The 59,160-nt window shown below is 43.0% G+C and overlaps 4 protein-coding genes across 25 annotated transcripts in view; all 4 read left to right on the forward strand.

Moving 5' to 3' along the window:
- The first annotated feature begins 5,912 nt into the window (after positions 1 to 5,912).
- LOC140117842 (retinol dehydrogenase 7-like) lies at positions 5,913 to 18,598 on the forward strand. Of its 2 annotated transcripts, XM_072134970.1 has the most exons (6): positions 5,913 to 6,227; positions 6,300 to 6,409; positions 9,117 to 9,447; positions 13,290 to 13,548; positions 14,342 to 14,505; positions 17,513 to 18,598. In XM_072134970.1, exons 3-6 carry the CDS (start codon positions 9,135 to 9,137, stop codon positions 17,743 to 17,745), a joined length of 969 nt encoding a protein of 322 aa, XP_071991071.1. In that variant the 5' UTR covers positions 5,913 to 6,227; positions 6,300 to 6,409; positions 9,117 to 9,134; the 3' UTR covers positions 17,746 to 18,598. The 2 variants fall into 2 exon arrangements, with proteins under 2 accessions (XP_071991071.1, XP_071991070.1); XM_072134969.1 differs by lacking the exon at positions 6,300 to 6,409 and having other exon boundaries at positions 5,915 to 6,227.
- A 1,247-nt stretch (positions 18,599 to 19,845) lies between these two features.
- LOC140117844 (retinol dehydrogenase 7-like) lies at positions 19,846 to 35,995 on the forward strand. The gene is made up of 5 exons (XM_072134973.1): positions 19,846 to 19,984; positions 29,727 to 30,046; positions 32,327 to 32,585; positions 34,207 to 34,370; positions 35,726 to 35,995. Exons 2-5 carry the CDS (start codon positions 29,734 to 29,736, stop codon positions 35,914 to 35,916), a joined length of 927 nt encoding a protein of 308 aa, XP_071991074.1. The 5' UTR covers positions 19,846 to 19,984; positions 29,727 to 29,733; the 3' UTR covers positions 35,917 to 35,995.
- Positions 35,996 to 40,195: 4,200 nt separating this feature from the next.
- PRIM1 (DNA primase subunit 1) lies at positions 40,196 to 51,453 on the forward strand. The gene is made up of 13 exons (XM_072134971.1): positions 40,196 to 40,429; positions 41,400 to 41,557; positions 42,370 to 42,476; positions 43,603 to 43,676; positions 43,956 to 44,092; positions 45,640 to 45,698; positions 45,802 to 45,911; positions 47,472 to 47,560; positions 47,749 to 47,882; positions 48,080 to 48,145; positions 49,105 to 49,202; positions 50,330 to 50,428; positions 51,216 to 51,453. Exons 1-13 carry the CDS (start codon positions 40,321 to 40,323, stop codon positions 51,233 to 51,235), a joined length of 1,260 nt encoding a protein of 419 aa, XP_071991072.1. The 5' UTR covers positions 40,196 to 40,320; the 3' UTR covers positions 51,236 to 51,453.
- Positions 51,454 to 55,813: 4,360 nt separating this feature from the next.
- The window catches only part of NACA (nascent polypeptide associated complex subunit alpha), an 18,506-nt gene continuing 15,159 nt past the window's right edge, over positions 55,814 to 59,160 (forward strand). For 8 of the 21 annotated variants that reach the window (XM_072134974.1, XM_072134976.1, XM_072134979.1 and 5 more), the window contains exons 1-3: positions 55,814 to 55,963; positions 57,369 to 57,440; positions 58,041 to 58,184. In XM_072134974.1, the coding sequence (XP_071991075.1) occupies positions 57,371 to 57,440; positions 58,041 to 58,184 (214 nt within the window). In that variant the 5' untranslated portion in view covers positions 55,814 to 55,963; positions 57,369 to 57,370. Of the gene's footprint in view, positions 55,964 to 55,988; positions 56,007 to 57,368; positions 57,441 to 58,040; positions 58,185 to 59,160 lie in introns of those variants that run through there. The other 13 variants (XM_072134983.1, XM_072134990.1, XM_072134986.1 and 10 more) reach the window with 5 other exon arrangements.

A 59,160-nucleotide genomic window follows, 5' to 3' on the forward strand; every position in this document is an offset into this window, starting at 1 on the left:
CCCCCCCATTTCCATCGCATGAAAGAGGCGCAGCTGCGCCAAAATCCGAGCGCGTGCAGCACAATCCCAGTGCGGACACCTGTTAAAACAGTGGTGAACAAAACGGTGGAAGTCCGATCTACGACCCTTGGTAAATAAGCCCCAATATGACAACTCTATGGGGCAGATTTACTTACATGGTCCAATCGCGAACCAGCGGCACTTTCTCCGACGCGGATTCGGGTTCTGCCGGGATTCATTAAGGTCGTGCGCCCGATGTCCACTAGGTGTTGCTGCTGCGCCGAAGTCCGCCGGAATTCACCTCCTCCATATCGGTGTGAGTGCTATTTTTGCGACACCAATTTTTTTTTTTAATTCTGCAGTTTTTCCGAATCCATCGGGTTTTACGGCGGCCACGGCCCCCCCCCCCCCATTTCTGTCGGGTGAAAGCCGGCGCCGATACGCCACAATCCGATCGCATGCGCCAAAATCCCGGGGCAATTCGTCGCAAATCGGAAAAATTCAGGAAACTCGGTGGAAAAATGCGATTCGGACCCTTAGTAATTGTGCCCCTATGTGTTACAATGCAGAGTTACAGACTGACATTGTATAAAGTTTATACACACCAAAAGTTTATGTTCCATAGAAAAAATTCTGAAAGATTGCGCTTCTGGACAGCAGTCCCATTAAATTTTAAAGTTTATTATTGAAAAAACATGATAAAACCATCCTGAAATTGGACTGAAACATGGAAGACAAGTGAAAAAACTCTGCTGGCAAAGCCTAACCGTTTCAATGAGGTATCTTAATCATGGTTTAATCATCTTAGTCATGATTAAGATACCTCACTGAAACGTGTAGGCTTTGCCTGAAGACTTTTTTACTTGTTTTCCATGTTTCAGTTCAATTTCAGGACGATTTTTCATGTTTTTTCATTAATAAACATTGAAATTTTTACAGGACTGCTGCCTAGAAACTGGATCTTTCTGTATTTTTTCTATGGAATCTTTCATCCTTTGGTGAAGGTTTATCCGGGCTCGTAGCAATCCATGACTTACATCCCCTGTGTCCAGGTGAGCTGACTTTTCGTTACCTTATCACGTTATAGTTTATGTTGTTTTAACACAGTGGCTGCTCCTTTAAATTCTTCAGCAAAAAGGCATTAAACTATAACCATTTACTGCCAAGAACATCACCTTTCCCTTACCTCTATAAACCAGAACCCTGCAGTCATTTTCATTGTCTGTATCTATGTACAGTTGAAACCAGAAGTTTACATACACTACATAAAAAGACACATATGCATGTTTTACCTCACTATCTAACATAATAATGAGAGAGAGAGAATTTTCTAAGGCATTTTTATTACTTTCTGCAAAAGTCAAAAGTTTCCATACATTTCATTAGTATTTGTTACCATTGTCCTGTAACTGTATGACTTGTGTCAAACATTTAGAATATTCTTCCACTGGCTTCTCACAATAGTTGGTACGAATTAACATTCCATGTTTGTAGGTCCCTGCTCGAACTGGCTATTTCAGCTTTGCCCATGCATTTTCAATAAGGTTGAGATCAGGACTTTGTGATGGCCTCCCCAAAAATGCAGCGTGCTGAAACGTGCGTCGGGGTGTCAATCATCTGGGAGAATGTGGTAAATCTGGTGCCAGGTAATAATAATACTACATTGTTTATTGAAATTTTTGCACTGGTAACAAATATAGGGTGGCTTTGTTTAACATGGTGAGAAGTACTTTACAGGCAGTCCCCGGGTTACATACAAGATAGGTTCTGTAGGCTTGTTCTTAAGTTGAATTTGTATGTAAGTTGGAACTGTATATTTTATCATTGTAATCCCAGCCAGTAATTTTTTTTGGTCTCTGTGACATCTGGATTTTAAAACCAGGATTATCAATAAAGCTTAATTACAGACACCTGTGATAACTATTACAGCTTTTTATTGTAGCCTATGGATAAAGTACAGTAAATTACCAAAATCTAGAGGTCCGTTTGTAACTAGGGGTCGTCTGTAAGTCGGGTGTTCTTAAGTAGGGGACCGCCTGTATAGACAAAAATAACCACCACCTTGCCCACTGCATAAATGCTTGTTAATTTTTCATCTTATCTCCTATCAATCAGTTAAACAACTATAAGAAACAAAAAAAAAATTGTGTACTAATTTGACTATATCCATGTCCCCCAGATGTTTATGTTGTCCCTCCAGCACAAGCTGGCATTTCTGTAAAATGTCTGTTCTAATGCATATTTTTAACGAGTGTCCCAATAAAATTTAGATATTTTTGTAAATATAAAAGCATTAAATTCTGGCTTTTCTTAGATAGGTTTTATCCCAAGGGTTTGGTAGCACGATGACACCAATGCCTGCGTCCTCTCTTTGACACAGATGACACCGACACCGTCACAGTGTAGTTGCCGGCACTGCTGGATATCTAAAGGGTGTAGGCAGTGGTGCCATCATGTTGCCTGCATCCTGTAATCAATGGTATTCATGTCTTAAAGACGTATATATACCGTTGCTTACTTTTCAGAGCCGGGGCGGCGCTCCCTAAGTCGGGTAGCAGGTTGCCGCTCTAGATGCTTGCCTACCCTGCCTACCCTTCGGCCCAGCCCTATGCTAAACTAAAGCTTGATCCTACCACCACAATGATTCACAGTGTGAATGGTGTGTTCCGGATGAAGTGCAGTGGTGGCTTCGTTCCAAACACCTTGCACTACATTTATCAAAATGTTTACATTTTCAAATATTGATATTTATATAGAATATATGCTAGATAGATCAGACTATAAGATATGTATTTGTATTGATATATGGAAGACATTTGATGCAGTTAAAGCTATTGTATATGTTCCACTATGGTATATACAGATGTATTGGTAGTGGTGTTATGTTACATTAATCTGCATTTTCTATTATAAGACATCTAGTAGCCATATTCTTTTTTTTATATGTTTTACAAATTTTTATTTTTTTTATATTTCTTATTTCTAGTTCATCATTGTTCATTTCTATTTTCATTTTAATTTCTATGGCATAATATTTTATATATATTTTACTGCAGCTTAATATACTACAACACATTGGGGGTCATTTACTAAGGGCCCGATTCGCGTTTTCCCGACGCGTTACCCGAATATTTCCGATTTGCACTGATTTCCCCTGTATTGCCCAGGGATTTTGGCGCATGCGATCGGATTGTGGCACATCGGCGCCGGCATGCACGCGACGGAAATCGGGGGGGCGTGGCCGAATGAAAACCCGACGGATTCGGAAAAATCGCCGCATTTAAAAAAAAAAAAAAAAGTGTTGCGAAAATTGCACTTACCTTCACTAGGAATAGGCTTGTAATTTTAAATGCATTCCGGGGAACTTCAGCGCAGCAGCGCCACCTGTTGGACGTCGTAGGAACTACCTTAGTGAATCCCGGCCGGACCCGAATCTACCGCAGAGAACGCGCCGCTGGATCGCGAATGGGTCGGGTAAGTAAATCTGCCCCATTGTGGTTTGGATATTTTTTCCAATGGATTCAGGTTGGGTTTTACATGTAATTTATCATGGCTAAATAAAGCAGCCATTAAAAAGCCAGACAATCCAGAAGGTTAAATCATTCAAACAAAGCTACTGAAGAGGAAGTGAAGCACTTTGAAATGTGTCCAGCAGAATACTGGTATCCATGTCAAAGGTAGGCACGTATGTATGTATGGTCTTAAAGATGCACATACCATTGATTACTTTTTAGTGCTGGGACAGCTCCCCCTAAGTCTGCATGAACACGAACGTGTGGCCACATGGCTACGGCCGGGTGGGCAAATGTTGGGCACAGGAGAGAGGAGGAGAAGCGAGTGCAGCTAGCCCCTCCTCTGTCCTTATAGAATTGTGGCGCAAGATAAAGCATGTTCTATCTTTTTTATGGCCACAACACGGTACGGTTAGCACATGTTGTGCTCACTGTACCAAGTCCCAGCGCCATAGACAACTATGGGGGACATATATGTGGCCATAAATTTGCGGCCGTATATACGCTCCCCATACATTTGTGTGAATGCAGCCCAAGTCAGATAGCAGGGTGGCGCCCCAGGCAATTGCCTACACTTCATCCTCATTCCCACAGCGCCTGATACAGCACTGGGACAGGGGACAGTTGGGGGTGCAAGACGGCTGGAAGCAATTGGGGAAGAGTTGATGTGCCTCTATAAACAAACAGGTGCACGGCACAGAGGGATGGTGGCGCGGGAGACCAGGAGCGCTGAAATATTAATTTGCAACATTAAAGACTATGCCAGTAATGCAATGAAGTAACATGCAAGACTACAGCAGTAATGTAATGAGGAATAACTACATATGAGAATAAATGGCTGGATCTTTACCCTTTTAATGGTGCAGAAATTGGATGTAAACAGGAGTCAGGACTTAGAGGGCAGATCACCTAGACTGTAAGCTCTTGTGTCACCCCCCTCCCCTTCATCCTCATAGACTGTAAGCTCTTGTGTCACCCCCTCATCCTCATAGACTGTAAGCTCTTGTGTCTCCCCCCTCATCCTCATAGACTGTAAGCTCTTGTGTCACTCCCTCATCCTCATAGACTGTAAGCTCTTGTGTCTCCCCTTCATCCTCATAGGCTGTAAGCTCTTGTGTCACCTCCTCATCCTCATAGACTGTAAGCTCTTGTGTGCCCCCTCATCCTCATAGACTGTAAGCTCTTGTGTGTCCCCTCATCCTCATAGACTGTAAGCTCTTGTGACACCCCCCTTCATCCTCATAGACTGTAAGCTCTTGTGTCACCCCCTCATCCTCATAGACTGTAAGCTCTTGTGTCACCCCCTCATCCTCATAGGCTGTAAGCCCTTGTGTCACCCCCTCATCCTCATAGGCTGTAAGCCCTTGTGTCACCCCCTCATCCTCATAGACTGTAAGCTCTTGTGTCTCCCCCCTCATCCTCATAGACTGTAAGCTCTTGTGTCACTCCCTCATCCTCATAGACTGTAAGCTCTTGTGTCTCCCCTTCATCCTCATAGGCTGTAAGCTCTTGTGTCACCTCCTCATCCTCATAGACTGTAAGCTCTTGTGTGCCCCCTCATCCTCATAGACTGTAAGCTCTTGTGTGCCCCCTCATCCTCATAGACTGTAAGCTCTTGTGACACCCCCCTTCATCCTCATAGACTGTAAGCTCTTGTGTCTCCCCCATATCCTCATAGACTGTAAGCTCTTGTGTCACCCCCTCATCCTCATAGGCTGTAAGCTCTTGTGTGCCCCCTCATCCTCATAGACTGTAAGCTCTTGTGTCTCCCCCTCATCCTCATAGGCTGTAAGCTCTTGTGTCACCCCCTCATCCTCATAGACTGTAAGCTCTTGTGTCACCCCCTCATCCTCATAGACTGTAAGCTCTTGTGTCACCCCCTCATCCTCATAGGCTGTAAGCCCTTGTGTCACCCCCTCATCCTCATAGGCTGTAAGCCCTTGTGTCACCCCCTCATCCTCATAGACTGTAAGCTCTTGTGTCACCCCCTCATCCTCATAGACTGTAGGCTCTTGTGTCACCCCCTCATCCTCATAGGCTGTAAGCTCTTGTGTCACCCCCTCATCCTCATAGGCTGTAAGCTCTTGTGTCACCCCCACATCCTCATAGACTGTAAGCTCTTGTGTCACGCCCTCATCCTTATAGACTGTAAGCTCTTGCGAGCAGGACCCTCACTCCTATTGTTCTATATGACTGTACTCTGTAATGTCTTATTTTATTTTAATCATAAGTCCCCCATGATTTGTAAATCGCTATGGAATATGATGGTATGATGATATAATAAAGATTATTATATAAATATAGAGCTATACTTGAATAAAGTGTATACTGAATGTTTACCCACAAGGCTATATGAACATGGTGTTGAGCTCCTCCTGCATTACAACATGCTGCCTGCAGAAAGGACACTCACAATCTACAATCTGCTCACTTTTCACTAATGCTCTGATCATTCAGATCTTCACTCTCCTGGGGAATACTCTGAACCCAAGACAAGGACAAACTAGCAATGTACAACCTGTGTTAACTGATAAGGGCTTTCTTTCCACACCCATCTTTCTCTCTGTTTCATTACTAGACAAAGTACAAGAAGTGCAGTCCATTACTAAGTATTTGCTACTTAATTTCTGTACCACCACAAAACAACTGACTGTGCCAATGGAAAGCACTTGTAAAGAACAGTCCTGAGTACCTTCATATCATCACTGACACAAGGTAAGGAAGATCAATAAGCACTAAAAACGCAGGGAAAGGAGACACAAATGGTAAAATATTTTTGTTTTGTAGAACCAAAGAAAATAGCTGGAGGCTAAATGATGGTGGAGTGTGTTTGGGGTATAAAGAACACAGTAGTTTAAGACGTACAGACCTTTCTTTTGAACAAGTTTTAAGGCAAGGTATTACATTGTGAATTATGATGGTCATATAGTTACGTTTGTGAGGCTGGGTAAACTACGATTGGATAAGACTGTGGCTGTGTGGCTAATTCTCATAGGAAGCAAAAGAGCTAAATAGCGGTCAGCATATATTACATTAAGGCCAGCCAGGTACATATCTAATCTGGATGATGAGTTAGTGGGTTGAGCATCTGCTATTTCACAAGACCTATTCTATATATCGGCAGTGGTTGCCATAGGTAGCAGTAGTAGCTATCACACATTTATGGTATAGCTGATTGCAGTGGCCCTTATCAATGCTACAATAACTTCCTTTATTCTGAAAGTTGTTGGTCTCCTGAGTTATCCTGAATATGTTCTCATAAAGAACACTGTGAATATTACTATGAACATGAAAAATATATGAAGAAAAAATTTCCAATATGACAACGGTTATAATAATAATAATAATAATAATAATCTTTATTTATATAGTGCTATCAAATTCCGTAGTGCTTTACAGATTGTGGGGAACATATACAAATAAAATAAGGCATTACAGAGTAATAACAGTCATGTGAAACAATAGGAGTGAGGTCCCTGCTAACAAGAGCTTACAGTCTATGAGGGTGAGGGGGTGACACAAGAGGTATAAGAGCTTGTACAATAGTTCAGCCATATTTATAGGGGAATGGAATATAATAAAAATGCTGCTGCTTGAACCAGCCAACAGCCGCCATCTTATATACAGAGTCCAAAGTCAGTGGGACTGCAGAGATGAATTTTTGCATATCAAACAGGGGGAGTTCCCAGAATTGGTTAATAAAGAGTTAAAGTTGCATGCAGTTAACAAGTGTGATAGGCCTGCTTAAGTAAATGAGTTTTAAGAGCATGTTTGAAGCATTGGGAGTTCGGTATTAGTTTGATAGACTGAGGTAAAGCATTCCAGAGAATTGGTGCAGCTCTGGAGAAGTCCTGGGGAGGTGAGTGGGAAGTTCGAATTAAGGAAGAGAATAATCAAAGATCACTGGCAGAGCGAAGAGCATGGATTGGACGATATATTGAGATGAGAGAGGAGAGCATACTTCAGTGTTTGGAGCTGTGTGTTTTTTTGATCACTTTTATTACATTTTTTATATGTTGCAATATGGCGAAAAAGTGGCATTTTCAACTTAGGGCGCTATTTTCCGTTACGGGGTTAAACGCTGGGAACATTTTGGAATGCCGTGATACCTAACATGTTTGTAATGTTTACTTTTTATATTTATATCAGCGATTTTGATTTTTATGTTTTCATTTATTTTTTTAACTATTTTTCAGAACCCCTAGGGTTCTCTAGGTTGTCTGATCTTACCATATACTGCCATACTACATTTTACTGACCATTTATTACAATGTGCTACTGGCACAACGTAACAAATGGCCAGAAAACATACAGCCTTGGATCTTACAAAGACCCAAGGCTATCATGGAGACAGATTGTCACTCCCCGATGACATCATGGGGAGCAACAATCTAAACCAACATAGCGAAGCCCTTGGCGCACTGATTGCAGGTGTCACTGTTGGGTGTTTGCTGAAATATGCAAAAAACAATCACCTTGTATGAAGAAGGCTCAGCCCGTGAGCCCTCTCCATACACCCTTAGCAGAAGCGTGACATTATAATACGTCACACATTGGTAAGGGGTTAAAGAACAACAATTAGAGTATCCTATGTTTCTAAACCTAAATGTTTTAAAAAAAGGAAAGGGACCTATATGAATCTAACATTAAAATGCTAAAATTATTTTTATAAATCCATAGTCATGATCATAATAGTAAACTGTCCAATATAATTTGTTCAAAAATATGTTCCTGTGTCCTTTTCCCTGCCTTTTTTTTCCTTATTTAAGATGTTCCTTATTTTCTTTCCTGTATCCACTGACAGCTGATAAGTAAATTAAATGATAAGTAAAGTAACTTCATAAACATATAGCAATCAAGCTCCTTTTACCATAGTGTGTACAACAGTCTAGTAACACACGCTCCCATTGTCCATGATAAGCTATTGACTTCAAATAACACTAAGACCAACTGCGCAATCCAAATACTTTTCTTTATATCAATCTTGGATGACCAAAGACATAAATATAAATAAATATATAAATCACCAGTTCCCGACTGAATATGCATAAGTCCAAATAAAGGACAAATAAAAGAAAAGTATTTGGATTTGGTCTTGGTAGTTGGTAGTTTGGTCTTGGTAGTTGGTCTTAGTGTTGTTTGAAGTCAAGTAAAGTAACTTAACTGTTTACAGTCTCCAGTCCAAAACCCTCAGAGAGCTAAATAATCAAGGGAAAGCAGAAGGCTTTCAGATACACTGCTCGCTGCAGGAGAATTTGCAGAAAAAAGACACAGAGAAGTTTCTTTTCCTAATAAAGTATATTACACCATTTGCTACGAAAACCTGCTCTATTAATTTCTGAAATGTAAAAAAATTTGAAATAGGTTAGGCTACGCTTAAGTTTCTTTGCTCTTGGTTTTGGTTAAATAATTGTATGAAAGGATCACAAACTTCCCTGTATAACGAAACCTTTATTACAATTTGCAATGGTAGAAAGTAAGGTGGATGAAAGAAGCCTGACTGAATGCCAGCAGCTGTTAAAAGTTTGCTTAAGTGACAAATTGTTTTCCGGTAATTTCTGGATTTTATTCAAAGTCCTTCCTATCTCTTTTTGCACAACATAGTGATTCAGCTACACCATCATGTGGTTCCTTCTATTAGCTCTGCTGGGTATGAGCCTTTTATACAGATGGTACAGGCAGAGTCAAAAACTGGAGAATCTCTCAGATAAATATGTTTTTATCACCGGATGTGACACTGGATTTGGAAATCTGCTGGCAAGACAACTGGACAAACGTGGAATGCATGTTCTAGCGTCCTGTCTAACAGAAAGTGCGGCTGCAAACCTGAAGAAAGAGACCTCTAGTAGACTGCACACCATAATCCTTGATGTCGCTGATAGTGAGAATGTTAGATCTGCAACCAAGTGGGTTTCTACCATAGTCAAAGATAGAGGTAAGAATTACAGTATATCCATTATCACTCATATGTGAACAAACATTTCAGAATTGCCTCTGAAGACACCATACAAATGCCTTAATATTTCTGCGATGGGACAGAAATACTTATTCTGTGTACAATGTAAACAGAATGGTTAAAAAGTTGTTAAATCTGTGTCAGAGTCTTCCACAGTTTATTCTGAGAAGACCAATTTCATATAGTTAATTTCTGTCAGCAGTCTGAACAGTGCTCTAGTGGGCTGCTGAATGAAACTACCTAGTCCGTCATTGCTCTGAAAAAGCAAGGATAACTCACACTCTCAGAGCTCTGCCCCTCTCACCTGGAGCACATCATACTCTGATAAAAAATCCCATGTGCATTATCCTCTTTGCAGATTCTTTGCAAGCTCTATCGCTACTTCAGTATTTCTGATATTTGGCTCTTGTACCTGACTATTGTTTGATTCTGTGATTATGTGCCTGATTAGTTATCTCTAAAAACAACAATAGGTTCGGCGCCAAAGGGGGAACGGGGGATGCTAACAATCTGAGTGGTGTCGCCGGTATAAATAGTCGGTGACCTGCACCCCAACTATAAAATAGGTTACTTTATAAGGTAACTCTATGAACAAACATAAAATTTTTGGTTTTAGATTAGCTATCTCTGTTGTGACTTGGATTGGTGATCTTGCCTTTGTGTCATTTGTTTGTGTGGCTTGAGTCCAGTGTCCCTATTCCATAGTTATGAAGAAGCTTGAATATTGTACATACACCATCAAAACATGTATGTGAGCTACTATGGCTATTTTACAATGAGGTTCTAAGGACTTGCACAAAACTTTTTTTATACCCGTTTTGTGTACATTTCAAATACCACACAGAATTATGGAAATATATAACTTTTTGCTTTAACAACAATATTTTGTACAGTGGACTACAGTACAAAAACAATGTAAACTAGGTAAAATATATAACGGGTGATCAAAATATGCCATAAATGCCTACTCCTTCTATTAATTGTACAAATACATCAGGCAATCCGACGTTTTATATCTCTTAGATGAAGTGAAAAAACAATGTGATGTTTGTCAATATTGAGAATGAAACAGTCTGGGCGATAAGGGACACTAAGCCACCCTCCTGTCCTTATGGACCTATGGTTTAGTGTTCCCCATGCTCTGTTACATGTCTGTCTGTGTGAGCTATAAAAATTATAAACTTTGTCACTTAGAGATGAGTCCAAAAAGTTGCAGTGGACTCATTTCAGGTGCTCTTGTTGCCTGTGTGTTGGGTCAATGATGCTGGCTTAGTACACCCCAGCTTCATTGTGCATGCACCATAACAACAGGGGGGCGGGTGTACTACACCAACTTCACTGACTCAGGCGCAGGCGCTAAGAGCTCTATACCACGGTAAGTGTATATATCCTCTTTTGTGGACATGGAGGGTAATACTAAAATACAGGAAAATTTTGGACACCAAGCTACCAGTCCATAAGGACTTGTGGGTGGTTTAGTGACCCAAATCACCATGAGAGGTTCCCTAACCTGTCATCTTGGGTAGTCAGTATTACAATCAATTTTCTGTGACCATTTGTGTACAGTATTCTGTTACCATTAGGATCCAATACTTGGTGGTCAATTGGCCAAGTCTTTGGCACTTGTTATCACTTCTGCATTCAATGTTTAGTACCTAGTAGTGAGCAGTATTTACTTACTTATGCTGACAACGGCCAACAGAGTTCACCAGAAGTGCATTGTCCGACGACAATGCACTGTGCAGCGATACACTGAGATCCTGCGCCCGATATCCTGCATGTGTCGCTTCCCCGCTCAGGTCCGCCGGAGTTCACCATCTGCTTCCCAGTGCATGTTAGTGCATTGGTTGCGAAACAATTTTAATCCTAAATCCCGCGCTCAGTCCAAATCAGTCGGATTAAGTACAATTTGTGGAAAAAACTAATTTAAAACATAGCGTTTAATAAATCATATCTAAGACAATATTGTGGTCAAAGACCAAATCACTATTGGTGTACTTAAGAGCAAACCAACAAGGCGTTACCAAAAGTGTATTCTACCATGGGACGTGATACCCGTCCCAAGCCCTCTACAGTGATGTCTAGTTTCTCTCAATCAAGATAACATACCTGGCCAAGTGATTAAAAGTACATCGTAGCATCACTCTTTAAGGCACCACATATTATATGTATACAGACCTTTTCTAGGTGCACACCTTTTTCCTCCAGACATCTATCATCCAAAATCCCTGCAGGACTTTAATGGTAAGAGTACTGTTTACTATGTAAATGTGTCGCTTTTGATTTGACTACATTTTATAGGATAAGGGTATTAAAAATTGACAATTAGTGCTCTGTTTATGAATTGTCAACAGGTCTAATCTTTCCCCTGATAAGCCCTTATTGATATGGGCGTAACATGTCATGTAGGGATTCTGACTGAGATAAATCAGTAGGGAAAGGTTCCAGTCGGGGTTGCAGTCATTTAGGGCTGCGGTCCCAAGTTGAGGCTCTATGGGGCACAACAGGGCACCCCCCCATCCCGTTAGGGCCTAATAGGGACCCCCGCACTCTATGCCAGGTAGAGTGCTACATTTTTCCCGACCGTGACTTGCACACCCAGTCCTTCTTACCTTGCCTTCCCTCATGCACACAAGAGAAGCCTGTGTGGAGGACCTTCCTGGAGCCAGATGACTAGTGAACATGATCCCCAACGACAGCCTTGGTGCCTTGAAGAGTGATGCTACAACGTACTTTTAATCATGTGGCCAGGTACGTGATCTTGATTGAGAGAAACTGGACATCACTCTAGAGCAGTGAAGGCAAACCTTTTAGACGCAGAGTGCCCAAACTACATCCAAAACCCACATATTTTTTGCAAAGTGCCGATGCAACAATTTAAACAGTAACTTATTACTCCCTGCTCTGTCACAGGTTTAAATTGTATAGGCACCTGAAGACACCAATACAGTAGAAATAAGGAGAAAAAACTTTGGTTATCATTGTAGCTTCCTTCTGGGGTCCTGGGCTGCCTGGGACTGCAAGAGGTTTTGAGTTCTGTCTGGTGAACCCTGCCCCGGGGTGATGGCGAGGGTGCCCATGGTGAGGGCTCTGAGTGCCACCTCTGGCACCCGTGCCATAGGTTCGCCACCGCTGCTCTAGAGGGTAGAATACACTTTTGGTGACGTTTGGCGTTGTCGGTTTGCTTTTAAGTACACTCATAGTGATTTGGTCTTTGACCACAATATTGTCTTAGATATGATTTATTAAACATAACTTTTTAAATTTGGTTTTTCCACAAATTGTGCTTTCTCCGAACATTGCCAGGTGGATGCAGCAGGGAACTTTTGTTACCCACCTTGTGTACTTTTGCCCAGAATCAGTCGGATTGTCCGACGGCACCCCCCCCCCCCCCCTCCATTTCTGTTGCATGAAAGCCGGCGCTGCTGTGCCAAAATTAGATCACATGGGACACAATCCCCTGCTAAATCCCTGTCCCAGCTGTGCAAATCCCAAAAACCATGAACTGTCCGACAAAAATGCGATCCGCAGACTCTTAGTAAATAAACCCCATTTGTGTCTAAAGTGAAATGGTCAGTGAAATAGCCATTATATGTCTCTTATAAATCAGTGATGAAAAAGGACATTATACAGAATAAATTCGATGTCATATTTGCAGTTATTTATGGTATTAAGGTAACATATAGATGGTATTATAAAGATCTAACATAGTAAAACTATCATGTAAAGTGCATATTTTAATGCCTTTTTTCATTACATAATTGAAGTGATGAAACTGGATGGTGACCATAATAACATTGTATGGCTGATTTCATATCCAGGTCTTTGGGGTCTGGTAAACAATGCAGGCATTGGTATCCCAGGAGGCATTAATGAATGGCTGACTACAGATGACTTTTTGAAGATTCTGAAAGTAAATCTCCTTGGAGTTATTGATGTGACGCTAAATATGTTACCAATAATACGGAAAGCACAAGGTCGTGTGGTGAATGTAAGCAGTGCTGGCGGCAGGGTCACTATTTGTGGCGGAGGATACTGCTTATCAAAGTATGGAATAGAATCCTTTTCAGACAGTCTTCGGTGTGTATTTTCTTTTAATTAACTCTACCTTAACTACCCATAAAGCCTGCTGTACACCTGAGGGTATCTCAAGGCTGTTGAGATCTTAAGTGGGTCATGTTGCAGTATTGTGACCAATACATCCCTAATGATGTTTTTGTGGGTACTGTCCAGTGTACCTACAAAATCGCAGTGGGAGCTTGTAATAATCAGTCAGGCTCCCACAGCAACTACTGAAAGTGAGGTGGTAACAGTTTAGCCCCAGATTTTTGCCTTGGATAATCAAAATTATTCAACCTCCTAAGATCAGCAATGAGATTATTACCCTATTATTATTATTAGCCTAGTGGGGGTAAAAATAGTAAAAAAAAATATTATTTTCACTTCAAGCTAGATTAGAAGATACAGGGCAAAAAGGAGATAGAATATTGCTGGGAGAAGTACATACTAACAGTAAGCTATACTGAGCTATATATTTCTTTACACATCAGGGAGGGCAAAGGCAGAGACTCAGAGGCCACACCAACCCTTATAACTGTAACCAGTGTTTAGCCAAAATACAGTATGCACACGGAATACATACGTGTCTCTTCTTAGCAACATTCTAAGGAGAGTAGACAGTGCACCAAATACAGCTAAAAACATAGAATATAAATGCACCATCTGGCTTCTATTAACCACACAAATCAAGGGATAATTAAACATATCTCTAGGACTGCTACCTAATACTTCCTGGGTAACATAAAGATAACCATAAATAACAGTCAACCTATATGTGTCAACTACATATATTTATACTTCTCATGTTTTTCAGCCGTGAAATGCTTCCATTTGGAGTGAAGGTTTCTATTATTGAACCTGGTTTTTTTAAGACTGGTTTAACAAATACGCAGTCTCAAAAACAAAATGTTAAACGCATATGGGAAAAAGCACCAGAAGAAGTCCGGGAAAGTTATGGAGCAGAGTATTTCAGGAAATGTGAGTATGTTTATCCTAATTCAATTACTTGTCCTAAGTACCTACATACCAATTTAACAACATGAGATTTTGTTATCTACTCAAAAATATCACTTGTTATACAAGGCAAGCTTTGGGAAATTTTGACCTATAAAGGACACAATTCCATCTTTGGCATTATATAATCATCTCTAGCATGTAGCTGTATCATATATGTGCAGAGAGCATGCACATGGATGACTCTCACTTTTATGGTACACTTTTACACTTAAAAGGATCCTGTCATGATTATTGAGGCCCACAAACCATCACCATCCTAACTACCCAGAACAGTCAAAAGTACCCTCAATAGTACATCATCATAAGCCGTAGAGGATTATAATATAGGCGATAGCCCAGGGCCCAAGCCTTCTAGGAGGCCCATGGCCACCCAAACCACCGACCACATATTGGGGCCCATTTACTCACCCGGCTGACCGAGTTCACCCAACCGACCGGAACATTGTCCGACCGGAATGCACTGTTCCACGATTCACTAGGATCGTGTGGCCGATATCTTGCATGTGTGGTTCCCCGCTCAGGTCCGCCGGAGTTCACCATCTTCTTCCCAGTGTATGTAAGTGCTTGATCTTGCAACACAATTTGATTGTTAAATCCTGTGCTCAGTCCGATTGTCCGACGGCCCGCCCCCCAAATTCTGTTGCATGAAAGCCGGCACAGCTGCGCCAAAATCCACGTGCGACACAATCCCCTGCTTAATACCTGTTCCAGCAGCAAAAATCCCGAAAACGTTGGGAAGTACGAAAATGCGATCTGCGGACCCTTAGTAAATAAGCCCCATTATATTGAGAAGGACCTACACACATGAAATCCACCTACATCTGTTGCTGTTCTCAATACAGATGTACATTTGAGCCATTTTATGGTCCTCCAAGGGTTCTGAAACTGCAGACTGAAAGCAGAAGGCACACATCCTCCATTCCCCAAGAAGCTTGATTCTAGTACCAAATATAGGAGGTGAATTTCAGACTTCTAGCAACTATAGTATTCATACAGCCCAGGGCCCATGGCAGTCTCAATCTGCCCCTATGACTCATAAAATACCTTTAGCAGCTTTTTGCCAGCAGGGACATCCATTAAGCTAGTAGGGAACATCCCTACATGATTCTTATCAACTCCTATGAATTCTTACAGGTCTTTTTAACCGGTTCGCGACCGCCCGCCGTGTATTCACGGCGGCGGTCGCGTCGCGCTGCATGGAGAGGGCTCACGGGCTGAGCCCTCTCCATAGCCGGTAAGTCTTTGCTGCATATTGCAGCAAAGGCTTACCGGTAACACCCGCGATCGGTGCTAGCACCGATTGCGGGCGTTTTTACAGCGTGGGCTGCCGGCAAAGCTGCCGGCAGCCTCAAACAGATAGCGGCGCATGGGCACCGCCATCTTACCTGGGATCGCCGCTCCCCGTGACGTCATCGGGGGGCGGCGATCCGTCTCCATGGTAGCCTCGAGTCTTCCGAAGACCCGAGGCTATTTCGTTTTAACCCCTTCATTACAATGTGCTGATAGCACATTGTAATGAATGAGGAAGAAAATCCCCATATACTGCCATACTGTAGTATGGCAGTATATGATAGGATCGATCAGACAACCTAGGGTTAAAGTACCCTAGGGAGTCTGAAAAATAGTATAAATAAAAATAAAAAAAGTTTAAAAAAAAAAAATTATAATAAAAAAACCTAAAATTTCAAATCACCCCCCTTTCCCTAGAACTGACATAAATATAAATAAACAGTAAAAATCATAAACACATCAGGTATCGACGCGTCCGAAAATGCCCGATCTATCAAAATATGATAACGGTTTTTCAATGCGTTTAACCCCGTTACGGAAAATAGCGCCCAAAGTCGAAAATGGCACTTTTTTGCCATTTTGAAAAATCTAAAAAAATCTATAAAAAGTGATCAAAAGGTCGTACAGTCCTAAAAATGATATCATCGAAAATATTATCATATTTCGCAAAAAATGACACCACGCACAGCTCCGTACACCAAAGTATAAAAAAGTTATTAGCGCCAGAATTTGGCAAAATCAAAAAAATTATTTTTGTACAGGAGGTTTTAATTTTTGTAAATGTATGAAAACATTTATAAAACCTATACAAATTTGGTATCCCCTTAATCGTACCGACCCAAAGAATAAAGTAGATATGTCATTTGGGGTGCTCAGTGAAAGACGTAATATCCAAGCCCACAAGAAAATGGCGCAAATGCGTTTTTTCACCATTTTCATTGCATTTGGAATTTTTTTCCCGCTTCCGAGTACATGGCATGGAATATTTAATACCATCACTATGAAGTGCAATTTGTTACGCAGAAAACAAGCCGTCACACAGCTCTTTACGTGTAAAAATAAAAAAGTTATAGATTATTGAAGGTGGGGAGTGAAAAATGGACATGAAAAAACAGGAAAGGGCCCGGTCCTTAACCGGTTAATATAAATATAGTAGTCAAAGATTTTTGAAGCATAATGCTCCCAGCAGCATCATTAAGATGCTTTTATTGTCTTGGAAAAAAGACAGGTGGCCATTTCTGGTCCTAACTCCTCATGCCAGCTTCCTTTTACCTATTCTGGTAATTGATGATAAGTTCAGTGGACCCAAACTTTAGATTCAGTATTGGGGCCACTTCACCTAACCGGCAGATTTATACTCCTAGCAGCTAGGCATGGCTGTGATAAGTCAGAGGTGTCCAGTTGGCCAATCTCAAAGGTGTATCAATCTGTCTAAGTCACTAATAATAAATTGGATGTGTAAAATATCTAAACCCAAAGACAGAGTAGATTTCTGAAATGAAAATAAAACGGGTAGCCAAGGTACTGAATTTCAAGGAGCATAGGCACTGGATAGAAGTATCAACCTTCATAACGTATTGAAGTGTGTAAGCAGATGATCAGATGTCAGTGCTCTGTATCATTCTCTCAAACATTTGTATTACTTCTTATGCTTTGTGTTTTTGTATCTATATTTTAGGCTATGACTATGTGGACATGACAGAATCAGTGTGCTCCAATAAGTTGTCCCTTGTTACTGACTGCATGGAGCATGCTCTGACAGCCGTTCACCCCTGGACCCGTTACTCTGCTGGATGGGATACTAAATTCATCCTGATTCCGCTCTCTTATATGCCTACATTTTTTACAGACTTTCTCCTAACCATGGGACAGCCCAAACCAGCCAAAGGATTTTCATCTTCTACAAAATAAAAAAAATACTCACACGATAAAACCAAGACTATGAGAAACATTAAAAGGATTCGAGAAATTGGTAGAATATAGGAGCCTTTTATCAATAAACAGTGCGTCACTGGTATACGGATTGTCTAGTATTCCAGTTCAGCTGTATTGATGTGAATAAACTATACACTACCTATGGACGGATGTGACACTCACAAAAACCAAGGGCAGCACAAACTGCACACCTTACTTTATAATACAGTGTCAAAGTCTTTATCACTGGCCTTTCATTCCGCATTTCTATCTCTTATGTCCTGGGATGTGATTGGTGACCTTGATCAAGCTTTTTTTTTTTTTATTAAACATTAATTTTGTAGACTTTACTTTAACAAACATTAAAATGGAAAAGTTTCAATTTACCTATGCCAGTTCACCTTGAACTTTGTATTTTTCAGTGTGCAGATTTCTACATGGCGGCAGAACACTTACTTTACTGATAATTGCTATAAAAGAAAGTTGCAAATAATCTATATGACTAAACAAGTACATGCAGATTATTATGAAAAAAATATGCCAGGCAGCTCTCAACTGGTAGAGTATCAGGTGGGGACACAAAGCTCTGCAGAGTCCTTGAAAAGTTACCAAATGTAGACATGTGGCACTGGCCTAATATTGTAAGGGACAGGACGCTTTTGATTGTAGTAAAATATGATGCAAGGATTCCCTGATTGCTGCTGGAACAGCAGTGCAGTAATGTTATTATGTTCTTTGTTTAGTGCTGCCGTTTTGAAGGGCTTTGCACGGTCTGTGAAATTCGGCCAGTGGGGAGTCCATTTTTCACAAACTGAGCAAGGTCATGTGGTGCCCATCTTACACTAAAGATCAAACAGTCTTCAAAAAATAAAAGAGTTCATGCATTCTCTTTGAAATCATATTTTTTTTGTTTACCTTGTATAAAGGTGTGTCCTATATAGCGGATAAGTGGTTGGCACTGGTTCTTTGGAGTGCAGGGATGCAAGTATCAAAATTTACCCACATGGGTAAATCTGCAGGGAGTTTGTCTCTTCTGTGTTTGTGTGGGTTTCCTTCATATACTCTGGTTTCCTCTGACACTTCAAGAGCATAATCCTAGGTTGGGAATTTAGATTGTGAGTAGAAATGAGCGGAACAAACGTTCATGTTCTGGGTTCAGCCGCACGACCCGGACATATTAATGGATTTGCAGGCAAACCCCCAATCCGGGAAATTGGTGCCCCTTGCAACAAGCCATAGCTATGTTTGGCCAGTGGGAACTTGAAGCCCGAACGAGAGAATCTTTATGGGTATAGTGCTGTCTAATATGCTGAGATATAATAACAATACTATGTAAATGGAATCTCTAAATGTGAGGCTCCATGCACATGAGTGTGCATTTTGGACACGTGCTTGCTATTGTTTCAGTATTACAAGTTCCATGTATTTTGATTGGATCAAACAAATGGCTGCCGTCTCCAGGGCCTCCTTTGGGAGTCGACTATCTGAGACACAAATTAAAGAGTAGGTTCTATTCCTTTCCAGCTCAGACTGTCCTCTTCTACTGCCATTTGTGCATGAGCAGATCTTACACGCTGGTGACCCATCAAAATAAATCACACAGACCTTGAGAAGAACATGTTCATGTGCAGGTAGCCAAAGGCACGGGGTCCAATTGAGATTTAAAGCTGCAACACAGTGGATGAGACTACAGTATTTTTCAGACTATAAGGCGCACCATCAATAAATGCCTTCTAAAATGTCTAGGTTCATATATAAGGCGCACTGGATTATAAGGGTGAATGACCAGCAGGTGGCAGACCTATTGTCTGTAAGCAAGGTTCATATATAAGGCGCACTGGACTATAAGGCTCACCTTTGATTTCTGAGAAAATCAAAGGATTTTTTGTGCGCCTTATAGTCCGAAAAATATGTTACAACAAATCTCATCCACATGCTGTCTGCAGAACAATGTTTTTGCTACCTCCTAATAAGGAATAGCAGTTTGTTTGCTCTATCTTGTTAAATACCGTGTTAGCATTTTGCATAAATTGCTTTATTCCTAGTAAACTATTTTTGACATTCATAATCCGGCACACACTGTGTTAACATGGAAAAAAATATTTTTGGATTGAGCATGTGTCAAATCAGCAGGCTCGATCTTCTCTCCTCCCTTTACAAGATTTCTACTAAACCACAGTTATTGAAGCAACAACGGCAGCTACTATTACTTCATACTAAGAAAATATATCCAAAGGTAAGTACTTTTTCTACAGCTAGGTCTTTGGTAATAAGCAGAATCATGTTATAAACTGGAAATCCGAAAATGCATTACATACTATTTACATTGTGTTATACATGTTTAATACCTAACTACTACGCTTCTCTTTAAAGTAAGACTCACTCACACTTGTGCATTTTGGTCAGTGTTTTTCATAGGTATATGACATTCAAGCCTGGTAAAGGAATCTAAACATAGCAAAAGTATAGAGGAAAATAGTTTTTCTAATAACATTATTTTGAAGAAATAACTGTGTCCTTCAGTACTAAATCACACCCAGTTCCAGAGGATCCTCCATTTTTCCCTGCCCCTGATAGTTTGGAGTCAATTAGGTTTTAAAGCTGTGGTTTTACACTATTTATTATGGCCTGATTCCATAACTTATAATTACTATGTATACAATAAAAACAATAATGTTTATTATTTATATTGTTGTACTGATGGATTTATCAAGAGCGTTTAAAAGTTAGGGCTCATGCACACCGGCTTTCATGGGGACATACATGCGGCCGCAAATTTGCGGATGCATAAATACCCCCCCCCCCCCCATAGACGGCAATGGCGGCCTAGCGGCGGTACGGTGCCACACACATATCTTTCTGCAAGTGTGTGCCGCTGTTTTTAGGGAGGGAGGAGGGGTCACCGTGGCGGACATACCCTTTGACGGAGAGTCTTATGCTTTGCAAGATTTATCACAGTGTATAATGCTGTATGAGAAATCTGTGTAGTATAAGGCTATCTGCTAACATTGCGAATTCTGCATGGATTTTATGTGTGGATTTTGGTACAGAAAAATGTGCAGTGTAATACAGTAGCATTGACCCCTTAAAGAAGACCTGTCACCTACAAAAGAGAAACTAGGAGCTGCTTACTAGTGCTACAACAGATCTAGCAGTAAACCTCCATAGCACTGCTACATCTGTTGTAGCACTGGGAGCTGCTTACTTTTAGTATTGTGTTACCCCACAATCATTAATCATTGTGTTACCCCACAACCTGTTTATAGGACATGTGCTATTGAGTCTCTCTGTCCTGGGCATCTCCCTTTTCTGCTTTGCAGTACAGACTGGAGCAGAATTACCAGGGTCATCCTATTATCATTATAGGTGAATTTCCATTGTCATTGTCCATTGGATGCTGTAAGGTTATGCTAGCTTACACCAGAACAGAAGGCTCATTAATAGAGATGAGCGAACATGCTCGTCCGAGCTTGATGCTCGGTCGAGCATTAGGGTACTCGAAACTGCTCGTTACTCGGACGAATACTTCGCCCGCTCGAGAAAATGGCAGCTCCCGCCGTTTTGCTTTTTGGCGGCCAGAAACAGAGCCAATCACAAGCCAGGAGACTCTGCACTCCACCCAGCATGACGTGGTACCCTTACACGTCGATAGCAGTGGTTGGCTGGCCAGATCAGGTGACCCTGGGATAGACTAGCCGCTGCCCGCGCTGCTCGGATCATTCTGTCTCTGGATGCCGCTAGGGAGAGAGCTGCTGCTGCTCAGGGAAAGCGTTAGGGTGTTCTATTAGCTTACTGTTAGGCAGGAGTGATTCTCAAAGAACCCAACAGCCCTTCTTAGGGCTACAATAACGTTCTACTTTTTTTATTTTAATTTGCATCTTTTACCATTTTGTGAGGAATTAGCAGGGGGACTTGCTACCGTTGTGTTTAGCTCTTAGTGGCACACATATCCATAGCAAAGACCGAAGTGGGAAAATTCAGTAGGGGTTGGATTTCTATTAGGCAATAACTCAGTGTCATCTCATCTGGCATAGTAGTGTGCTTCCTTTGATACTTGGCTAGAAAATAGCCATAGGAGAATACAAACAGCTTCTTGAAGCCTACAGTAGCGTTCTATATATTTGATTTCTGGTTGATCTGCTGGTGGCTGTAGTTTCTGCAGTGCATGTACTTGCCAATTCTGAGCAATTTGTAGTGAGACTTGCGACCGCTGTGTTCTGCGCTTAGTGGCGCACATATCCATAGCAAAGGCTGAAGTGGCAAAATTAAGTAGGGGTTGGATTTCTATTAGGCAATAACTCAGTGTCATCTCATCTGGCATAGTACTGTGCTTCCTTTGATACTTGGCTAGAAAATAGCCATAGGAGAATACAAACAGCTTCTTGAAGCCTACAGTAGCGTTCTATATATTTGATTTCTGGTTGATCTGCTGGTGGCTGTAGTTTCTGCAGTGCATGTACTTGCCAATTCTGAGCAATTTGTAGTGGGACTTGCGACCGCTGTGTTCTGCGCTTAGTGGCGCACATATCCATAGCAAAGGCCGAAGTGGCAAAATTCAGTAGGGGTTGGATTTCTATTAGGCAATAACTCAGTGTCATCTCATCCGGCATAGTACTGTGCTTCCTTTGATACTTGGCTAGAAAATAGCCATAGGAGAATACAAACAGCTTCTTGATCTTGAAGCCTACAGTAGCGTTCTATATATTTGATTTCTGGTTGATCTGCTGGTGGCTGTAGTTTCTGCAGTGCATGTACTTGCCAATTCTGAGCAATTTGTAGTGAGACTTGCGACCGCTGTGTTCTTCGCTTAGTGGCGCACATATCCATAGCAAAGGCTGAAGTGGCAAAATTCAGTAGGGGTTGGATTTCTATTAGGCAATAACTCAGTGTCATCTCATCTGGCATAGTACTGTGCTTCCTTTGATACTTGGCTAGAAAATAGCCATAGGAGAATACAAACAGCTTCTTGAAGCCTACAGTAGCGTTCTATATATTTGATTTCTGGTTGATCTGCTGGTGGCTGTAGTTTCTGCAGTGCATGTACTTGCCAATTCTGAGCAATTTGTAGTGGGACTTGCGACCGCTGTGTTCTGCGCTTAGTGGCGCACATATCCATAGCAAAGGCCGAAGTGGCAAAATTCAGTAGGGGTTGGATTTCTATTAGGCAATAACTCAGTGTCATCTCATCCGGCATAGTACTGTGCTTCCTTTGATACTTGGCTAGAAAATAGCCATAGGAGAATACAAACAGCTTCTTGATCTTGAAGCCTACAGTAGCGTTCTATATATTTGATTTCTGGTTGATCTGCTGGTGGCTGTAGTTTCTGCAGTGCATGTACTTGCCAATTCTGAGCAATTTGTAGTGAGACTTGCGACCGCTGTGTTCTGCGCTTAGTGGCGCACATATCCATAGCAAAGGCTGAAGTGGCAAAATTCAGTAGGGGTTGGATTTCTATTAGGCAATAACTCAGTGTCATCTCATCTGGCATAGTACTGTGCTTCCTTTGATACTTGGCTAGAAAATAGCCATAGGAGAATACAAACAGCTTCTTGAAGCCTACAGTAGCGTTCTATATATTTGATTTCTGGTTGATCTGCTGGTGGCTGTAGTTTCTGCAGTGCATGTACTTGCCAATTCTGAGCAATTTGTAGTGGGACTTGCGACCGCTGTGTTCTGCGCTTAGTGGCGCACATATCCATAGCAAAGGCCGAAGTGGCAAAATTCAGTAGGGGTTGGATTTCTATTAGGCAATAACTCAGTGTCATCTCATCTGGCATAGTACTGTGCTTCCTTTGATACTTGGCTAGAAAATAGCCATAGCAATAGGATAGCATTGTTTGGTTTTAAAAACTCAAAAAAAAACAAAAAACACAAAAAAAAAAAAAAACACACAAAAAAAAACAAAAAAAAGTAAAAAAAAAAATAAAGTTATAACTCTCATTTTAAAAATGTTTAACCCGAGGGCTAGGGGTAGAGGACGAGGGCGGGGACGTGGGCGTCCAACTACTGCAGGGGTCAGAGGCCGTGGTCCTGGGCGGGGTGAGACACCACCTGCTGATGAGGGAGCAGGGGAACGCCGCAGAGCTACACTCCCTAGGTTCATGTCTGAAGTTACTGGGACTCATGGTAGAGCACTGTTGAGGCCAGAACAGTGCGAACAGGTGATGTCGTGGATTGCTGACAATGCTTCGAGCAATTTGTCCACCACCAGTCAGTCTTCCACGCAGTCCACCCATGTCACCGAAATCGCCACTCCTCCAGCTCCTGCACCTCAGCCTCCTCCCCCCCAGTCTGCCCCCTCCCAGGAAAATTTGGCATTTGAACCGGCATACTCTGAGGAACTGTTTTCTGGACCCTTCCCACAGTCACAAACCACTTGTCCGGTTGCTGCTGAGCAATTTTCCGATGCCCAGGTTTTCCACCAGTCACAGTCTGTGGGTGATGATGACCTTCTTGACGTAGTGGAAGTGTGTAAAGAGGTGTCCGACGATGAGGAGACACGGTTGTCAGACAGTGGGGAAGTTGTTGTCAGGGCAGGAAGTCCGAGGGGGGAGCAGACTGAGGGATCGGAGGATGATGAGGTGACAGACCCAAGCTGGGTTGAGAGGCCGGGTGAACACAGTGCTTCTGAGACGGAGGAGAGTCCTCGACCTGAACAGGTTGGAAGAGGCAGTGGTGGGGCCAGACGGAGAGGCAGGGCCAGAGCTGGTGCATCAGCGCCACTGTCAACTAGTGAAGCTCCCATGGTGAGGGCTCTTGCGGCGAGGGCTAGATCTTCAGAAGTGTGGAGGTTCTTTAAGGAAACACCGGATGACCGACGGACTGTGGTGTGCAACATTTGCCAAACCAGGCTCAGCAGGGGTTCCACCACTACTAGCTTAACTACCACCAGTATGCGCAGGCATATGAATGCTAAGCACCCCACTCAGTGGCAACAAGCCCGTTCACCTCCGGCCGTGCACACCACTGCTCCTTCCCCTGTGTCAGCTGCTAGTCAGCCCCCTGCCCAGGACCCTGCCACAAAAACCCCATCGTCGCCTCCACGATCCTCCACAGCATCCACCAGCGTTCAGCTCTCCATACCCCAGACGCTGGAGCGGAAACGCAAATATAGTGCAACCCACCCGCACGCCCAAGCCCTTAATGTGCACATCTCCAGATTGCTTAGCCTGGAGATGCTGCCCTATAGGCTAGTAGAGACCGAGGCCTTTCGCAACCTCATGGCGGCGGCCGCCCCTCGGTATTCGGTCCCCAGCCGCCACTACTTTTCCCGATGTGCCGTCCCAGCCCTGCACCAGCACGTGTCAGACAACATCATCCGTGCCCTGACCAACGCCGTTTCTGACAAGGTCCACCTGACCACGGACACGTGGACGAGTGCTGCCGGGCAGGGCCACTATATATCGCTGACGGCACATTGGGTTAACTTGGTGGAGGCTGGGACCGAGTCTGACCCTGGGGCTGCTCATATACTGCCGACGCCGAGGATTGCGGGGCCTACCTCGGTCCAGGTGTTTCAGGCCTACTATGCCTCCTCCTCCTCCCACCCCTCCTCCACCTCCTCCTCCGAACTACCATCCGTGGGCACGGCGCCATCAGTCGGTAGCTCTAGGCACAGCAGCAGTGCCGTCGCTAAGCGACAGCAGGCGGTGCTCAAACTGCTGAGCCTAGGCGACAAAAGGCACACCGCCCAAGAGCTATTACAGGGCATCACGGCGCAGACTGATCTGTGGCTGGCACCGCTGAACCTCAAGCCGGGAATGGTTGTGTGTGACAACGGCCGTAACCTGGTGGCGGCTCTGCAACTCGGCAGACTGACACATGTGCCATGCCTGGCCCATGTGTTAAATCTGATAGTGCAGCGTTTCCTCAAGACATACCCCAATCTGTCTGATTTGCTCACGAAGGTGCGCCGCATCTGTGCGCATTTCAGGAAGTCCAGCCCAGATGCTGCCACTCTCAGGGCAGCGCAGCGCCGCCTCCAACTGCCCGCTCACCGACTGTTGTGCGACGTGCCCACGAGGTGGAATTCAACACTGACCATGTTATCCAGAGTTTACCAGCAGCGCAGAGCGATTGTAGACTGCCAGATGTCAACTTCCACCAGAACTGGTAGTCAGGTCAGTCAGCTTCCTCAAGTCTACAATGAGGAGTGGACGTGGATGTCTGATATCTGTCAGGTGCTGAGTAACTTTGAGGAGTCAACACAGATGGTCAGTGGCGATGCCGCCATCATCAGCCTCACCATCCCGCTGCTTGGCCTGTTGAAAAACTCTCTGGTCAGCATGAAGTCGGAAGCTTTGCGCTCGTCACAAGAGACGGGGGAAGAATATTCCCTTGTTGATAGCCAAAGCACCCTGAGGTCTGTTTCTCAGCGCATATCGGAGGAGGTGGAGGTGGAGGAGGATGAGGAGGAAGAGGAGGAGAATGTTGGCGAGACACAAGAGGGGACCATTGTTGAGTCCTTCACTGTTCAGCGTGTATGGGCAGAAGAAGAGGAGTTGGAGGAGTTGGAGGAGGAGGAAATGGACAGTCAGGCCAGTGAGGGGAGTGAATTCTTACGCGTTGGTACTCTGGCGCATATGGCAGATTTCATGCTAGGCTGCCTATCCCGTGACCCTCGCGTTCAAAGAATTTATTCCAGCACCGATTACTGGGTGTTCACTCTCCTGGACCCACGGTACAAGCAAAATCTTCCCACTCTCATCCCTGGAGAGGAAAGGAGTGTGAGAATGCATGAATACCAGCAGGCCCTGGTGCACAAGCTGAAACAGTATTTCCCTTCTGACAGCGCTAGCGGCAGAGTGCGTAGTTCTGCGGGACAAGTAGCGAGGGAGAGTAGGCGAGCAGGCAGCTTGTCCAGCACTGGCAAGGGTACGCTTTACAAGGCTTTTGCCAGCTTTATGTCACCCCAGCAAGACACTGTCACCTGTCCCCAGTCTCGGCAGAGTAGGGCTGATCTTTACAGAAAGATGGTGAGGGAGTACGTAGCTGACCATACCATCGTCCTAAATGATCACACAGCTCCCTACAACTACTGGGTTTCAAAGCTGGACATGTGGCACGAACTGGCGCTGTACGCCTTGGAGGTTCTTGCCTGCCCTGCCGCTAGCGTCTTGTCCGAGCGGGTTTTCAGTGCAGCTGGTGGCATCATCACCGATAAGCGTACACGCCTGTCGACTGACAGCGCTGACAGGCTGACGCTTATTAAAATGAATAAAGGCTGGATTTCTCAGAATTTCCAATCTCCACCAGGTGAAGGAAGCTCAACCTGAATAATTGATCCACTCCTCCTCCTCCTCCTCATTTTCCTCCTTCTCCTCCTCTTTGTACAGTAAAGCAGAGGAAACTGGCTATTTTTTGACAGGGCCCACTGGCTCTTGCTATAGTACTTCATGCATTTAATTTTTCTGGAGGGCCACCTACCCGGTCCTCTGTTTGAAACAATTTTTGTGAGTGCCACATACAGGCACTCAATCTATTCCATTTTTCTGGAGGGCCACCTACCCGGTCCTCTGTTTTAAAAAATTTTTGGGACTGCCACATACAGGCACTCAATCTATTCCATTTTACTGCAGGGCCACCTACCTGCTCCTCTGGTTTGAACAATTTTTGGGACTGCCACATACAGGCACTCAATCTATTCCATTTTACTGGAGGGCCACCTACCTGCTCCTCTGGTTTGAAACATTTTTGGGACTGCCACATACAGGCACTCAATCTATCCCATTTTACTGGAGGGCCACCTACCTGCTCCTCTGGTTTGAAACATTTTTGGGACTGCCACATACAGGCACTCAATCTATTCCATTTTACTGCAGGGCCACCTACCTGCACCTCTGGTTTGAACAATTTTTGGGACTGCCACATACAGGCACTCAATCTATTCCATTTTACTGCAGGGCCACCTACCTGCTCCTCTGGTTTGAACAATTTTTGGGACTGCCACATACAGGCACTCAATCTATTCCATTTTACTGGAGGGCCACCTACCTGCTCCTCTGGTTTGAAACATTTTTGGGACTGCCACATACAGGCACTCAATCTATCCCATTTTACTGGAGGGCCACCTACCTGCTCCTCTGGTTTGAAAAATGTTTGGGACTGCCACATACAGGCACTATCCAAATTAAATTGTCTCCATAGCAGCCTCCACACGTTGTCTCTATTGCTACCTCCAAAAGTCGTCCATATAGCTGCCTCCATACATCGTCCCTTTATCAAACGAGGTGTGTCAGGCAGAAATTTGGGTTGTTTTCATGGATTCCACATCAAAGTTGTTAACTTTGTCGCCACCCTGCTGTGTTATCCACAAAATATACTGGCAAACTTTTACCATTTAGGGATATTATTTCAGCGCTTCTTGCGCATCTGTTTACATTCCCCTCACCCGGCATATCCTAAACTTATAAGAACGCTACTACACTTGATCTTATACAAAAGGTTCTTAGAAGTGCTGTTTGGGGAGTAGCCTAGAGACAGGGGCTTGGATTGGCGAAAGCTCGCCTGGCAGCGGAACGCCAGCTCCATGCGCATCATGCGCTTCTTGCGCATCTGTTTACATTCCCCTCACCCGCCATATCCCAAACTTATGAGAACGCTACTACACTTAACTTGGTGCAGGCTGGGACCGAGTCTGACCCTGGGGCTGGTCATATACTGCCGACGCAGAGAATTGCGGGGCCTACCTCGGTCCAGGTCTCAAAGGCCTACTATACCTCCTCCCACCCCTCCTCCACCTCCTCCTCCTCCGAATTACCATCCGTGGGCATGGCGCCATCAGTCGGTAGCTCTAGGCACAGCAGCAGTGCCGTCGCTAAGCGACAGCAGGCGGTGCTGAAACTGCTGAGCCTAGGCGATAAAAGGCACACCGCCCAAGAGCTATTACAGGGCATTCCACATCAAAGTTGTTAACTTTGTCGCCACCCTGCTGTGTAATCCCCAAAATATACTTGCAAACTTTTACCATTTAGGGATATTATTTCAGCGCTTCTTGCGCATCTGTTTACATTCCCCTCACCCGGCATATCCTAAACTTATAAGAACGCTACTACACTTGATCTTATACAAAAGGTTCTTAGAAGTGCTGTTTGGGGAGTAGCCTAGAGACAGGGGCTTGGATTGGCGAAAGCTCGCCTGGCAGCGGAGCGCCAGCTCCATGCCAAGATCCAACTAACATAGTTTTAACTGCAGCACCTTTAATCTACTACTAGTTCACTGCCTCCATACATCGTCCCCTTATCAAACGAGCTGTGTCAGGCAGAATTTTGGGTTGTTTTCATGGCTTCCATGTTAACTTTGTCGCCACCCTGCTGTGTAATCCACAAAATATACTGGCAAACTTTTATCATGTACCGATATTATTTGAGCGCTTCTTGCTCACCTCCTTTGGTTCCTCTCTGCCACCCATTGGTTTGAAGCCTGAGTCCATTTAGGGTATGTCGCCATGACACTCTCTAGCCTGCTGCCGCTGCCTCTGCATGCCGTCCCCTATAGTGTCAGGGTCAATTATTGGATGTTTTAGATGCTATCTAGCTTCATTCTGTCACTCTGTCATGGCCATGCTGTTGCCCATAATTTTGGCATAATGGTGCGATTATGCAGCCTCAGAGGCATCCATGCATGCTGCCCCTGCTGTTTCCTGTCCATTTCCGTGGTGTTTCCATCCTTTTCTGAGGTTCCCAGGTGTTTGGCCAAGCTTCCCTGTGCAGAGCCTTGGTCCCCTTGAAAAATGCTCGAGTCTCCCATTGACTTCAATGGGGTTCGTTATTCGAGACGAGCACTCGAGCATCGGGAAAAGTTCGTCTCGAATAACGAGTACCCGAGCATTTTAGTGTTCGCTCATCTCTACTCATTAACACTTGGTAATTGTGATACAATTGAGAACATCACCAAAGTGAATAAAGCGAAACATAAATGCAAAAAATACATGCAAATGAATTTTGTAATCTGTTGAAGTTTCAACTTTTTCTTCCAGAGCAATCATGTGGCTCCTTCTTTTGGTGATTTTGGGCTTAATCCTATTCTACAGATGGCACAGACAGAGCCAGGTCCTAGAAAATCTCTCCGATAAATATGTCTTCATTACTGGATGTGACACAGGATTTGGGAGACAGATAGCTAAGCAGCTGGACACACGAGGAATGAAGGTTCTGGCAGCTTGTTTAACTGAAGCAGGGGCCAAGGAGTTAGAGAGGGCGACCTCCAGTAGACTCCGTACTGTAATTCTTAATGTTACAGACAGCCAGAGTGTGAGCGCTGCTGCCAAGTGGGCTGCTGATATTGTTACCGACAAAGGTAAAATGTTACCGTATTTTATAATTAGATGGAGATTGTAGTTATGCAATGGTATATGTAATGGGAAGCTTTAGAATGATTTTGAAGCCACTTTTGTGCACCACAATAGTAGTTATGCCCCTTGATTTCCTTGATTCTTAAAGGGGTTGTCTGCAATATTATTTGCTAAGCTAAATTATATAAAACACCTCACCTCTCTGTTCCAGTGCAGGCTGCCCAGTTCACGTTTCAGCAGCTAATTTATACAACCCATTTTAAAGGAAATCTACCACCAGGATGAAGAATTGTAAACCAAACATGCTTACATGCTGGTGTGTGCCCCCTCTTTTTTAGCTCCTTATGCCCTTGTCTTTACAAGAATAGTCTTTAACAATTATGCCTAAGGTGCTCCGGGCTCCATAGCTGTTAAGTGAGCCTGGAGCCCCTCACACTTATTTGCATATTTTTTAAAGCTTTTGTTTGGAAATAAGAAGGCATAAGGAGCTAAAGCAGGAGTGGATCCTGCCAGATGGGGTACAAAGCGGCATGTAAGTGTGATGGTTTTCCTTTAAGGTGGCTGTATGACTGCACTGTGGATGTTAACTTAAGATAATGCAAAACAGACACTGCCAGTACAGTTATTAGTGTCCTATTAGTTTAAGTTATGTTGTGAATATCTAGAAATGTGACATTGAAATCTACACAGAAATCCAAGTAATTCCATAAAGGTTTACTTTATCTTGGGCCTGTTTTTACAGGCTCTTCCTCTGTCTCGTGGAGGTTTAAAGACTACCGAATATACTCAAGTATAAGCCGACCCGAGAACGAGCCGAGACTATTGACTTGAGTATTAGCCGAGGGGGGGGGGATGAATTGGTCACAGCCTCCTCATTATATAGCCATCAAGCCACCTGTACTATATAGCCAACCAGCCCCCTGATGTATATAGCCTTCCAGCCCCCTGTAGTTTATAGCCTGCCAGCCCCCTGTAGTGTATAGCCTGCCAGCCCTCTGTAGCGTAAAGCCTGCCAGCCCCCTGTAGCGTAGAGCCTGCCAGCCCCCTGTAGCGTAGAGCCTGCCAGCCCCTTGTAGTGTATAGCCTGCCAGCCCCCTGTAGTGTATAGCCTGCCAGCCCCCTGTAGTGTAAAGCCTGCCAGCCCCATGGAGTATATAGCCTGCCAGCCCCATGGAGTATATAGCCTGCCAGCCCCCTGTAGTTTATAGCCTGCCAGCCCCCTGTAGTGTATAGCCTGCCAGCCCCCTGTAGTGTATAGCCTGCCAGCCCTCTGTAGCGTAAAGCCTGCCAGCCCCCTGTAGCGTAGAGCCTGCCAGCCCCCTGTAGCGTAGAGCCTGCCAGCCCCTTGTAGTGTATAGCCTGCCAGCCCCCTGTAGTGTATAGCCTGCCAGCCCCCTGTAGTGTATAGCCTGCCAGCCCCCTGTAGTGTAAAGCCTGCCAGCCCCATGGAGTATATAGCCTGCCAGCCCCCTGGAGTATATAGCCTGCCAGCCCCCTGGAGTATATAGCCTGCCAGCCCCCTGGAGTATATAGCCTGCCAGCCCCCTGGAGTATATAGCCTGCCAGCCCCCTGGAGTATATAGCCTGCCAGCCCCCTGGAGTATATAGCCTGCCAGCCCCCTGGAGTACATAGCCTGCCAGCCCCTTGGAGTATATAGCCTGCCAGCCCCTTGGAGTATATAGCCAGCCAGCCTCCAGGAGTATATAGCCTGCCAGCCCCTTGGAGTATATAGCCTGCCAGCCCCTTGGAGTATATAGCCTGCCAGCCCCCTGGAGTATATAGCCTGCCAGCCCCCTGGAGTATATAGCCTCCAAAAAAAAAAAAAAACAGTGTACTCAACTTCCAATGTTCCCCCGACAGGTGCTCTTCAATCGATTGATGCTCCGGTATCTTCTCCGTGTCCTCGCGCCATCCGTCACAGGGATCGTGACATCAGCCACTTGCTGACATCATACTGTGTGCCAATGCCGGCACACATAGTAGAACATCAGCGAGCAGCTGATGTCATGCGCCGTCCGTTGCAGGGACACGGAGAAGATACCGGACCATCAATCGATTGAAGAGGACCTGCCAGGGGGAGGGGTCGAAAGGTGAGTACACGGTTTGTTTTTTTCTTGACTCGAGTATAAGCCGATTTAGGGTTTTTCAGCACATTTTTTGTGCTGAAAAACTGGGCTTATACTCGTATATAGTATATCTATGTTATCCAAATGCTCTACTGAAATGTAATGAAAAGAATTCATTAAATATTTTTATATACCAGTATATCTTTTTTTTCCTGCAGGTCTGTGGGGACTAGTAAATAACGCAGGCATTTTAATACCAGTGAGCCCAAATGAATGGTTAAAGAAGGAAGACTTTCTTAGAATTCTAGATGTCAATATCTTAGGAATGATAGATGTAACCCTCAATTTGCTGCCCTTGATCAGAAAAGCCAGAGGACGCATTGTGAATGTATCTAGCATTGCTGGAAGACATGCATTGTGTGGAGGTGGATATTGCATATCTAAATTTGGGGTTGAAGCCTTTTCAGACAGCCTAAGGTAACATAATCTTATTAAAAGATTTGTGATATTACCTTTACTTTGAGAAGATTGAAATAAATATAGTCACAGGTGTCACTCTAGTCACACATTAAAAAGTTTTTTAAAGGAACCTATTAAGGTAGGTTTCTCCTAATAACCTAAGCCCTAAATTATATTTCTCTAATCATTTACTACTTCCTAACCTGATCTAAATTAATATGCAAATTTTCAGCAGAGCCTACAAGTAGCCTCTTTGGGCTGTGGGAGCTAAAGCTACGCCACGCCCCAGTAGTTCTACCTACTACTGTGCAGAGCTCAAAAAATCCGGTGTGTGCCGAGCTTTGGTGAGATGAGATGGAGATGAGTATCCTCACACTCATCCAGCTTACAGTCAGGGAAGCAGGCAGGGGAGGAAGGGGGATGGTGCATAGGAGAGGAAGAATGCATTGAGGAGACTGAGACGCAGGCAGTTGCAGCTGAAAGACCCAGGTGGGACTCGCCACATGCTGCTGGCAGGGAACCAGGTAATGTGAAACAAAGTTTTATAAAGTAGTGGCAGTATTCTGAATGATGAAGGCATTTTTAAATTCAGCATAGCATAGGCCATTGGAACCCGTCACCAGGTAAAAAAAATTCTGGTGACAGGTTCTTTAAAGTTGATGGTCAAATAGTAGCCATTGCTCTTGTGGACTGTGAGTTTTAAGCTCTTATTGTCAGACACGGTGGTGTGGGAGAGTCTCTTGGGGCTAGAGTCTGTGGACTCCCTGGACCACCGCGGGGGTTGATGGTACTAGCCGCAACCCAGAACTGGAGTCTAAGTGGCCCATGGTCTTTGCCAGAGCCCGCCGCAAAGCGGGTCTTTCTGCGGCGGTGGCAGCCAAGGTAGAATAGCGAGAAGGCAGGACCTCGGGCTGGATGGCTAAAGGGATACCAGACCGCCACAGGAACACCGGACCGCCACAGGAATACAAAACCACAGGATACACGGAGGCGTCTGTAAACGCAGGAGCAACACAGGGAACAGGGAGGCGTCTGGAAACGCACGGGAAGAACACAGGAGGCTTTCACTTCAGTGGGAATGACTTGAAGATGCAGCAGAGAGTGAAGGGATTATAAGGCCTGGATTATAAGGGCGCACTGGATTAACCAGCGCCAATTAGAAGGACACTCACCCTTTAAATCCTAAAGAGCCGGTGCAGCCAAGTCAGACAGGTGGATCGCGACCTACTTGGGAGCGTCGCAGAGCCAGGAGCCAGGGGAGGTGGTTAGGGGCCGGGGGCATAGGCGCCACATCGCGGAGCATGGGTGTACCCGCGATCCGGAACATGGATCGTGGGGGCACCTGTGACACTTATCAGTTTGTATAGCATCTTAAAACCTGATGCTTCACAAGTTGCAGACAACAGAAAAAACAAACTACCATAATTCTTTATTGCCAAAGAGCTGTCTTGTAATGTAGGTAAAATTGTATCGCAGCACATGTAGGGCCAAACCTCTAGTAATATCCAACTGTCTAAAACATGCATTTCTATAAATAAAGTTATAGAATTGTTATATTATAGGGGGAATTAATGTACAGTATTTACTAATGTAGACATGACATAAGAGCCAAATTATTTTTATTTATTCACTCCTGTAGACGAGAGCTGAAACATTTCGGAGTCAAAGTTTCCATCATTAATCCAGATTTTTTTAAAACTGAAATTCTGAATTCAACACGTCTAAAAGAAAATATTACAAACAACTGGAAGAAAATGTCCCAAAATCTAAGAAATGACTACGGGGAACATTACTATCACAATTGTAAGTATGTTCTATGCTAAAAATGGGCATAATAAAAGGGTTTGCATTATTTGGTAGAAATTTGTATAAATCCCTTACACGATGTAAATCACTGCGGATGATTTTACTATGTGTGACCCCACCCAAAAATTAGATATTACATATATAAATTTGGGGTTAAAGGCTTTTCAGACAGCCTAAGGTTACATAATCTTTATTAAAAGCTTTGTGATATTACAGTTTCCTACTATGGTGAAAATGGCCAACTATTAATTTGTACCATTGTGTCCGGACTCTACCCAGTGACAAATTATGGGAGAAAAGATGTATCTGTTGTATGTGATATTTATATGCTTGAGTTTTTATCAAAAGCGTCTGAGAGCAGAAGTGTTCTAGTTGCCCATGGGAACCAATCGGAGTTCAGTTTTCATTTTCACACAGTTTATATAATTATAATAAAAAATATAATTATATTCTCACTGTCCTCAGTGAGAATAAATACAGGCTCAGCAGAGCCAAGCATTAAAAACAGGATGGCTGACAGCTTCTCTTTAACGCATGCAAATTAGAAAGAAATTGTGGTACTAAAGGGTTACTTAAAGGGACTTAAAGGGGTTTTTTTTTTTCAAAAAACTAGGAAATGGGTGGCAAAAACCAAGAAGGCATACTTGCCCTGCTATGGATCTCGGTTCCCACATCGCTCTTGTACATCCAGTTTTTGGCACCGTGCCTGGGAGGAAGTTCAGGCTGGCATCACAGGTCCTGCTTCAAACAATGGGGCTCATTTAATAAAGGTCCGAACGCCGCACTTTCGTCAGATTTCCTGAATATTTCCGTTTTGCGCCATGGATTTTGGCGCATGCGATCAGATTTTGGCGCATCGGCTTGCATGCAACAGAAGTCGTGGGTACGTGGCCGTCGGACAACCCGACAGATTCGGACAAACCGCAGAATTTAAAAAAGGTTTTGTGTTGCAAGATCAAGAACTCACATGCACTGGGAAGAAGCAGGTGAACTCCGGCGGACCTCAGCGCAGCAGCAACACAGGAAGGAACTCGGACACACAATGTTAGTGAATCGCACCGGACCCGAATCCACGTCGGAGAACGCACCAACGGTAAGTAAATCTGCCCTAATGAGTGGCCTCATCAGATGTGGAAACAACAAAGGAAACTTCATCCTTTACAAATTGAAGTGATGTCCCATGGTCTGAGGATTCCTGAGGGGTCCCGGGACCCCCTCCAGATCTTCCTGCCAGGCACAGTGTTGAAGACTGGAAGTACAGGACACAGCAACCTGGAGCAGGGAAGGGTATGGTTTTTGTTTCCACCCTGGCCAAAAACAGTTTGCAATAAATATTTATTTTCTCTCCACAGATTGTAAATTTATCGAGGAAATCTGCTCACGAAGTAGCACCAAACTTACACTTGTTACAGACTGTATGGAGCATGCCCTGACTGCTGTTCATCCATGGACCCGTTATTCTGCTGGCCCATATGCCAAATTCTTATACATGCCACTGTCTTATTTACCTACCAGTGTTGCTGATTACATACTCGGCTCCTAATTTTACAAATAGTAAACTAGAAAAAAAATGTGTGTGATTGTCTTGGTATCCAACATTTGACATCATTTTGGAAACTACACCTCCTTTAGGTATATTCAGCATTTTGACCCCACATGTACTCTTAAAAAGTAAATGTGAAATGGCTGTGAAAATGACTATTTTCTAATTTCAGTGCCCAATATGTTGTGCCTATCTCTTGCCAGTAGTCTATTATTAAAGAGACAGGTGGGCGGCAGCCCGGGGCCCAAGTTTTCTAGGGGGAGTATGGCCACCCAAACCACCCACCAAGTTTTATACTGAGAGGGACTTTTACGCATGAAATCCTCATACATCTGATCTGGCCCTCGATACACATGTACACAAGAGCTATTACAGGTCCTCCAAAGTTCCTGAGACGGCAGATTGAAAGCTGACATAAGGGATTCATCCTCCATTCTCCAAGAAGGAAATATATAATAATATTCATAAGCTCATGGCAGTCTGTCTATTGCCATTGTGAAAAGTCAATTCTCTAGTTATTATATTGTGTTTACGGATATAAGGATCCCCCTACATAAGTCCACTATCTTTTTTATAAAAGCCATGTACTCACCTTTCCAACGCTCCCCCGCAGCTCCTCTGCTTGATGCAGTCAGTCCGACCAGTAGTGATAGCATCGGCGTTGCACGGAGCTGTCACTGCCAGCCGGACTGCATCAAGTAGCGGAGCTGCGAGGGAGCGTCAGAAAGACAAGTACATCGTTTATTATTTTTAGGTACTGAGCAGGGGGCTGGCTGGCTGCATACAGAGTGGGGCTGTCTGTATACAGGGGGGCTATTTGGCTATATACAGAAGGAACTGATTGTATACTTGGGGGACTGGCTGGCTGTATACAGGGGGGACTGCCTTGCTATATACAGGGGGGACTATCTGGCTATATACAGGGGGGCTGGCTGTATACAGAGGGGCTGGCTGGCTAGGGGGCTGGCAGTAATATAGTAGATATATTCTTGTACATAGGGGGCTGTTTTATATTAGTTCTATTCTTGTACATAAAATTCAGTATTATATATTTTACTTAGGGTAATACTTAGTAATGTAGTTTTTTTGTGTGTATACTTTTCCAGTTTTTTTTCCAGTGCCACTGTAAATTTCCATTCCGCCCCTATCCATAGGGGTAGTTTCAACCCAGTTCTCTCAGAACTGTCCAGGTTTGCGTCTATGTTTGACTTTACAGTCATTGGGTTCTAGTCTGAAGCTTTTGAATGTAACCATCCCTGAGTTGATTCCACTTTAAAATCTTCACAGCACTGCCCAATAACTGAATCTTTAAAAGCCTCTAACTTTCCAACTTTAATTTGCAGATTACACCTAATTTTAGAAGAGTGGAGGCATTAACACATTTTGATAATTTCTTAAAAATAACATTCCTTCCTATGGTATTATACCTCTTTAGGACCCTTTCAATTCAGATCTCTGGCCATAACCTGAAAACAAGACAATACAGAAGATAATACAGAAAATGGTCCTTGGCCTTTCTATGCCAGGGACCAATGCCCAGAGTGGTCAGGTCCATGGTAGATAGCCCTAGACCACAAGGCGGCCTTGGGGTTACTAATATTTAGCATAGCTGTAGCCCCACCAAAGCTTGGTTCTATTCTATGAACCCTGTCCTTTTTCTGCTCACTTTTTACTAATCCCATCACTGTACATTTCCTCAGCTTGTGGGACATAAGATTTTCTGCAGTCCTAAATTTGCCACAACCACCCCTACTCTCCATTTTGCATACTACAATTTTTCTACAAGGTCTGGAGTCCCCTTGGTTTGAGCAGGATAGACAAGAGACAGCAAAAGGTGTACCTTCTCCTACGTGCCATTTTCCGCATCCAAAAAGCAAGTGTGAGGGGGGTCTGCCTGAAAAGCATATGTGTTTTGGCCAAACCCCCTCCCACTTTCGTTTTGGATGCGTTTAAAAACGTGACGAAAACAGCATGTGAGAAGGCGCCCTCAGGGCCGGTTCTAGCACATTTGCTGCCTGAGATGAAAATGAAAATGCTGCCTCTCCCCCTCTCCTCCCCACCTCTATTCCCCGCTATATATGGCAGGGGAATAGAAACAAATCTGACAAATCTTTGAAGGGTGTCCACAGATTCTGAGAGGCATTGGCTGCATCTACTACCTTATAGGTGACAATCTTTTCCCTATGGAAGACTCCTGGTGGCGGCTCCTAGGTGATAGACAGGACATCTCCCTGAATTATAATACTACCACCACCAACTGCACTACGAAATAGTGGAGGATACATTTCAAACAGATGGGGGTTTGCCACAATGTATCAGACAAGGTAAAGGCCAGGAGTTCAGGTGATATAGTTTGTTTTACTCAGTAAAACTGCCTGCACTGATACACTGTAACGCCATCCTTACAATACACAGTATATGGCGAGGTCACAGCACTACATGATCGTGGATGTTTGTACTGAAACTGAGAGTTCCAGTCATTGCTGAAACACTCTGTGCTGTAAAGACAAAGCTAGGCAGTGTATGATCAGGTCCGTTATTTGATGATGCTCCTTTTGATACAGAGAATATGGTCCCTACACTCAGCACCGAGTATACAGAGTTTGTAGGTTGCAAGGAGCCCATTATATGGAACTCTTCATTATAACACCTGTCAACTAGTGTGGTCTTCAGGCATTTTCTATGGGATTCTTGAAAAGTTGGGGGACAATAACAGCTGCTGGATGAGCTATAACCCAGCTTTTCCAGAGTCCTGAATGACAAAATGATGACATTTATAGATATGGTGACATCTCCTGGTGCGGCTCAGAGCATCGAGGGGGCTTCATAGTCACAATCAGACACCGGGACAACGATACACCCACTGTATGGAGGACCCCATTAGACACAGGTGTTCCTATAACTGCAGGTAGGACATAAGAGGGGGCTCTTACCTGCTTGACCAGGAATTCATCTTCAGGGAGATGGCGAGATGAGTGGCAGATAAGATAACCGAGAACCGCTGACCTCATCCGCACTGGACCTTATAGTTCCCTTCTCCAAGCTTGTCACCGGCGGCTTCCTTCAGCGACACAGGCGGCATGACATCATCACACGCCGCCTGTGTCACTGCATAGTACAGAGCAACGTTGGAAGCCGGATAGGGGTTGCATCACTCCGTATATAACTTGCGCCTGCGTCTTAAAAAAACAGGTGTGATTTATGTACCTGGCGGGTGATTCGGCAACAGGTGCCGGAATCGACCACATTAGTAGCAGATTTTGCCGCTCCCCAAAGGGCTCTGCATTCTGCCGCCTCAGGCAAGATTCACTTTAAAGGATATCTACAATCAAAAGCAAGCATGGATAAACAAAGGACACTTAATCATACATTCAGGCTTTGATAATATTTTTATATTTGTTATCCACCACCTCCTTCCTTCTATAATCATCTTTTAAAATTATGCTAAGAAGCCTGAAGCACTCTGGAAGGGAGTGCTACCAGATGCGTTGATTTGAAAGCCCTTAGACCGACAGCACCGTGGTGTTTTGAACCCGTTTTTGTGCTGTTTTTAAGCAGTCCGTTAAAAACCGTCTGTGTTTTAAAGACGCTTTCACGGGACACCGCTCATGCACTAGTGATGTGCACGCTAGCTCTCAACTGTGTTGGGTACATCACTGGCGCAATGCGCGGCGTACCTGTGGAGCCGACTGAGGCGCACTGCTGTGATTGGTCTATTAAAAAAGTCAATGAGCTGGCAGGATTTCCGGGATTGTCCACCACACTACCAACATGCGTTGCGTTTGTAGGCGCCATGTGTGACGGCACCTATAACAAGCCCAGCCTGCACCTCATCTCCACAGCTGTAAATTTCCTGTATATAAAAGCATTGCTGACAGACCATACTTCATTAGTTTTCTCTCCTTGTGGTCACATGGCGGACGCTATGCAGATGTTTGCAGGTTTGCTGAAGTTTCCCATAGTCATCATGTGATCAGGTACACGTGCCTACTGACTCCATTGTGCTCTGACTCTTGCGATGAATGGGTTAAAATTACAAAACTGTGTAAAAAAAAATTTACAACTGTTTGCTGAATCCCATGACAAGCCGCTGGCGACTTGCTCCATGCTAGAAATACACCGCCATCTTGTGGAGCCTTCGCCTTCGTATGCTACGTATTTCTCCACATTGTTTGGCGCCATCATGTGGACAATACTAGTAAAGCAGCACTGACGACAACAAAGCCAAGGTCTCCCGCTGTGACTCAGTTACAGAGAAAACTACATCTCCCATGATGCTTTTTATGGGAACGGGAAGTGACGTAATACTTATGGCAGCGAATGGGGCGTGGCCTGGTGTTTCCCGCGTAGTTTGTGTTCTTTCTGTCAGTATCGGCAGATCAGTACATTATAGTGTTTTGCAGTATGGACCTGGAATCGTACGACCCGGCCAGTCTGCCCGATCTGTTGCCGCTCTACTACCGGAGGCTGTTCCCCTACTTCCAGTACTACAGATGGCTGAACTACGGGGGCGGTGAGAGGGGATCTGACTCCGCTATAGCCTGACATATTAGAGGATCATTGGGGAGGGAGGTTTACGAGAAGTGTCTGAGTAGAACTGTTCTTGTTGCCCATGGCTTCTATGGACTATTGGAACAGTTCTGCTGGCACTCCCTCATCCATGTGTGGGCTCTGTTCACATTAGTGTTGTGCAGCATCTTTGCCTGGAGGACACAAACTGTGACTGACAGACTTATTTGAATTTAGTTGGAGCTCAGGTTCAATAGTCTGCACTAAAAACTATGGAATGTGATGCAGAGACCTGATTACCTGATTCAGTTTGTCCACACGTCGGCTGCACTCCTATGACTGATCACAGCTAAGATCAGTCACGTATCATCTAGTGAGTTCAGTTTAGCATAACTTTGGTAAGAAAGGAAGTCATCAAATGGACTAGTGATGGGTAGTACTTTAGACTAGAGCTGGTTCTTTGGACTTCACTATAAAGAGCCGTTCTTCTGGCTCCTAAACAGCTCCCTATGTAATAACATAGGGAATCGTTTTCAGCTGACCACACATCCCCATTCCATCTTTAATCCAAAATGTTTGCGTAAAGGGGGCATGGCTATCTGTATCCGGTGAGCCATAGCGAAAAACCCCTCACTGGCCACTGGACCATGTTCTCTAGGTTGGATCATCCTCTCCAAACTTTACGTATTCAGGATAAACCTGTAACATATAATGAGTTTACAAATCCCACATGATCACATTCCCTGATTTTCTGTGAAATAAAGTGGAACTTCTCTCTGTGATTTTATACACTAAACCAATCGGCACCTTTGGGCTCAATTTGGTACTCTGATGGGGTTGAGCTGACCTGTGCCACAATGTTGGGGTCTGTGCCAAATGATCTTAGGGGGGAAGGCGCCGGCATTTAAAGATGACAAATTTTCTTTGATGAGCATTTATTTCTTTGTGATAAACTGTCTTTGTTTCTATTTCAGTTGTCAAGAATTACTTCCCCAACAGAGAGTTCAGCTTCACCTTAAAAGATGACATATACGTGAGATATCAGTCCTTCAATAACATGAATGAGCTGGAGAAGGAGATGCAGAAGATGAATCCCTACAAAATAGACATAGGCGCAGTATATTCTCACAAGGTCAGTCCTGTTTTCTATATAGAAATTCATTGTTTATTATTTCTTTTTACTTAACCTTTGGCAATATTGGACGCAGAGCATTGGACTGTAACGCTCAGCGCCCAATATATTGAGATTATACCAGCCCAAATCCTAATCGGATTGGATTACAAAAAAGGAGTAACCCCTTCAAGGAGTTAATAATGAAAAATGCAAAATATGTATTTATCAGCATTCTAAGTTGGAAACACTGAAGTGACTTGAGGAAACTGAACTAAAATGTTTACATAAATGTTGCGTTGAAGTTCTGATTTTGCGCCATATTTATCGCAGTGACTCATGCAGGATAATAAATTTGCAGGAACTTTAGACACTTGTGTAATTTTACACCACCTATTGGTTGTCCTGCTAACTGCTTTTTATAGCCCCCACTATTCTAGAGTTATAAAAGACACTATTTTCAGCAATTTTAGGCAATCAGCTGGGAGGTGCCAGGCTGCTTCCACTAGCATGGGATTTGGGGTTCTGAAAATGCTACCTCTGATAATGTTTGGTTTCTTACTGCATCGTAATCTATTAAAAGAAGCAAAGAGTTTATAGGAGGTAAAAGATTCTCTTTTAAGAGGTGTCTAAAACTCACACACAAAAGAACAAGTAGTCCTCAGCCTTATGAAATTCATTTTTTTTGGTGTTAAGTTTAGTATATGCCCCCCCCCCCTTTGTCTTCCGTAGCATCGTGCTAGATGCCCCATACCTCTATTGTACATTTGATAGCAGTACTGCAGAGCAGTAGATGATTATATATTATATTCTGCTGTTCTCCATCATTGCAGCCCAGCATGCACAACTCTGTCAAATCAGGAACCTTCCAGGCTCAGGAAAAGGAACTGGTGTTTGATATTGATATGACAGATTATGACGATGTCCGAAGATGCTGCAGGTAAGGATTATTTAAAGGTCGCTTACAGTAGGTTGACGCTTCACCAAAAAAGCATCTTTTTCCATCTCGTCCCCCATGACGGCCCCCTGGAGGTTGCTTCCCCTTCCCCCGGGGGTCAGTCATGAAACCAAATAACCAGTAACGACTAATTCGTTTTTTTCAGTCTGCGGTTCAACCATCGATCCTTTTTTTGCTTGTATGTTAGATATCGATATCACCACGTCCCAAAATGTCTCCTCTATCAAAAACAATTATTCCTAGTGGGGAACCCCGTAATGTAAAGTGGCTCCCAAATGTTCTAACTGGACCTTTTTCTTGCCATTTTTAATTAAAAAAGAATAAATTGTGATAAAAAGTTATCCAAAAGTTTTAGAGCTCCTGTAATGATGGCAATGAAAACATCAGCTTTACATGTGTAAATGACACTTTACACATTACACATGTTCGTACACGGAAGTATGAGAAAGTTATAGGTGTCCGAAAATGAGGAAAAAATTTCAGTACAAAAGATTACACTTTCAAAGATCTTTTAAAATATTATAAAACATATATGAATGTGCTGGCTCAGCGATGCCAACCAAAAGAAAAAAGGGCAGGTGTTTTGTGTTTTGTTTTTTTTTGTCAATTTTGACCTAATTTGGAATTTTATTCCAGCTTCCCTGTACACAGCATAGAATATTAAATGGTGCCACTAAAAAGTACAATTTGGCCGTCATACGTGTTTGTAAATAGAAACATTTTTTAAAAAAGTTGACTTTTGCCTGGAGGGGAGTAAAAAAAAAAAAAGAAATGGAAAAGCAAAAATGAAAGGGCTAAGTTCTGTAGGGTTGCACCACGAACTTTCCTTTATCTACAAAATCTGGGCTCTGCAGATCAGGATCTATCCACTGACCAGAAAACTTGGGCATTCAGTTCCTTTGGACAGTCAGTATATTGTATTCTGCTTCTGTTTAGTGATTCCATAACTGGAGCAGCAGCATACGTGTGTGACGACTGTTATTTTCTAATGGGGAATCGGGAGGACTCATTTTGGGCACCTAGTAGTTTTTTTTTTTTCTGTTTGTAAAATAGTGTACACAATTTTGTATTACATTTCTGACGTGACTGATCGTGATGTGTTGTTTAGTTCTGCAGATATATGTAATAAATGCTGGACATTGATGACCATTGCCATCCGAATCCTGGATCGGGCTCTCTATGGTAAGCCCTCTGGTACCACAGAACTCTGTCATAATTTGCACTAGAAAACTGTCTGCACCGTTTTTACAAAGAGTTTTAGACCGTTTTCTGGCATAAAATAAACCAACTTATAGGAGGTGCAAAGTTCGACTAGATAGCTTTATACTGCAAAAAATGTATCATCCATCACCAGACCATCACTATGAAGACAGTGTAGTCTAACTCTGCACTGTCTTACTTGCCCACTTTTTATAAGTTTGCCCCAGTGTATTCCACTTTTTTATTTTGTTTCCCTCTTAGAGGATTTTGGCTTTCAACACAGATTGTGGGTGTACTCGGGAAGAAGAGGAGTTCACTGCTGGGTGTGTGATGAGTCTGCAAGAAAACTCTCTCAAGCCGAAAGATCAGCCGTGGCTGAATATTTAACAGTAGTAAAGGTATGGCAGTCGGCGTTTGCTTTGTTTGTGTTCCTCTAATTTTTCTGCAGCAGAATATATCATTTGGCTTTCTTGCTAAGAAAACATTTTTGCCAGTCACAAGCTATGGATAGAAATACATTTTTTTTTTATCTGTGGGGTCTTGTATCTGTATGCATGGTATAATGAGCACACAGTCACCAAGCCATGCGACCAGCAGGCTCCTATGGAGATGGGGAGGGGTGAGGAGCATACATCCCTCCCCTCTCCATGCAGCCACAAACTACCCCCGGTAGGAAGTGTAAGTAAAATGCCTAGCAAAAGTTCTGCACCGGATATTTAAAATAAAGAGTAAAGCCTTCTGTCTTTTACCTCATCAGCCAGACATTCCTTCCCATTATATGGCTGCAGACGGAGGGTCATGTGATCTTTTCTGTCCATGAAGAAATTCCCTGTTAGGACCTTTTATGCTTGTATTAATGAATATAAGATCAAGGTCCTGGAAGGGCCATTGTTCATGGACAGATAGAGAGGAGGTAATGGACAGGAGGCTTCACTTTACTAATTAAGAAAGCGGTGCATTTGTACTGGTTGGGGTTAGGAGGAAAAAATGTTCAATAAAAATATTTGATTTAAAAAAAATTATAAAAAAAAAAAAAAGCGGTGCATATTGGTAAATTCTCTAATAATCTGCTCCCACACTTACACACATTACGAAAAATATGAAGTAAAGTGGCCAACCAACTTTAATGGCCCAATTCCTGCACCTTTGTGATTATCTTTCATTTCTAAGATAACAAAAGTCTAATTGATTTTAATTGACTTTTAATTGTTTCCGTTGCTCCACTTGTTTTACTTAAAGGAAATCAACCACTCAAAAAGCATAGGAGAAAGAAGTGACATCACAAGAGAGGCGTCCACTCACACGTGTGAACATGTGCAGTCAAGATTAATAAATAGCTTGACTGATTTTTTTCTAAAAACAGTATCATATCTTTTTTTGCTGGTTGTGTGCTTTATTGCGACTATTCTCCATTCCCGTCAAAAGAGCTAAGCAGGTGCTGATGGATATTTTAAAAATGCCTTTATTGCCATTCTGAACAATTTCACTGCTTTATAAAACATTATTTCACATTACCTGGCTCCTTTCCAGCAGCGTATGGTGAGTTTAGGTTTGATGGGAGGGGACATTCTCATCAATGCCTTCCTCACAAACCCTTTGCAGTGGGAGGTGACATAAGCAGGGGGAGGGGGGGAGGCTTTGTCAAAAGCTTGGCCCCGCAGCTTTTGACACATGCTCGGTAGCCGGGAGCCAGGTGTGTGGAGCCAGCTTGGCATATGTTATTGCAATGTAAAGAAAAATGACCACTCTGACAGGTTCCCTTTAAGTGTTGTCTTCCCCCTTGAAGTTGTTGCCTACAATTATTTTATTGATGAACTTTATTTTCCTGGGGAAAATCGATGTTAGAAAAAAAAGTATTTTTGTTGTCTGTAAAAATCATTTATTGTTTAGAAACGTGGAGAATTTTGGTTTCCATTGAGTTGACTATTTATGTTTTTCTTTTCAGGGAGGAGAAGAAACGATTAAGAAAGTAAATCTCATTGAGCCAATCCATCCATTCTTAAAGTATGTTCATACTTACCACTACTTACCGTACATCTTATTGAGTGAATGATTTATCTTCTACCATGTTCTCCTGCATTCATGTATATTGTCCCATCTCTTCCAGGAAATCCATTGTGGTTATAGAGAAATACTTTGAGCAGTACGCCTTGTTGGGTCAGGACTTTCTGGAGAATAAACAGTGCTGGGAAAAAGTGTTGTCACTTGTTCCAGAAGATATCCTTTATCTTATTATGTGCAGCGCTTTCTAGTTTATCTCTCTATAATTTTATAGGTGTAGTTTCATGGAAAGATTTTGTTAAAAATGTAAAGGAAATCTACCATCAAAATCCATCATGATAAACCAGGGACACTTACTCATAAATCCAGGCACTGTTACTGTGGTAATCTTATGTGTTATCCATGGCCTTTTTCCATCTTAACTCTACTTTTAACATTATTCTATTGTGTCTGAGTGGCTCCCATTGCCACTCTATAATATGGCTTTACAAGGTGTTGCACTGTCTTGCCCTCCCACCTGCTGCCTCAGCACTTGTGCAGTTATCGGGAAGGAAGGGTGACACAGCGTAACAGCATAACAAATGTAATAAGATTACCATGGTGCCTGGATCTTTAAGTACCCCTTGTTTATCAATCTCGATCTTGAGGGTAGATTTCCTGAAAAGGTTTTATGGGATCAGAGACCTGCTGGGACCTCCACCAGCCGACAATGAACAGGACCTGTGATGCGGAGAATGCCGCTCCATTCACTAACTGTGTAAGCGTCACAAATAGGGTTGCACTGATACCAGAATTTTGAGTCTGATCCGATACCCAGAAAAGTATTGCGTTACTCAATCCCGATACTTTAAAGAAAAGAAAAAAAGTATTATCTGAATGTTTAGGGTGCGTTCACATGGGGTGTTTGCGTTGCACTTAGAAATGCAAAGCAAACGTCTGGGGGCGTGGCTCGGTCTGTGATCAGTAATGGTCACCAGTGATTTGCCAGGAGAAGCTTTAGTGCCTTATCACAGTGTTACTTATGTTGTAAAGGTTGTCCTGGTGATGATAATATAAAATACTATACTAAATAGTATAATTAAGGGCTCAAGTAGTGTGTTTTTGATGTCCGTGTGCTATCCTTTTTTTTTTTTTTTTTTTTTAATATATATTATTTGCAAAGGGGTAACGGACGCACTGTTGCCTCCCAAAAAATGGATGCATATGCGTGACATCGATATATGCTCAAATGTTGGTAGGGAACCAATCTGAATGAGTTCTTATTTATTATTTATAAATTTATTTTTATTTATTTATTTTTTTTTGTCCTATTCATTTAACTGTATTATATGCTTAAAATATTATAATCTCCATTAATCAGCCCTGGAGTTGATGACCTGAAACATCTACACAAAGGATTTCCTGCCCTGTGTCTCCTCAGAAGACATATACAAGAAGTCTGTGGAAGTCATTCGGCTGCAGAAACCTGGTTTTGAACCGTTCTGGATTTGAAAGCATTGTGCAACCTTATTCAGAAATAGCACTCCCTCAGCCTGCTGTTCTAATTATTAGTGAAAGCGAGATAATCACCATCCGGGTGGCGGGGGTCCCACTGGTTGGACCCTTTTCCTTGTTAACTTATAAACATGGGACAAACTCCTTTGACAGTTGCAGTGGGACAAATTGTTACTTATTGTAGGAAAAAATTAGCATCTGCATTATCCCAGTACCACTTGAATCACAAATGATGAAGTGTCACAGTTATTTGTTAAGTGTCTCCTTAATATATTTAACCACCAGCCAGAGAGAATCTGCTGCATGACTTTCAGAAAGCTCGAACCTCTGTGGATCGCTGGGAGAAGTTAAAGAAAAATTTACCTAAACTGGTGTGTAAGTTTTAAATGTTGATATAATATACAGTACATCCTCTTTGTATGTTCTCCAGTTATGAGGTTTACGGCCGTATCTGAGGACGCCTTGTTCTGTGCAAAATGTCTAATATTTGTTGGAAGTTTTGCCTGTTTTTATCTTTTTGTGGTTTAATTTCTTTTTCATGTTTTGTGATCTTTTCTAGGATCCTAAAAAAGGTGTAAATTTATCCAAAGAGATTATGTTACAGTATTGCTATCCCCGCTTGGATGTTAATGTCAGCAAAGGGGTTAATCACTTGCTAAAAAGTCCCTTCAGTGTCCACCCGAAAACTGGCAAGTGCTTGTGGTTTGTGGTTATCATCTTCCAAATGAAAATCTTTTGGTCAACCGCCTCTGTTTTGTAACACGCATTGTTTTATGGATTTTTTTTTTTTTTTGCAATTAATTAATGCAGGCAATAATTTAAGTGATGCTGAGATAAAGCAGGTGACACACACACATTTATAATAATCTGCTGTGTCATCTTGTAGGTAGAATATCTGTTCCAATTGATGTTAAGAAGTTGGACAGTTTTGATCCATTTGCAGTCCCAACAATAAGGTAAGCTTAAATTGAAGATAACATAATATATGTAATGATATATATATAATCACTAAAATGGAGTGCTAAGTGTATCATTGCCTGCAGCTTTTTTTGGCTCAGTTCTCTCCGGTAGAGGCGGCTTTCTCCGCTTTCCCACTAATTTTGGTTCTGCACTCTCAGGGTCCTGGGGGTCTGGTGTCTGTTATTTATTCCCATGTCCTTTCTAAGCTGTCCCCCTCTGCCAGTCAAAGCCCGCTGTGAGATTCTCATTCCCTCACTATCTGATGAAGACTGGGGGGCGTCCTTGGGGTCTCGCACCTCCGTATCACCATCAGCCAATAAGTTGTTTCAGTAATGTATCACCCATCAATGCTATATAACGCTGGTCAGATTGTTCTGGATGCATAGATTGCCAAACTCTAGATGTCAAGTGGACCGGGAAAATTTCATCACCTAATATGCAATTACATAGCCGCATTCTGGGGAGAAGTATTTTTCTCTGCTGTCTGATATCCTGAACAAACCACTTCCTACCTCACCGGCCCTATGCCTATTGGTAATTGCGCAGGAGGATGACTGGTCCCATTATGAAACTATTTTTCTGAAGGAAGCTCTGTTTCTGGCCCGTAAGGCCATTGCTATACACTGGATGGATGATCGCTCTCTTGCTGTTTCTCAGTGGAAGAAATTGGTCAATTTGACAATTTGACCATACGAGAATATAGTGTACACCGCGGCTGCCCAGATAAGTTCTGGAGAGTGTGGAGTTCCTGATGCTCTTCCCCAGATACCCTTTTTATTGTCTATAGTCTCAGAGGGCCACTTTTCAATGAGTGTACTATGATTCTTTCAACTGGATACAATAAAATGGTAACTGAGTGACGGACACTCACTCAGAAGTACAATTTGTTCCAATAAAAACAAGCCCTCATACAGCTCTGTAAAACTAAACAAACTTGTAACCCTGTTCAATTTAGCTTGATCTGCAGTGAGTTGGACAATGTCAGCACAAAAGAAGACGAGGACCAAGTTAGCCCTAATGAAGGAGAAACGGACGTTAAACGAAAAACTAGAGGTGATTTACATATCATATTAGATTTGACCTTTTGTGTGGTCGGGAGCCATGGCACACAACGGTGAAAATTGGCTGTGTGTGTGTGTGTTGATTGGTTCAAAACACGAAATTCTTTTTAATAGATCAGTGCCCACAGCTTAAAGGAAACCTACCATTTAGAATGGTAGGGGTAAGCTGTAAGTACCGAGCACCAGCTCAGGGTGAGCTGGTGCCGGTACTTACTTTCGTTAGTGTTATAAATCGCGGTTTTAACACTTTTTAAACTTTAGAGCGACCGCGCGCAACATCTCCTCTATTTCCTATGTAGGCGCCGAAGCCTGTTCTGGTCTAGAGTTTAAAAAGTGTTAAAACCGCGATACCGCAGTTTATAACACTAACGAAAGTAAGCACCGGCACCAGCTCACCCTGAGCTGGTACTCGGTACTTACAGCTTACCCCTGCCATTCTAAATGGTAGGTTTCCTTTAACATGTTAGGATCCGTGAAAAACTGATGCCAGGCTGATGCAAATTTTAGTCACAGTTAGCCTTACTTCTGGTTAAGTCATAAGAACTTTTATAAACTGTCTGTGTGAGTACAGGAGGAAAGCCGATTTGAAACCACTTTTTTATTTTAAATCCAATCTTTTTTTATTGAACATTTTTAAATTTTACAATCGCAAATCAAAAAAAAACCTCCCCGCTCATTGGAGAGTCGTACAGCTTAAATGGACATTTACATCTGGATATTATAGCAAATAACATACGTTGGACAAGAGAAACAGCATATTTACACAAGGATATAAAGAGGAGATTGTGTGCTACCCCACAGGGGGTAGGTTTGCCGAGGGAGGTGGTAACAAGTACTTCCGGAAGGGAGTGTAAGAGCCCCAGTGGGGGGTAGAGAGCATCAGTTGTAAAGGTCTGGAGACACAAAATGGCAAGCAAAAATGGACAGCAAGCAGTCTTTACAAATCTGTAAGAAAATTGTTTCTAACTGTTGACTATTGACCTCTGCTGGGCATTGTCGTACATGAAAATAAGTATCATGGCAAGTGCATGAGTGGGGCTGGGGTTTCTAGACCTCTAAACTTTGAGTTGTTCTTCCTTTTTAGAATTTTGTAATCCTAATACCTTTTCTAATTTTTAGACTATAAAAGAACAAGTTTGGGTCCATATGTAAAAATATTTGAACAGTTTCTTGACAAGCTTGACCAATCTCGAAAAGGACAAATGCTGCTGCAGAGTGGTAAGTACACAGACAAATTTCCTCATGTTGCTATATCAGGCCATAGACAGATGGGTCAGAATCCCTGCAGAAACCCAAAATTAGTGGTTTTAGCTGAGACTTCACCACGGCAAGGAGACGACTGAGTACAACCTTTCATTGCAAATAGTGAATTGAAAGGAATAATTAACCATTGTAGAATGTGGATGGGATTTGTGTGTGTGTTTATATAGATACATATATTTCTCACATCCAGTATGCTGATAGTGTAAATTGCTCCAGGAAAACTGTGCATGATTGTTATGAAATATCAAGGTTCTCGATATTGATGGCTTTTTCTAATGCCAGTGCCTTCTCGAGTGCATACACAGTACACGCACTGCAGATGCAGTAGGACAATTTTTTTAAAAAAACGTTCCAAAATGCAGTAAATTTGCCAGGTCTAAGATATTAAAGAGGTTTTACCACAAAGACAATTTAGGCCCTATCCTGTGGATAAGGCCTAACTTGCTGATCAGTGGGGGTCTCTGTGCTGAGACCCCCCGCAGATCGCAAGAACGAGGGGTCCGACCAACCACTCGCTGCTCCTCAGACTAATGGAGCAGACAGCCGTAAATGACCGTTCTGCTCCATTAATCTCTATGGAGCTGAAGGAAATTGCCGAGCGCTGCGCCCACCGATCTCCATGGATGGGGCCTAACTTGTCTTTGTGGGTAAACCCATTTAAGAAAAATGTATACTAAAGAGCACTTGTCTGCTAGTATTAATTAATATTTATTAATTTTTTATTTATTTTTTTACCTTTTAGATCTAAAGAAAGAGTTTTGAATTTCATGAAGGCATCATGTTGATTGGCTTGCTATGCAGGATGATGGTTGTAATCTACATCAAGTGTCTTAAAGAACTGTGGTTTCTTTCAGTCATTACACATTTATATGGACTTTGGACACTGTTTTATGATGAGCGACTTATTGACCAATTTCACCATATGTAAAATAACAAAGGACTGTCCTTTATCTAATAAATTGTATTATAGTTTGGTAAAATTGTACTTGTTGTTTAATTCAAATTTTGGAGCCTCGTGCAATATTGGGCCACTGTGAATCCATGCAAACGGCGCATAATTCAACATTTTTATTTATTTTTTTTATTTATTTTTTCACTTTTTTTTTTTTTTTGTTGCTGTTTGTTCAAATGACAGAACCTGTGGGGCTTTAGTGCAGTCTATAGTTTATTGGGGTTTGTAATGCAGTGGATCTGTGAACCCTAATTACTCCCTACAAATCCTGACTTGTCTAGCTCAACCCTCAGAGAGGGTAAGCATGAGCAAAGGGTAGTGAGCCCTCTTGAATACTATTCACCAAACAGCTAAGGAGATCAGAAGGACTATTTATATCCAGATGGTAGCTTTAACACCAGGAGCAGCACTTCCTTCGGTTTGGAGCACACCTAGGTATTGGACACTGCAGGATATACTACCAGCTTAGGGGCACCACAATGGGGAGCCTATGCCCACATAAATGTGCTCCAGTGTATGGAGTACAAAGCCGCTCCTTCATTGCCCCCCCCCCCCCATGCTTCGCAGTAAGTCTGGTGTTCTTTGGAATCGGCATTCATTCCAAAGACAAGTTGTGTTTCTACCAAACCGTTCTACTTTGGTTTCATCTGATCATATGGCATTCTCCCAATACTCTTCTGGAACATCCAAATGCTCTCTAGCAAAGGTCAGATGGGCCTGGATATGTACTGGGTTAAAGGACTTCTACCACTAGGAAGAAGAATTGAAAACCATGCAGGATCCGCTCTTCTTTTAGCTTATGTCCTGGTTAAAGGATGTGGATGTGGATATATAAGGAGCCCGGCTTTCTATAAGATGCTCTGATGTAGATATATAAGGAGCCCGGCTTTCTATAAGAGTCTCTGATGTAGATATATAAGGAGCCCGGCTTTCTATAAGATGCTCTGATGTAGATATATAAGGAGCCCGGCTTTCTATAAGAGTCTCTGATGTAGATATATAAGGAGCCCGGCTTTCTATAAGATGCTCTGATGTAGATATATAAGGAGCCCGGCTTTCTATAAGAGTCTCTGATGTAGATATATAAGGAGCCCGGCTTTCTATAAAAGTCTCTGATGTAGATATATAAGGAGCCCGGCTTTCTATAAAAGTCTCTGATGTAGATATATAAGGAGCCCGGCTTTCTATAAGATGCTCTGATGTAGATATATAAGGAGCCCGGCTTTCTATAAGATGCTCTGATGTAGATATAAGGAGCCCGGCTTTCTATAAGATGCTCTGATGTAGATATATAAGGAGCCCGGCTTTCTGTAAGAGTCTCTGATGTAGATATATAAGGAGCCCGGCTTTCTGTAAGAGTCTCTGATGTAGATATATAAGGAGCCCGGCTTTCTATAAGAGTCTCTGATGTAGATATATAAGGAGCCCGGCTTTCTATAAGAGTCTCTGATGTAGATATATAAGGAGCCCGGCTTTCTATAAGAGTCTCTGATGTAGATATATAAGGAGCCCGGCTTACTATAAGATGCTCTGATGTAGATATATAAGGAGCCCGGCTTACTATAAGATGCTCTGATGTAGATATATAAGGAGCCCGGCTTACTATAAGATGCTCTGATGTAGATATATAAGGAGCCCGGCTTTCTGTAAGAGTCTCTGATGTAGATATATAAAGAGCCCGGCTTTCTATAAGAGTCTCTGATGTAGATATATAAGGAGCCCGGCTTTCTATAAGATGCTCTGATGTAGATATATAAGGAGCCCGGCTTTCTGTAAGAGTCTCTGATGTAGATATATAAAGAGCCCGGCTTTCTATAAGAGTCTCTGATGTAGATATATAAGGAGCCCGGCTTTCTATAAGATGCTCTGATGTAGATATATAAGGAGCCCGGCTTTCTATAAGATGCTCTGATGTAGATATATAAGGAGCCCGGCTTTCTATAAGATGCTCTGATGTAGATATAAGGAGCCCGGCTTTCTATAAGATGCTCTGATGTAGATATATAAGGAGCCCGGCTTTCTATAAGAGTCTCTGATGTAGATATATAAGGAGCCCGGCTTTCTATAAGATGCTCTGATGTAGATATATAAGGAGCCCGGCTTTCTATAAGAGTCTCTGATGTAGATATATAAGGAGCCCGGCTTCCTGTAAGAGTCTCTGATGTAGATATATAAGGTGCCAGGCTTTCTATAAGAGTCTCTGATGTAGATATAAGGAGCCCGGCTTTCTGTAAGAGTCTCTGATGTAGATATATAAAGAGCCCGGCTTTCTATAAGAGTCTCTGATGTAGATATATAAGGAGCCCGGCTTTCTATAAGAGTCTCTGATGTAGATATATAAGGAGCCCGGCTTTCTATAAGAGTCTCTGATGTAGATATATAAAGAGCCCGGCTTTCTATAAGATGCTCTGATGTAGATATATAAGGAGCCCGGCTTTCTATAAGATGCTCTGATGTAGATATATAAGGAGCCCGGCTTTCTATAAGATGCTCTGATGTAGATATAAGGAGCCCGGCTTTCTATAAGATGCTCTGATGTAGATATATAAGGAGCCTGGCTTTCTATAAGATGCTCTGATGTAGCTATATAAGGAGCCTGGCTTTCTGTAAGAGTCTCTGATGTAGATATATAAGGAGCCCGGCTTTCTGTAAGAGTCTCTGATGTAGATATATAAGGAGCCCGGCTTTCTGTAAGAGTCTCTGATGTAGATATATAAAGAGCCAGGCTTTCTGTAAGAGTCTCTGATGTAGATATATAAGGAGCCCGGCTTCCTGTAAGAGTCTCTGATGTAGATATATAAGGTGCCAGGCTTTCTATAAGAGTCTCTGATGTAGATATAAGGAGCCCGGCTTTCTGTAAGAGTCTCTGATGTAGATATATAAAGAGCCCGGCTTTCTATAAGAGTCTCTGATGTAGATATATAAGGAGCCCGGCTTTCTATAAGAGTCTCTGATGTAGATATATAAGGAGCCCGGCTTTCTATAAGAGTCTCTGATGTAGATATATAAAGAGCCCGGCTTTCTATAAGATGCTCTGATGTAGATATATAAGGAGCCCGGCTTTCTATAAGATGCTCTGATGTAGATATATAAGGAGCCCGGCTTTCTATAAGATGCTCTGATGTAGATATAAGGAGCCCGGCTTTCTATAAGATGCTCTGATGTAGATATATAAGGAGCCCGGCTTTCTGTAAGAGTCTCTGATGTAGATATATAAGGAGCCCGGCTTTCTGTAAGAGTCTCTGATGTAGATATATAAGGAGCCCGGCTTTCTGTAAGAGTCTCTGATGTAGATATATAAAGAGCCAGGCTTTCTGTAAGAGTCTCTGATGTAGATATATAAGGAGCCCGGCTTTCTGTAAGAGTCTCTGATGTAGATATATAAAGAGCCCGGCTTTCTGTAAGAGTCTCTGATGTAGATATATAAGGAGCCCGGCTTTCTGTAAGAGTCTCTGATGTAGATATATAAGGAGCCCGGCTTCCTGTAAGAGTCTCTGATGTAGATATATAAGGAGCCCGGCTTTCTGTAAGATGCTCTGATGTAGATATATAAGGAGCCCGGCTTTCTATAAGAGTCTCTGATGTAGATATATAAGGAGCCCGGCTTTCTATAAGATTCTCTGATGTAGATATATAAGGAGCCCGGCTTTCTATAAAAGTCTCTGATGTAGAAATAAGGAGCCCGGCTTTCTGTAAGAGTCTCTGATGTAGATATATAAGGAGCTCGGCTTTCTATAAGAGTCTCTGATGTAGATATATAAGGAGCCCGGCTTTCTATAAGATGCTCTGATGTAGATATATAAAGAGCCCGGCTTTCTATAAGAGTCTCTGATGTAGATATATAAGGAGCCCGGCTTTCTAGAAGATGCTTTGATGTAGATATATAAGGAGCCCGGCTTTCTATAAGATGATCTGATGTAGATATATAAGGAGCCTGGCTTACTATAAGAGTCTCTGATGTAGATATATAAGGAGCCCGGCTTTCTATAAGAGTCTCTGATGTAGATATATAAGGAGCCCGGCTTACTATAAGATGCTCTGATGTAGATATAAGGAGCCCGGCTTTCTATAAGATTCCCTGATGTAGATATATAAGGAGCCCGGCTTTCTATAAGATTCCCTGATGTAGATATATAAGGAGCCCGGCTTTCTATAAGAGTCTCTGATGTAGATATATAAGGAGCCCGGCTTACTATAAGATGCTCTGATGTAGATATAAGGAGCCCGGCTTTCTATAAGATTCCCTGATGTAGATATATAAGGAGCCCGGCTTATTATAAGAGTCTCTGATGTAGATATATAAGGAGCCCGGCTTTCTATAAGATTCCCTGATGTAGATGCTGGTTATAAGCCCATGTGTATCTGTGTGAATGACACCAGCAGCTGACTAGTGACATCCCTCCCACATGTTTCTCAGCAGCAGGTGTGACCTTTAACCGTCGTCCCGGAAGTACCTCCCTCTGACGCCGCGATATCCCGGAAGCAGTTTGCTCTGGGCGTTCTTTCTTCAGCCATCTTGGAACTGAACTCCTCACACAGTAAGTGTCTCTTGCATCCAGTGCCATCCTTAAAGTTCTCTAAGTAAATTCAAGTCTAGAAAGTGTCCAGGGCGAGCGGAGGGTGTAGTGTATGGGGTGCTGGGTGTATGGCGGTACTCGGGGCCCGGGCTGGCTGTAGAAGTGCCTGGGAGCTGCCGGTACCGGGGGAGTAACATGGAGAGCGAGGTGTGGAGCCGGCCTGTGCTTAGTGCAGGGGCGGAAGCCTGAGGAGAGCGGGGCCGGGACGTGTTGTGTCCGGAGCTCCTGGCATAGCACGGGCTGTGTGTCCCGGCCTGAGTCCTGCCCGGCCCCGGGCCTGCTGTAATGTAGTATACGGAGCTGTGTAGGAGCCTGTCCTCAGCCATATAAGGCAGCGCTCTGCTCATCACTCGTGTATCTTATACTTACACAAAACTGAAGCATTTCCCCCAATACAGAGCGTTGCTTTTTCCCCTAGCAGTGAGCGGAGCTCTGGTCACATATAGGCTGCTCAGGGACCTCATTCCTAGGGATCGCTGGGGTCAGACCCCTGGGGCCTGTTCACTGGAAGTAAAGGATTTCTGAATTTTATAATCAGTCCAATAACTGATAAGTTGTGAACCCAACTAATGTAACCCCTGTCATTCAGGTGTCCTGCACTATGGACAAAGCTGCAGGAGCTTTTACCATTGATGTGAATGACCCTTGTAGAAAAGTCATTAAAGTGGTTTTTACCAACTATGTACACTATCCTCTATACATGGTATAAGGGATAACAAGCTGACCGGCGAGGGTCCTACTGCTGGTCGGTAGTAGGACCTTCCAAGACCCTTCCCATGATCTCTAGTAATTTACAACCCTCCATTACGTCCTGCCATTCCATTCACAAGTATATCCAACCTGCTGCTCCACCAATTCGTGACAGCGGGCTCCCACTTTGACTGGATCACTGGTGGTCCTATTCTTTTGATCGGAGGGAGTTCCAGTAGTTGTACCCCCAATAATCAGCCTGTTATTCTTTGTCTTGTTGATGGTTTAAACTTGAAAGCTTATTACTGTCCTCAAGTGGAGCAGCGTGTTATGTTTTTTTTTGTCCATAAAAGTGTTAGTCCCCATTAATGTCCTATGATGAGACTTGATGTGGTTCTACTAAATTATTTGATTCTCACATGGTTTTGGGTTGACATGAAATCCATTGAGGGTAACTATTGGTATGTATCTAGACTGATTGTCTTGAGTCCAGACCCAGTGCAAGCAGCTGTTTTGTAGGACTGGTGAGGAAGGGGAAGTCCTTATGAGACTTTATCCTGAGTGAGGTGGATTGTTTGTCTATATCTAGTATTTTGTTTCTAACAACTAGCACCACGTGGAGCTGTCACTTCATGGTATGCTAGTAGAGCTCATCATTTTGTTGTCTTCTTCTTAGAAATGCCTGGTGAAGCCACAGAAGCTGTCCCTGTTTCGGAGCAAGATCTCCACCAGCCTCAAGTTGAGACTGGTAAGTACATAATTGCCTCACTGCATCGGTCGGCTACTCCCACATTCAGATCGCTTCCTCAGTGTTTATGTGGAGGCGGACGCTGATGATGGAGTAGAACCTGCATGTAATCCTGAGTAAGCACTGTAGGTGTGATGGGAGTGCTGTACTCACACTAATAATGCTTGCTTTTTACCGGTCTAGTTACACAGCACTGTGGCCCGGACACACTTGATGTGTTTGGGGTAGACTCCTGTATATATATGCACTGTACTAATTGTGTGTGTGTGTGGAACATGTAACAATATTTTATAGATTTCATGTAATCTGTAAACACTAAGGATTCTGTTTGATGGTAGACAGTAGTAGTTGCATTTTCCTGTGTTGTCGGCTATTGTCTCTATTTGTTAGAATTTGGAAATAATTGAACTGAACGTTTGTCGGAGCAGTGGTCATGCTCTTAAGCTCAGTGTGTGTGACAATGACCTTGCTTTCACGTTTGTCTTACCCAGCTTCAAACTTGTTTTAGTTCTTATTTCTAATGGCACTGACTTGTGTGTTTTTGTAAGCATGGTTTGTTGGGAATAGACTCCTTGTTTATTCACTTGCTGCTGATTACAGTAACTTCTCCAACTGTGGCAGAGGCTGCTGCGCCTACAGGAGTGGCTGCAGCAGCTCAGGAGAAGAGGCCAGCCTCTAAGAAGCCCGGGGTGGCTAGTAAGGCTTCTCAGCCGGCACCAGTTGCTGCAGCCCCAGAGCCTTCAGGTAGGTATTCATAGATCATTAAATGGCTGTGCATTAATATCCACTGGTGTAACACATACTTAATGTAGGGGAGAGAGAATTCCTTTCTCTGCATTTGTCTTCAAAAAGTTGCACAGTAGGGCAGGTTCTGGGCTCTCTAGTGAGTTTTTGCATTACACCATTCTTTCCAGTTTTGAAAATTTGAGGGGCAATAGGCAAGATCAGCCAATTCAGCCAGATTTTTCAAGGAAGACCTTTTAAAAAGTCAAAAATTGTCTCAATTTGGCACCATAAATGGGATTCATTAAAAGGTTGAATAACATCCCAGGACAGTAGTAGTCAATTCGGTCTTCTGGAAAACTAAAATTAAAAAATAACAAGATAACACGCCTGCCTGCATGTGTCTGGATCCCATTCGGGTCATTATATTTAACACATCCATCACTGCAGAACAGAGTTATCTTATGTTGACAGTATAAAATGTACATGTCCTTCTTTGTCACTTTAGTCTTTTCCAGAAGCTAATATTTTTGTTTAAAAAAAAAAAGGGGGGGGAATCTGCTCCACCCTTGTGCTAATCTCCATTGTGAGAAAGTGCTGAGCAAGTAAATCAGTCGAGGCATTTTCTTCAGTATACGGTCTGCTGATCTTTTGTCGTTGGCTTTACACGGCAGTTGAATTATGCGACTGCATGCTTTGTCATTGGCATTATTTACTTCTGCTATTCTAAAATCTTAGATCCCTAACAAATTCTCTAGTGGTTCTCCGCCTTTCGTTTTACCTCCCGCACCCTCTGACAGAGTTGTAATCCTAAGACATTGATATGTACCCCATACATTTTTAGGGTTGGCACATAAAGTAGCTTACGTTCAGCTGTGGTAATAAGCTACTTTATATATATATTAAGCTATTTTAATATGAGTATATTGACCATTTTTGGAATCGTTGAAGTAGGTGTCTTTATTACTTTCTTGATAGTTTTATATTATCCCTTGTC

Source organism: Engystomops pustulosus, chromosome 2 (assembly GCF_040894005.1).
Source record: "Engystomops pustulosus chromosome 2, aEngPut4.maternal, whole genome shotgun sequence".
Lineage (NCBI taxonomy): Eukaryota > Metazoa > Chordata > Amphibia > Anura > Leptodactylidae > Engystomops > Engystomops pustulosus.

Excerpts from the sequence above, each read along its gene's own strand:
- LOC140117842 (XM_072134970.1), top strand. The coding sequence starts at position 9,135 with ATGTGGTTCCTTCTATTAGCTCTGCTGGGTATGAGCCTTTTATACAGA. Across the intron at positions 9,448-13,289 it reads TACCATAGTCAAAGATAGAG|GTCTTTGGGGTCTGGTAAAC; the intron begins GTAAGAATTACA and ends TTTCATATCCAG. Across the intron at positions 14,506-17,512 it reads AGCAGAGTATTTCAGGAAAT|GCTATGACTATGTGGACATG; the intron begins GTGAGTATGTTT and ends TCTATATTTTAG.
- LOC140117844 (XM_072134973.1), top strand. The coding sequence starts at position 29,734 with ATGTGGCTCCTTCTTTTGGTGATTTTGGGCTTAATCCTATTCTACAGA. Across the intron at positions 30,047-32,326 it reads TGATATTGTTACCGACAAAG|GTCTGTGGGGACTAGTAAAT; the intron begins GTAAAATGTTAC and ends TTTTTCCTGCAG. Across the intron at positions 34,371-35,725 it reads GGAACATTACTATCACAATT|ATTGTAAATTTATCGAGGAA; the intron begins GTAAGTATGTTC and ends TTCTCTCCACAG.
- PRIM1 (XM_072134971.1), top strand. The coding sequence starts at position 40,321 with ATGGACCTGGAATCGTACGACCCGGCCAGTCTGCCCGATCTGTTGCCG. Across the intron at positions 40,430-41,399 it reads ATGGCTGAACTACGGGGGCG|TTGTCAAGAATTACTTCCCC; the intron begins GTGAGAGGGGAT and ends TTTCTATTTCAG. Across the intron at positions 47,561-47,748 it reads AGAAAAATTTACCTAAACTG|GATCCTAAAAAAGGTGTAAA; the intron begins GTGTGTAAGTTT and ends GATCTTTTCTAG.